General features: G+C 39.9%; 1 protein-coding gene across 3 annotated transcripts; it reads right to left on the bottom strand.

Annotated features, from left to right (window-relative positions):
- Positions 1-19,829: 19,829 nt before the first annotated feature.
- ajap1 (adherens junctions associated protein 1) lies at positions 19,830-67,604 on the bottom strand. Of its 3 annotated transcripts, XR_014871440.1 has the most exons (7): positions 66,870-67,601; positions 66,573-66,691; positions 37,676-38,418; positions 23,752-23,839; positions 23,369-23,611; positions 21,921-22,053; positions 19,830-21,003 (listed from the first exon to the last, which is right to left on the bottom strand). XR_014871440.1 is itself a non-coding variant. In XM_085145163.1 (5 exons), the coding sequence occupies exons 1-5, from the start codon at positions 66,599-66,601 to the stop codon at positions 21,981-21,983; spliced, it is 1,176 nt and encodes a 391-aa protein (XP_085001289.1). In that variant the 5' UTR covers positions 66,602-67,604; the 3' UTR covers positions 21,153-21,980. The 3 variants fall into 3 exon arrangements, 1 of the variants encoding a protein (XP_085001289.1); XR_014871439.1 differs by having other exon boundaries at positions 66,573-67,600; XM_085145163.1 differs by lacking the exon at positions 19,830-21,003 and having other exon boundaries at positions 21,153-22,053; positions 66,573-67,604.
- Between the last annotated feature and the right edge of the window lie 4,485 nt (positions 67,605-72,089).

Raw genomic sequence — 72,089 nt, 5'->3', positions numbered from 1 at the left:
AAATATGAAAATCTCCAACTTATCTGTGATTATAATCACAGTGTGCCACCTCATCTGTTGCCTGGAGGCAATTAGCATCTGGATGGGAATATGTCAGATGGCGCAAATTAATCTCATAATGGAACATAATACAGGAATAATGGGAATACTTACACTCACACATGCAGCTGACAGACAGGGAGATTTGTTTTGTCTTTTCACTGCTTGTCATGTTCATCCCCATGAAGCTGTATAAAACATCTGAATCATTTAATACAAAAAAAATGGATTTTCCAAACACACTTACATTATCTGCATGTTTACATGACTTCCTGTTTGCTTGACTCATCCACTTACAGCCTTCCTTATGCACAAATGCAGCCTTATGGATTTCTTGCGGTAGTGTGCATAAATTCAGTTTGCTTAATTCCATCATCCCCTCAGTGGCTGCGACTCTCATCAGGAGGTAATGTTACAGTGAATAAAACTGACATGAAGGCTTTTGGCTCCTAGCAAAGTGCAACTTTTCTTTTCCTCTGTCACTAAAATATTAACATCAGAATCAGCTTTGATCTTGTTTAACCCCTTTAATTTGAAATTGAGGTCACATGTGTACTACTTGGATGTTTTTTTGTTTCTTTTTTAAAATGAATGACCGCCACAGTTTTATAGTTGACAGGGGTTTAAGTTTTACTGATTTGTAAAGGCAACCTTTCGGTACAATATAGGTAACACAATTACATAGATAGCAAACCTGTGACCCTAACCTGTCTGCTTGGATAACAGAGAAAAATTAAATGTGTTAAATGTGTACAGTGCAAACTTTTTAAGTCTATTTCAAGTGATTTCATTCTCGCTGTCACTCCTACCTCTTTGATTTTTCACCTGCAAGACAGAAAGAGAACTCAGCCAGAGTAAAAGAAGTCATCTTCTATCAGCTGAAAGAAAACGAGTCACAGATGGCAGACAATGACTATAGTGGTAGCTCTCTCAGTCGGCCCTATTCTTTCCTGCTGCCTGTGTTGTTAGCTGGATTCCTTACCCGCGGTTCTGGCATTCAGAGGCACTGGGCTGTGAGAAGGCAATCAAGGCTGCGAGAGAAGAGGGGCATCGGGGCAGTTAGGAAAGTGGGCTGTGCCCCGGAGACAGATAGGAAAAGGCGGATCTGGGCTGTCCTGAAGTCAATCTGTGTTCGCTCAAGAGGAGAGAGTGGAGGGGGAGGCGTTCTCAGCAAGGGAAGAGGATATCGCCTCAGGCCATTCTGCCTTTTCTGTCGCTGCTCAAGCCTTTTAATAAACATTTAACATTCACAGAGAGAAAAATCAATACCCACAGGAGGTGACTTCCCTCTGTTACTATGAGCTGCCGCTATCTGCTAGGAACATGTTTAAGAGTTTGGATGAACAGGTGGTAGCAGCATGGGAATACCAGTGGAATGCATAGATTAGATTTATTACGGCATATTCCAACACTGATGTTTAAAAGAGGGCAGCACGGTGGCACAGTGGTTAGCACTGTTGCCGCACAGCAAGAAGGTCCTGAGTTCAATTCCACCATCAGGCCGGGGTCTTTCTGTGTGGAGTTTGCATGTTCTCCCCGTGTCTGCGTGGGTTCCCTCCGGCTTCCTCCCACCGTCCAAAGACATGCAGCTTGTGGGCATAGGTAAATTGGATAATCCAAATTGCCACTAGGTGTGAATGGTTGTCTGTCCTTGTGTGTTAGCCCTGCGACAGACTGGCGACCTGTCCAGGGTGTACCCCTGTACCCTATGACAGCTGGGATTGGCTCCAGCAACCCCCGCGACCCTGAAAAGGATAAGCGGAAGCGGATGGATGGATGTTTAAAAGAATGCCCAAGTATATGCTTTTATTTTATGTGCATATAAGAAAACAAGGCATTCAATAATATTTACTGATTTTCTATCTGTGAATTTTGCATTACCCAAATGAGGGCGGAGCATTGACAATGATTAATGGCATGAAATTATGAATAACAGATAAGCATTTCAAAATTTTCCCCAAAACATCTCCAGCTCTGAATGAATAATCTTTATGAAATAATGCTTAACATGAGGTTTCAAGTGATAGTCTACATTGCTGAGCCTCTGACTTTTCATCTAGTGCCACCAACAGGTTGGCATTTTAGCTGAGAGTGTGATGTCTTCACAGCTGAGTGACTTGCCAATTTACTCAGATATTCTTCTTCTGCTCGGCGTAACTTTTTAACGACACTGATGAACCTGTAACTTTTCATCAAGATTCATTACCAGGTCAGAATTGCACTTTGTCAATTGCTTATATTGAGGGTTTGTAGAAACAATAGCAGTGGGCAATAGTACAGTCATAAGAAAGAGGATTACACTAGTTTATTTTAACTAACTAGTGTCACAGCTAATAACTCAGTGGAAAATAAGGATTTTAAAAAAAATATATATTTTTTTTAGATAGATAGATAGATAGATAGATAGATAGATAGATAGATAGATAGATGGATAGATATTAATCCCTTGGGTAGGTTCCTCCAGGAAATTCAGTTTCCAGTAGCAGAACACTGACAGAAATTATATATACATATATACAGCATATATAAATAAGCAATGTAGCAGCAATGTCTCAATGTAACAGCCGACATAATGTCTATTGCACAGTATTTTGAATAGTGTCAGTGTATTGCACAATGATTAGTTCTTATTTAGTGTTTAGTTTGTGCAAACACTACAGTTTAGTTGTCCCCGCCCTCCTTTGCCCTCCTGTTTCCCCTCCAGCTAGGAGTTAAACAGTTTGATGACGTGTGGTCAAAGGAGTTTTTAGGTCTGTTGGTCCTAGACCTGGGGAGAAGCAACCTGTCGCTAAGCAGACTCCTCTGGTTATTTATGACCATATGCAGAGGATGCCCAGCATTGTCCATAATGTCTAGCAGTTTTTTAAATGTCCTCTTCTTTGCCACTGTCACCAGAGTGTCCAGTTTCATCCCTTGCTGAGTAGTTTTTCCAGCCTGGATGAGTCCCTCTTTGCTGCACTGCTCCCCCAGCACACCACAGCATAGAAAAGTACACCAGCAACCACCGACTGATCTGACCCATCAGTCTTCTTGGAAACTTTATTTCTTCAAGATGATGAGAAGAGAAAGTGGGCAGCGGGCATTTTTGGAGGTAGGCTGTAGCTTGTGTGCTGTTTTCTAGTGGCTTAAACAAATCATAACATTAAATTTTGATTGAGTGAGCAAGGTGCACATTTGGATTTCATGAGCCTATAGCTGCTGCCAACTTGGCTGTACACATAAGAACAGAATCTGTTCTGTTTTTCTATGGTATACGTGGAATTTGTGCTGGTGCTGGAGGAAATGCGGTATTTTTATCAAGGGCAGTCTGACAAAGTCTGTTCTTTTTTAGTGTGCATTTTTGGAATTTTGGTGACTCACCATGAACGTGACTGAACCTGACTGAGGTGGGACCACAAGCACAGAAGGGGGTATGACAGGGAAGATCAAGGGGACGGTGCAATTCTGATTTAAGCTGCAGCTCTTTCTCAGAATACCAAGTAGTTATTTTGTGGGAACAATATAATCATATAAGAAACATGATAGTCGAGTGTTGTATAGCGGCATTTATTTATTTGATATTTTTTGCAAGTTAGAAGATTTTCTTGTATCTATGATTGGTTTCAATGAGATATATTCATTTGCTTTTACCATTTACTTTTTCTTTATTTCATTTTTTACTGAAATGCTTCATTTTATAAATTCATTTCTTTTTGAGCTAGTTCTTGTTAGATTGTGCCACTTCACGTTTACTCAAATGGCTCAGCTTGAGCTGATAACTGCAGCTACCCTTGAAACAGTAAAAGAACCCCAAACCACCACAAACCATGACTAGTTGCATCATTTATAGGCATTCACAAGCTTTCTTTTTACATCTAAATGAAACCACACGCGTATTTAGCTAAGAGATCATCAGGACTTTTTTTGGAGTAACTTGTATTACTAGGCAATTTTTCAAAGAGAATCAAATAATGTCAAAAATAATAAATCAATTTACACTTTTTCACATGACTGTACTCCATTTCTTAGACTCAACACACCCAGCAGTTTAGAAGTACCACACTGCTTGCTCCTGCTATTTCAGCTCATTATTTTGAGTGCGCAGTAATTACTGAAGGCTAGTAAGATGAATGCATCAAGATTCTCTCATCACATCTTTCATATGTGTTATTGTGGCTGGTGGTAAGAAGGAAAGTTTCAAAGAGGTTTCAGAAAGAAAAATCAACATGAAACAATAAAAGGGAGACCGAGACGTTCCTCTCATCCGAACTGGAAATCCTGCCACTGCTGACAGGTTCAGTAAAATAAACCTTGTGAAGGCTATGGTCAAATATCAGCTTTTGGATATTCAAGGTGAATCTATTTTCCTATATCAACCCAACATCACTTCAGTCTATGTGCAAGACCACTTCTAAATGTCAAGAGACATTTTTTTGAAGGCCTCTATTGAATTTTACTTGGCGTTTACACAGCCTGAGTATTAGATTATTTAAAGGGGACTTCTTAATGTCAGTGGACGAAGAGAGAGTTAGTAGAAGAATTTACAGGAACACTTTAAAAACCAAACACTGTGCCCTTGGTCCAACATCTCTCAGAGAGATTCAAGACACATACACTATGTTGCCAAAAGTATTAATATGCCTTCACAGGCATATAGGCTTGAGTGACATTCCAGTGTTAGACACTGATGGCAGTCGCTGCTCTGATTCATCCCAAAGGTGTTACGTCGGGTTGAGGTCAGGACTCTGCGCAGGCCAGTCAAGTTCTTCCACACCCATGGCCATGGAAGTGATTGGAAAACCTGAATTAAATGATTTGGATAAGTGAGTCAATACTTTTAGCAATATAGTGTGTGTGTTTTGACTTGATTAGACAGTATTTGGGGTTTGACATTTAAATGAAAATTATAAAACCATATAATTAATAATTACAGAAGCCGCATTTCTATTGGTATTTGTGTCAAGATGTGCCTTGTTTGCTAAATATATGAGCTATTTGTTTAATTAAACATTTACATCTTTTGTCATGATGTGTTTCCTTTATATCAAGTAGAATGTATTGTGTAAGATATATATTTAAACCAGAATGTACAATACATGACCATTGTTTTAATTCTTGTAATGTTTAATTGAATTTTTACATTTCACTGTTAGAGAATTTTGACAAATCACGGTCATGGTCTTGTTTTTAAAGTATTTTTTAAGTTTTGATACATTTTTATTAAGCCTTGACCCATCGAGGCATGGAGACCACTAGATCCCTGTAAGTGTGCTGTGGTAACCTGGCACCAAGATGTTTAAGTCCTGTAAGTTGTGAGGTGTGGCCGTACATGGATTGGACATGTATATCGGACATATTTCACAATTCAACACCTCATTTGTTGTGTTCCTCAAATTATCCTGCTGAAAGAGGCCACAGTCGTCAAGGAATACTGTTTCCATGAAAGGGTGTACATGGTCTGCAGTAATGCTCAGGTAGGGGGTGCATGTCAAAGAACACCACACACATGGATGGCAGGATACATGGTTTCCCAGCAGAACACTGTCCAAAGCATCACACTGCCTCCACCAGTTTGCTATCTTCCTATAGTCGATGTTCCTCAGGTAAGTGATGCACATGCGATGCAAGAAGTCTAGTCGCTTTCTTTCAAAGCTCCTTGAACTACCTTGACCTGGATGATGGAGACCTGTAATGCACTTTGTATTCTGACACCTTTATATCAGAACCAGCATTAAGTTTTTGGCAATTTTAGCTACAGTAGCTCATCTGTTAGATTGGACCACATGGGTTAGTCCCCACGTGCATCAGTGAGCCTTGACTGCCCATGACCCTTTTGTTGGTTTACCACTGTTCTTTCCTTGGACCACTTTTCATAGATACTGATCACTGAAGACTGGAAATACCCCACAATAGCTGCAGTTTTGGAGATGTTCTGACCCAATGGTCTAGTGCCCATATCAAAATCATGTAATCAAACTCTCTGAAATACTTACCTTTGCCCATTTTTCCTGCTTGTAACACATCAACTTTCAGGACAAAATGTTCACTTGCACTCTGATATATCCCACCCACTAACAGGTGCCAGTACAGGGTGGGCCATTTGTGGTAATGTCACAAGAAAAACAATGGTGTGCTTGGTTTCAACGTAACTTTATTCTTTCATGAGTTATTTACAAGTTTCTCTTTGTTCACAGCCATTGACATGTCGAAGAGGTTAACACGTGAGAAGCGGATTGAAATTGTGTTGATATCTGGTGAACGCAGTAACCGGGTCATTGCAGCAGATTTCAATGTAAGACACCCTACGAGACCACCCATCTCCCATGCTACAGTTAGCAAACTGCTTGCTAAGTTTCCTGAAACTGGTTCAGTGTTGGATTTGCCAAAATGTGGACACAAGAAAACTGTCACTAATGAAGAAACATCAGTGGCTGTCCTAGCTTCATTCAGCAAGAGCCCACAGCGTAGCACTCGCCGCATGTCACTGGAGAGTGGCATTAGTCGGTACAACTAATGGACCCACTATCGGTACAACGATAGTGGGTCCATTCTTCATCAATGGAAACCTCAAGGCCACTGGATATTTGAAATTGCTACATGATGATGTCTTTCCCTCTTTTACTCACTGAAGCTGGCACGTTCCCTGAGTTTTTCCAGCAAGATGGTGCACCGCCACATTATGGGTGCCAGGTCCGAGCATTCCTAGATGAACAGTTTCCTGGAAAGTGGATTGGTTGTCGTGGGCCAGTTGAATGGCCCCCAAGGTCTCCCGATCTGACCCCCTTAGACTTTTATCTTTGGGATCATCTGAAGGCAATTGTCTATGGTGTGAAGATACGAGTGTGAATGTGCAGCACCTGAAACTACGGATACTGGATGCCTGTGCTGGCATTTCTCCTGCGGTGTTGCTATCAGTGTGTGAAGAGTGGGAGAAGAGGGTTGCACTGACAATCCAACACAATGGGCAGCACGTTGAACACATTTTATAAGTGGTCAGAAACTTGTAAATAACTCATGAAAGAATAAAGTTACGTTGAAACCAAGCACACCATTGTTTTTCTTGTGACATTACCAATAAGTTTGAGGTGTCACATGGCCCTCTTCCGATTGAAAAAAACAAAAGTTGTATCCAAGATGGCTGACTTCTAAATGGCCACCATGGTCACCACCCATCTTGAGGAGTTTGCCCCCTCACATATACTAATGTGCCACAAACAGGACTTTAATATCACCAACCATTCCCATGTTATTACGGTGTATCCATATAAATGGCCCACCCTGTAGAGATAATCAGTGTTATTCCCTTCACCTCCCATAATATTATGGCTGATCGGTGTATATCTCTGCTCATACCTCAAATGAAAAAGAATTGATTAGTGATGACTGATTTGATTAGCAATTTATTTGCACCAACAAGTGTTTTTTTGTTTTTTGTTTTGTTCCATGAGGCAGCTGTCCAGGAACTGAAGCGCTGTCAGATTAAAAGCTCTGCCAAACAGGCGGACCAGACAGCTGCCTAGATGCGTTCAGTGTCTGCTACGATTAATAGTCACACAGTACAATACACACAGTTCTATTCATGGTTCATTAAATGGAAATCAATATCAATATACTGTGGCTTTATGTAATACAGTGGCTACAAACTGCCAGCATTTTCTTTGTCATGTACTGTACGTGACTGTTTCTTATTTAGTACTTCTGTGTGTTTGTGCATTTTTCTCTGTGTGTGGAAGTACCAGCAAGACAGAATACCCCAGCTCAGCAGTGCAAGTAGTGTGTGATAAAGCTGTCCTATCAGCCAGCAAGTCGGCGGTTATTGCGTCCGTTCCGCATCTGTGAGCTCCCTCCTTAAACTCAGCAAAGAAACTCTTGGAGAAGCCATTTGCGAGGACTTGAATCAGTCTTTGGAACACAGAGTGGCCTGGCACCACCAAGGATTAGAAGGGGAAAAAAAGTGGAGCTGTTTCACTTCACTTGGGAACTTTTGCATATACTGTCTCACTGTATCATATACAGGTAGCGTTTTACAGGCTTGTCGCAGAGCCAGAGAAGGAGTGAGCTCATGAATGTTTAATCAACATTTTCAACGTGCAGTCAAAACAAGCATTTATATTCCTCGAGTCGATATCCAGTGCGGGTGTGTGGAGGCTGATCTATGTTTAGCTATGCAAATGTGGGGATTAAAACTTGAGGCCAGGCTGGTAACGGGGAACCGCTCACTGCTAAATTAGGCATTCCCAGCAAAATGCATTTGCAGAAATGTGTGTATGTGCACTCATAATTGCTAAAACTAAGACCAAGTTTTTGTTGTTGGACTCTCACAGAACACAGTATGAAAGAAAAACACTTCACCAAAGAGTTTCATGTGAACACTAAACTGCTAATCCACTGACTCGCAATGCTTCAATGACGAGGCGCCCAGTGATGGACTCTTGGATGTCACAAGCATCTACCAACCTGGAGACACTGCCCATCTACTTCAGCATCAATCAGCCCGAGGCCCAAAAATTCACCACCCAAAAAAGCCCATTTGGATCTGTTCATTGATGTGTTTCCCTCAAAGGTGAGTCATTTGTTCCACGCTCAGACACTCATTAATTGGATTGTAAATCTTTGGTGACGATTAATCATACAACCTGCTTCAGAGGTGCTAATGAGGAGCTATTTTAGCCTGGTGACATCACCACACATCACCTCTGGCAACTCCAGGCTCCGGGTTTTAGCCTGTTTGCTAAAACAGTGTTGGTGTTTCTCCCCGTTGCACGAGAAATTCAATCATCATTATTGGGCTTACTTCTGATTTCAAGTTTGCTAAAAATAATAATAAACATTCATAGCTTCTCTACATTTTCTCTAGATCATGATATTTGAGTACTGTTCTGTTATGTTCTGGTGCACCCTGTTACCTCCACCAAGGAGGTTATGTTTTTAGTAGCCCTTGCGTCTGTGCATGTCATTCCTTTGTCTGTAACACAGTTTTGAATGAATTCTGATCAAACTTTGTAGGAGTGTAGAGCAGGGTCATGTTATAAAATCCATTAAACATTGACTTGCATCCACCAGGGTCTTCAAAGGTCAACTTAATGATTTTTTGGTTGACAATTGACCAAAAGCATTAGAACTTAGAAACTATAATTCCTACAAGTATGGTGTGTACAGTCATCATATAGAAAGTCCCATATAGAGACTAAAATATCATGTCACATTTGACCTCAGACCTGTCATTCAAGGTCAATACACTGAAAGTAAACACTTCCCAAAGCGTGAGCTGCCTTGACAGAGGTTTGCGCTCTTGATGAGCTTCTTGTTTTGTTTTGTTTAACTCATAAATAAAGCTGTAAAATCATTTCAGTCTCAGTATCAATTGTAAATTTTAGATGGAAAAAAAGGATTAAGATTGCTCATGTCACCATAGGAACCATGAAACCCGGATTTGGCCTGACAATTCTTGAACAAGTAAATCACAGACTGGTCAAACAAAGGGTTCTGGATTGTGCTGATAAGTGATGTGCAAACAGCAGCCACCCTGCAGACGTCTGTCACTCAGGTCCCTTTGTCACAAATAATGACCGGCTTTCAGAACTTTGTTTACCTTGCAGCCCATTTATACTAAATCTGACCAACTGTTAAAAAGTTTTGTGCTCCAAATGTCACAACGCATAAGTATTATTAACACATCCTGATATTTTTAATCTTCGTCATGTAAATGCTATGTGCATGCATGACTAATGTGGCTTACAAAATGTTTTCTGTAGAAAATGTATGCAGTGTTACACTGAATATTTATGAAAGCCAATTTATGAGCAGACATCATTTTGCCAAGGTTTGCTTAGGCATAGGCACACATGCAGAGAGTTTGAGGTACAATAGATGAGCGTTTTGCAATCTAAACTGTGCCCCTGTTAAAACTGGGAATGGGTGTCGATGGGGAAAGAAAGCAGTGTCACCTGTCATTAGGAAATGGGAAATAGCAATAACTTCAGTTAAAGTTCAGTGTTTGTTTTTGCTAGCTATCCAATAAGATTTTCTCTGTCGAATTTTTAGCTTCGTAATAACATTTTGCAACATCCTTTTTTTCCCTTCCTGACAGATAACTCATTATTACTGTGGCTTCAAGGGAGTTTACTTGATAGTAAACAAATGTTATTTGCTGGGATTTGTAGAAATGGCTGATGGTTGCATTCATTTTTTGGCTAGACACTCTCTATTACACATATAATTTTTTCACTGCCTTTAAAGGATCCCCTCCTTTTTTTCTTTTTTTCCATTAATGTTGCCAGTGAACATAACCCCTACAGTAAAACAGTGTAAAAACAAATAAATAAATAAATTTGGGGAATGAAAATACAAAAGAACTAGATGGGTTCATTTATTTGTATTTTGCTCAGGCAAATTAGTTGATGATTTTGTCTTGTGAGGTGTTAATCAGTGTTCCGCACTCTGGTTGGACTGAGACACGACCTTAATATTGATTCGGTGCGATTCAGTTCTTTTATAAACAAAGAAGATCTGAGTAAACTCAGGCAGACACTGAAAAACTGCCTCACAAGCTACTACTGTAGCTAATATAATTATGCAATACGTATGTGTGTAAGTTTTAACATTTAAAAGAAACGATAACCAATGTTGATCCCTCTGTTTATTTTTCTACTCTTGCTGGTGTCTTTTTAAACCATCTGTGCCCCTCCGCTTGGATATACCACCTGGACTTCTAGCTAAGAGACTTTTGCACTATCCACAAGATGGCATTGAATGGGAGTAGAGTTTAGAAAGTTCTACTCAGGTCACAAACTCTAAGCTGACTCCAATCTAGTTCCACAGACTTCAATGCTAGGGCAGCAGTAACAGAAAACTGCTTTCAGGCGTTCAGCGCAGAAACCTAGTAGCTAGGCAATACTGTCTGGCAGACACTGTAGTGCAGTGTAGCGCATAAAGTAGTGCACCATATAGCTAACCTTACATACTACACAAGTGGTAAGCTTATCAAGAGGAGTCATTTGCCTCTGCATGTTGTCGAATAAGAACAGATCCTCCAATTGGTTGGAGACCTGCAGGAGTGGCTCATTTTGTCCCCTAGCTCTCGAGTACTGCAGCCACTGTTTTAAGGCCAAGACCAAGACAGTGGCAGCCTTACATCACCTGCAGCTACGACTTATCAAGTTGCCTGAGGCATACCATTTTGAATTTCTTTATTGTTTTGCTAAACTGTCGGATTTTATTCAACATGCTCCCAACCAGCTGCCAAAGGAGGAAACATGAGCATAACAGTCTGTCAAGACATTTTCATATGGAGCCCAAAGAACTGGCAACAAGAACCGCTTCTTTCCTACAGAGAAGACTACTTTATGGCACAAAGAAGGACATGTGTGGCTCTTCTTTCCAGCACAATAGACATTCTGTCTCTTCAAGAAATATGGAAAATATGAGATGGGTTTGGAAAAGCACTCACACTGAGAAGGCTTGACCTCGGTAGACAAAGCCAATCACCTCAAAAGGCTCTAAAATGTCAATTGAAAAGTGAGTAGAATAGTTTAGTAGTCTTCTCAGCCCTGTCCTATACTATCTTAGCTGCCATTCAGAGGTGGTCTGGATGTTTCACTCCCCACTGGACAACTAAGGAGCTAATCAACTTTGACTTCCCTGTCTGGGCAAGGCGGCAGGAGACTCTTTGAAGGGTGCAGGTTTGCAACTGGGATTAATCTCACCATGCTGAAGTATCTCCCTGGCAGCTGTTGGCATGTGCCGTCCACTCCATTGATCGTGTCCGTCTGTGCAGGCCGGGCTGCATAATTCTATTTAATGTATGAGGAGCGAGAGGGGCTCCGTTCCTGTCACAGTCAGTGTAGACTGATCCAACTGGCCTCATGCTAATGCAGCCTGGCAGGCCTCCCCGAGGACAGAGTCTGGCTTTAGGGAGTACAGAGGAGGACTCATTCTGCCCATGCCGATTCGTCAAACATGAGAGGAGAACCGTATCTCCAGGTGATCTCAAAAGCACAGCGTGGGTGAGAAAGCAAGGACTAAAGAGAAGCCTCTATTCAACAAGATATGCTGTTAAACCGAGGAGCAGTATCACAATGCTTAGATAAATTAACATTTATTGTCACACTGTGAATTTTGTCAAAAAGGAAAGATGCATATGACAGATACAATATGTCAACCTAGACTTTTTTGAAGTGCGGCTGAAGTGGAAGAAATATGTATTTTCTTTAAATTAAAGGCAATCCATCCAGTAGTTGTTAAGATATTTAAGAACATATACAAGTTATGGCTCAAAAATTATACTAAATTGCTTTAGTTTTATCACAAATAAGATGAGTAACTGATTATTGAATCTGAATATGAAGGATATATAATAATTACCACTTGGTGCGAAGTTGCTTGGTGTCAGTTGCTTTTTCATGTGAGCTGGTTGTAATTTTGGGCCAGTGTTAAGTGGAATTCTCCACTAAGCCTTCAAAAACCACTGTGTGGCGCATACTGAACAAACAGGGTCCGTGCTCGCAAAGTTTAGATAGGAGGAAACGCGAGCCGAGAAGACATTTCGCACCTTAATCAGGTAGAAAAACAACCACTGGAGCGCTTACGGCTTTCCCTGCAAATATGTCACTGCTCATTCTGGAGGCTTTTATCCAGGCAAGCCACGAAGCACGTTTATTAGTTATTTTTGTCATTTTACAAAGAAATAGTTGACTGGAGCCAATGAAGAGAGCTTCTTGACCTTAGTATTACTAACAGTGACATAGTGTGATATTCATAATTCGTTTCAATTTTCCATTAACTTTCCTTTAATATAAATAAATACTGCATTTTTTTTCCTGTGTCATTAACGTAAAATAGAGTCCAATTTATTAATTTAATATTATGAAGATAATCCTGCATGTATAATGTACCCAATCACAAATGCGGTCATCCATTTAGACTCTTCTGCTCATCAAGGTCGCTGGTCACAGTCAGGCTGGAGGCTAGAAAGAGAACCATTCACATTCACAGCCGATTTAGAATCAGCAGTGGCCCTAATGTGCATGTCTCTGGGCAGTGGGAGGAAGCTGGAGAATCAAGAAGGAACCCACGCAGGCACATGGAGAACATGTAAACTCCTACCAGGCCAGTGGATTTGAATCAATGGCCCTTCTTGCTTTGAAGCAATAATGCTAACCACCGTAACACCGCACCGCCAAAAGGCTGTGAAATGGAGAGAATGACGAGTTTACAAGGGAAACAGCAAAAAATAAACTAATAGATCAATTAAAAAAATTGATGCTTCATATGTGGGATGATCAAGATAGATATTTCATGGTCAAAAAAATTAGTCTAAAAGAGCTGTGACAGTGTTAAGTAATCTAATGGCTGAGGGAATGAAGGCTTTTAAGTTTCTGTTTGTGTTACTCTGGGGTAAAAGGCAACCTGTGTGCAACTTCCTGAACTCAGATGACAAAACATGTTCAGGGTGGATATTAATGTTTTTTGCCTTTGTTGCCACCTGGTTTCCCCATAGTGAACACAAACCTCTCTGCCTGACCCCCGTGATTTTGGAGCAGGTGTTAACAATACTGCTGAGGGAGTTTCTATTCTTGATCCGGAAAACAGTGTAACACCAAATAAAAGAAAATCAACAATAAAATATATAATGTATATTATGTATTATATATATATATATTATATTATATTATGTATAATAAATACATAAAATGTTCTTTAAAGTCTATATTCTCTTTTTTGCAGAGGACTGTGTTCATATCAAATTTGAGTTGATACGATGATCCCGGTACATGGAGATTTCACATTATAGTCAGCATCCAAATATAATTTCACATTTGACCCCTAACCTCCCTTTTATGTTTCACCCCCCAAAATACAGTTCTAGTTTTTTAAAAGTAAATACTACGCTGAAATTGTGCTGCCTTGCTGGAGGTTTCTTGTTTTTGTTTTACCCTGATGATACTTTTCATGTTCTGTCTAGAATATTAGAGCTGTTTGAGTTCCGCATATTATATTCACCATGTTTAATATATTTCGCCAACGGTGTCATCTTTATGCTTTTAAAGCGACGCATGAGTCATTGTTACCACTGTGGTTACTGGAAGAACCCTGAGCCCTTGATACCACATAGTGTAAATGCTGGTGGATGTGAGTGCTGGTCTCATTTGTTAGCATTATTAATGCTCATGTATCACATTTGACATGATAACTCATGTTTATTCATTAAAATGCTGAGAATTTAGCTGCTCAGAATTTTGCACATCATCGGATTTGACAGAAGCATCGATTGGATTCATATTCAAATCTTTTATTTCGTGCCATTTGCCCAGATCGCTGCCCTCCCCCAGATTCATTCCAACAAACTCCTTATAGCACGTGCTCATGTTGTTTTACATTTTATTAATAGCAACATCAGAGTACTAAATGTACAGAGGACGAGTCCAATGAGAATCGCATTTACAGTGCTTGCAAATACAGAGCTTAGTAGTACAAGAGTAACCAAATCAAAGTCACCTGGAAATCGTAACATTTACCAATAACTACAAAAGGAAGAGATGTGGTTCATAAGACACAAAATAAAAGTTATACAACATTTAGCCGTCACAGAGACAGACTAGAGTCCCTTTTCGTGGAGGTGTGTTTTGTGTGTGTAAGTGTGTTTGTATATACTATAGTCATAGGTCTTATACAAAAGTTAACAGAGGTACTCATTGATATATTAAACACAAATATAAAAGTTTGAGTCACAAAGTACAAACTCTTCATTTTTATGGCGACAACACAACTTGAGTCAGGTTCCTTCATGGTAGGTATGAATCATGATTGTAAGTCAGCCTCAATGAACAGACCACTGTGTGCCCCCCGCCCAGTGTGTGAAAAGCCCTTCCCTCCCCCCTGCCCCAGAGAGAAAAGAATCTATACAAGCTCCTCACCCCTTGACCTTTGAACTTTTACTGTACTTCATATATTTAGTTTTGTTGCTGTTTTTGCTCCATCTACTTTGATCAGCTCTCAGAACATGCAATCACAGGCTATCCCATTTTCCTGCTATTACGAATTCCCTTGCTGCGTCACTTGTTTCAGGCCTGCACTTAGCTCGCGAAGGCATGATCCAGGGCTTAGAGGCCATCTGCATGAATTAGCTGACACGACAGCAGATTTGGGTCACGCTGCTAGTCTCATTCTAGCAGAGGGATTATAAGAGAATTGAGATGTTGCAAACAAAGTCGTTTTTTTTCCAAGTCTTTTTCAAGTCTGACTGCACTGATAAGCACTGACAGTGACAGTGCTTTAGCTCTTGTGAATAGAAAAAGTAAAAACATGACCCGAGAGGAGAGTCGCAGCCCTCCGCTTAAAATACAGTAAGCGCACAGTACGTGATTTTTAGTTTTTTTAGTTTTTTGAAAAGATGCGGAAAAGCGAGGAGTGAGGAGCTACAGTTTACTGGGAGTGAAAAAAAGAAATAAATGGATCCAGTGAGATACCTCCACAGTCTCGGGGGCAGTTTGTGAAATAGTCACAACAATATAATCACTTTTATTGAAGTTCTCAGGCAGAAAAGAGCTGTGTCACGGTTGGTTTTTGTGCTTCATTTTGAAAAAGCAACACATTAGGCATCAACAGACCTTCACCAAAGACTTGTCTACACCTTCTTTATATATTTTTCTTTTCTGTCGACTTGCTGATTTTGGTTTCTTTGGTTCAGAAAAAAAACTCACGATTTGGATCAAAACACTTTTTGTTAATAGGTTAAGAAAATATCCAATTTTCTAAGTTGCCTGTCAGAGGACAGTTTCAAAAGAAACACGTCCACGAGCATTAGCCTGAAAATCCTGCTGACTGAGAAAAGATGTGTCCGTGCACGAGTGGACTATATTTTGTCACTATTTCACAAAAGGCCAAAACACCGGCCGAGGATGGATATATATCATTCTGTAAAGATAAACTTTATCCTTTCCTCTCAGTTTGTCCTCTCACCTTCTAATTTAACGTCTCTTTTTGTTTTCATTGATAAAGCGTCCACGAGATATTTTTGTTATCACACAGTGTGCTAATAAGTCCACAATATAGCCAATACACTGATTCCTCTGACCGTTCCTCTGGTATGAATGCTTCCATTAATATGTGGAAAGAAAACAACTTTGTCCTTCAGCTAGCATGTCATTCAAACAAAACACATGTCAATAACTTCCACTCTGAGCATCTGACATGCAAAGAGGAATCACAGTCTCTGTAAATGTGGCACATCGTTCATCTTGACAGGAAAAGCCTCGCTGATTGATAGCTTGTTTATGTAGAGGAGAGCACAGGTTTTATGGGCTGCTGAAGAAACAGAAACGAGAACCGCAAAATATTCATTTGCTGTGAAAAAAAAAGGCATGTCGAGTAACCCCCACCCCCACACCTAACACAACAACACAATATTTCTTCAATCAAATCTGACTGGGCCGAGTGGAATTACTTTCCTACCTCTTAGCTACAATAAACTAAACTCATCTGCTATACTTAAATGTAAACTGAAAAGGCAAGAAAGCAGTAAGATGCTTCCTTACGCATCAGTTTGATTTCAGACAGCGGTAAAAGGGGGAAGCGTGCTGTATGCTGATGTCTCCAGACATCCGCGACTGTTTAAAATATAGATCACAGCTGCTGGTTACATTTTTCTTTGTCTAAATGTCCTTCAGGAATGCAAAGAGAATTCCTTTTAGCAGCTCCTCATGATTTCAAAGAGAAACACTAACATTAAAATCAAGCTTTTCAAGTCCTTATAGATCTGCCCGAAACACGCCTAATGCCTGAAAAGAAAAAAAAAGCTCAAAAACTTTTTCCCCCAAAGTATTAAAACACAAAGAAGTTCATAAAGTCAAAGTTTCCTGTTGTTCAATTATAGCATTTAGTATATTCCAAGGAATCCAGAGTCTTTCCCACAATATTGGTATAATCTCAGCTGACATTTTCAGCAAATTTTAGCTAGTTGCATTGATATTCCACAATCATCAGATATGGTGTTGTTAACAGATGAAACGGTTTACATCAAATGTCAATCAGCCAAATGTTTTAAAGTTGTGAGACTAAAATAGAAATTGTTCAAATTTCTGTGTAGGTCTCTTATAGGTAGCATGTAATCTTAAAACGACAGTCAACTTTAGCACAGCTTGAAATTAAGGGGGGGACTTTTTACATAGTTTTGGCCATCACTGCATTCAGTAATATTAATATACTGTATTCAACAGAGTAACTGGGAAATTGTTTACATCAGGCAGCCATTTAAAAGAGAAAGAAATGGGCAAATTATAAAATGATCTCACAAACTTTCCACTTTGAAAGTTCATTGTCCTGTTGTTGTTGGCTCCCTCCCCTCACGCTTCATTTGAGCTCAGGGAGAGGCAGATGGGCGCCTCTCCCTGAGGTTCTGTTGGAGGTGTCTTCCTGTTAACAGGGAGTTTTTCCTTCCCACTGTTGCCAAGCGCTTGCTCAATGGGGCCGTCTGATTATTGAGGTTTTCTCTGTACAATTGGAGTTTGAACTGATTTGATAACTTGGCTTGATTAGGCAAAATGACTGCGCTCCCACAGTTTTTGGCAAATTACTTGTTTAGTACATTGTCATTATAAACAGCAGAAATTTTGGCCAAAGCTAAAGAAGCAGAAGAATTTGCAACCAAACTAGCAGCCCTGTGAGGCTGCACTGAAGCACAGCAGCTGTGATTTCAGCTAAAACATCAGCGCGTAAACAGACAGTGCTAACATGCTAATGTTGAGCAGGTGTAAGGTTTGTCATATTCACTGGCCTAGTCCAGTGTGTTAGCATGCTAGGTACACCTAGCATACTGACTGAAACCAACACTGCCATAGCCATGCCGGGATTATAGCTGAAGACCAAAGCTGCAATAAAAACAGGATTACTGAAAAAGTTTGAAAATGAAAACGTTGCCTATCAACGCTAAAGTTGGCTTTTTGTATTTTTAACCTTACTATTTAGCAGTCACATCAAAAAGGAAAATACAGACAGTGTTCACTTCACGAACAATCCTCCTTTCAAAAGTTTTCCTTTAGATGTCTTTCCCTGATTTTTTCATATGCTGAATAAATGCTGATATTGGTTTCTTTTCAGAGTCATTACAGTAAATAACATTTTCTGGGGCAGTTGTAGCAGTATGTATATACAAATACAAAATGAGGATGGTGACAAATGATTGCAATCCAGTCTAGATCAAGTTTAGTTAGTTTCTTGGCAGCTACTGTTGGATTAACAGTTAGTTTTTTGTTTTTTTTAATTCATGTGATGATACACTGTCTATTAAAATCGATGCAGAAATGATAGTCAAGAAGAGCAAGTCATTGGTTTCCCAGCCAACCATGGATACAGCTGAACCCAAGATATGATCACAACACCGTTTAAAACCACTCGGTACTCTTTTTACTTTCCACCTGGAAATCACTCTTCAGTCTCTGAGCTATTGCAGCGTCTACTGAAGTATTATACTGGTTAGCTAAAGATATAATACAAGTAACTGCTTGAAAGTGCAGGTAAGAAGCTTGGCACAAGGTTAGTTTTTGTGTTTTGAAAGAAATACCGTAGTTACACATGTAAACAAAGACACTATCCCCGACCTAGCTGAAACCTTCCCAAAAAATGGGAGAGGTCTTGAAAAATAGAACACACCTGTACACAAATAGAAGCAAATATATAGAAAATACATTTACACGTGTATAATATACAGCAAGTTTCATAACCCTCTTACTAGTAAGATATCACTGTTCATTCAAAAAAATATATGTTATGTCAAAGAAGCAACGCAGCCTGTCGTGAGGCTGCACTGGTATGTGTCATTCATGAGATGAGTTTCATGTTGTGAATTGGCCAGAGCAGGAGTTTTGCACCACAGTGTTTATCCCAAGCCATCTCGACACCTCCTGAATGGCTCCCACGTACCGATACTGATCACTGGGACAACCTGTTGTCTTGAATCCTTTAAGGAAGTGAGTACAAGTCCGAGAACCTACCAAGTGAAGTACTGGAGATCGACCGTCTATACCCAGTAAAACCCATCATTTATATCTGTACATATTGCTGTCTATAGCCATAAACATTTACAATTGCAGAATTGTAGTTGTGCTTTGTACAAACCCACAGCAAAATAAAAAGGTAGATTAACAGACAACTTTCTCGAAAGCTTCGTAGCACAAAGCTAATCTGTTTCAGGAGCTTGAAGATGATAATAAAAAGTATTGGTGCTAGGAAGCTCTCAGGAGAGCTTTACTGTCCTTCCTCACCAGAAGTTTAAACCAATTTGGCAGCAGCAGATTGGTTTGTCTTAATCCCCTTACTACAACAAAACACAGAGGGAGTGTTTTTTAGGCCTTTGAAAGTACAAAATAGAATTTTTTCCTCTTAATTCTGTCCTCCCCCCCCCCCCCCCCCCTTTCTGCTCAGCTTTCTACGGCACAAATTAAAACAAATTATCCGAGAGTAACCCCAAACATCCTGGCTGTGATAGCTGAACTACTGAATGATTTAAACATTGTCCTCAAGAGTTTATTTGGGTCTGGAGAGAGCGAACCCTTAAAAAACCTACTGTGTTTGATGGGGGATTCCTTCCTGCTTACATTCCACAGTTAAACAAACCATGCAGATTATTTTGATCCTGAGGGACACCACATTTTTAGCTTCCCATTTCATCTGTTTAATTCCACCTTCAAGAAATCGGTTGAGGATGGAATTAAATAGACTTTCGCCTATAATTTAAGTGTTTCAGGCTCAACAACTAATTTGTCAAACCGGTCGAGAGTTGGGTGGGGATGTTCAATTAGTATCCGTTTTTCAACTTTGCTGTTTATGCAAATGACCAAAATTTATTTGAACACAGGAGGTTCAGATTAAATCTCTTCTACCCTTTAATTTGGAGCTCGGATCAAAATCGAAACCGTTAGATTTATCCCAGACAGCTGCTGAGACAAGAGACTGATACGAGGTGTGCGAGAAAGCTAGACAGACCTGAGGCAGTATGAATGTCCTGTCAAGCTCCATGCAGTCTGTGGCTGTACTCACTCGTGAATGTGCCGCTGTGGGATCTAACGAGGACACACGCCTGCGCCACAGAAGCCTTTTGTGTATTTTTCCATTTTCCTAAATCAGATGCAAATCTTACATAATAAGCAGTCGAGGTGGGCGCTGGACTGGCTTGGACCAGATGTGTTCAGATGGTTGTCTTTGATATTACCTCAGCTTAGGTGGGAGTATTTAAAAAGTGGTTCCAAGCGCTTCTGACTTCCCCCATTAGGGCTGTGGCAGACTCTTGTGTGTAAAAAAATAGACACGACTATTCTGATTTTAAAATGGGACCGGTAGAAACAACTTTTTTTCTTCTTTTTTTTCTTAAATTAACCGTCCAATAAAGCATATACCGTTTTCCATCATCTCTCTTCCCCAGCTAATGGAATAGTGCTTCATATAAATATCTTTTAGACTCTTTTGCAACACATTTCTTAAAACTATTTCATAACATATTCAAATACATTTAGCATTTTTTTGTACTTTCATATTTCTTTAAAAACCAAAAACCAAAAGAAAAAAATGTAACTGCAGTTGATACAGGGTTAATATAACGCTCTTTTTTTTTGTTGGCTTGTTTTTTAGTCCATCAGTCGTTGTTGAAACTTCTGTCCATCCAGGTTGTGGCACATAGTGGCATTATTGGCACATTGTTCAGAAATACAGTTCATCTTCCTCCCGAAGAAGCTCCTTGAGTTCCTCTGTGATAGGGCTAATGTTTTCCTTGAGACATCCGCGACGTCCACAGTCTAGTTCCATACATCCTGTAAATATATTTATATATAATCTATATCTAAATGACCGTAGGTTCTTGGAAATATGGTTTTCGCAGCGTTATGGCTGCTGCTTGTCAACTCTAGAAAAATAAATATCTTCACCAGTGTCCAAAGATCACGCTATTTTACAAAAGAAGCTGTTTTTTTTGTGTTTCTTGTTTCCAACTGGATCCTGTGGAGATGCAGAGAACAACCCCAGTTACTTCTCATTATGTTGCCAGTGCAAAATTAAACACACACACATGAAATTGTTAAAGCTAGCCTGCTTCTGACTTATTGTAGGGAGAATATGGGTTTGTCTCAAAAAACATGTGACTCCAGTAAATGATATGAAAGGGCAGTGTTGTATAAAAAATCAGTACAGTTAAGGTCTATTGTTGCATACACTTAAGCCTAAAAAATACACAAGATTTGCAAAGATAAAAAGGGATCTTATGTCTTTTAGGACTCCAGCACAGGGATCAGGCTGTGGAAAGCTAAGCTGACTGAGACTAATGTGTGTCCAGACAACCCAGGGTCCCTGTCCCTGCCTCTCTGTGTTACCTGCTGGCAATCTATTCCTCTTAAAAATCTGGGTCAATAGCAAACATTACCCCGCTTCTTGACCTTCCAGCAACACTGTGGGGCTAGACCATGTGTTTAACGTTCACGCTTTGAATTTCAAATGCAGGCCCATTCTGGCATATTTTAGCCACGCATAAAAATGTGTCACAAGTCAAGCAAAAGTGCCCCTTACTCCTTGAAATGCGCCAAACAATGCACTTTTGGTGTAAGAATGAAAGCGGCACCAAAAATATCAATGAAAATGTTTCAGATGTGAGAGGAGAAATAATTAACAGTGACCATAGTACTGATATTCACATAATTAGTCTCTTATCTCAGCTAAAGACCCCGGCTACTGCATTGAACCGGATTCCTCCTGTTTTTTTTTTATATCAAAAGGGAACAAGATGGAAAGGGAGCATAATCATGTCACAAATAACAAACATATGCCAAGTTCCCTTTTATTCCCAAAGTGGGGCAGCATCACCATGGGGATCGAAGGCTCAGATGATTATTTGCAAGGGGATGAAGTGCTGCGGTACCCACCAAAGCGTGAATTCATGAAGTCTCTTCCACCCACAGAACATGAACAAGGCCTTCAGCTCGTCAACATGAGATCTCAAACCACTTCTCTGACACAAAGGCCACAGGAATCAGTTGTCTTTCAGTTGGTGAGGGCCTGTTAGGCAAAACGCAAGAAGTCAGAGTCACACTGCAAGAAGTTAACTTGTGAATATAAATGATGTAATCAGACTGGTTACATTTTTATATTAGATACCATCACAACATATTAGTTGGTAGTAAACCTCCTATAATTGATTCTAAAATTATCATTGGTGAGCAATGTCTTTTCCATAAGACTTCTTTTTTTTTATGCTGCACACGCTACAAAGCCTAATTATGTCTCTTGGTAGCCTTAAGTGCCAAAATCAACACGGTACCACTGTCACGTACACAAACGGGATGACAGAGACCTGCACTGGGTGAAGGTCTATGTCAGCCTTGGACGGCTGCTCTGCAAAAAAAAAAAAAAAAAAATCCTAGATTTTTTAGCAGTGCTGTTGGTTAACCTGTGAAAAACAAGCTATAAAAACCTAACCATCCCTGTGTAATTTAAAAGCAGACTATTTACAGCAGATGAATTATCCTGCCATCCTCCTTGCCAACATAATGAATCTGTTACAGGGTTTGGATTCACTGAGTAAGTGTGACCATCTTTGCTGGCCCTGCGGCTTAGATGACTATGTTATCCACTCAGACAGCAAACACTGTCAATACTCCACCAACTTATTGTCACCGTGGCAATGCAAAGTGCGATTTAGATGTAAAACCTACCTGTCCGGTTAAATCGCAAAGCGGAACGCAAACGCACCAACGACTCACCAAAGACAGATCTCACGCCTAATGTTTCTCTGTATATATAACACTTTACATGTTCAGTAAACCTGGGCATGTAAAGTGTATTTACTGATATTACATAACTTGCAGGTATTGAAGTTCAAAGCGTACACCTTTGTGCCAACGTGTAATACTCCCATGAAGAGACAGACACAAAACGACACAGTAAAGACATCTATCAGCTGACTCATTACACCAATAGAAATCAGTAGAGTATGTTATTTTTTGTGTGTGTGCAGCCTGAACATGCTGAGGCATGCGGCAGATGGATGAGGTGATGGGAAGCAGTCCGCCAATTTATGTGTAGATTTGCTCGAGCAAAATACCGACTGAAGCTGACTGTGGCTGCGGGGTAAAAACACGAGCTTGGAGACGAATGTGAGGATTCGTGGTTGACATTTCAACGTTCTTATTCTCATCTGTTTCTGCTTAATGCTTCTTAATCCTGAGCACAAGTTACTGGAACATTTCTTAACCTATTTTAAACCGATCAAGCCTTGCTGCTCAGCATGGAGCTTCATAAAATATAAGCCACATGCTAATAACAAGTGCTGAATGACTGAGAAGCGTGCATCCACCTGTCATACACTCAGTACCTGTTTCCGTTATAAGCAGTCTTGTAGACAGGCGTCTGCTGGATCATCTCATCAGTGTAGATGGGTACGGCAGTCCGAACGCACTCGTGCGAGCACTGCAGGCTGTCGTTGTAGGCAGTGAATATGTCCACCTTGCTGGGCACCCGAGCTGGGGTGAAGTCTGTCAGGTTTTGGCAGCTTTCTTCTTGCTGGTGGATCTTTCGCTGATGGCTATTGTGGCGACCATTTCCAGACTGCGCACAGCTACAAAAACACGCACCAAAGACAAGAAACAAACATAAAATCATACCTTGTACCTTCGTTCATCTATTAGGGTTTCTGAAAAGGAACGGGGGTGCGCAGCTGACGTGTCGTGAAGCAAAAAGTAAAGGAATCTTTCCTACCAGTTTTTAAGGACGAGTGTTGTGATCAAGGCCGCGATAACCATAATGAGAGACACAGTGATTGTGATTATCTGGTGAACTGCCAAACCTGTAAAAAGGGCAGAAATGTGCAGGAGAGCAGAGAATTACAATCATTTGTAAAGGAAATGGATTCCCCTGTTGTTCACAGCACACGGCCAAGCACTTCACTTCTGTTTTGTTTTTTGAACTGCACAAACTTGCTGCACTTGACAAAGTTTCGAGGGCAGTCCTCTTAAAATGTAGAGGATAACAAGCTGCAACAAGTACTGGTGACACTGACTGAGTTTGAGAATTAGAAATTATTCTATTACAGTACAGTCCACTCGAATGGGTGAGTGAGTTTTCTAATCTGCAGATCGGAACTTTATATTATGTCACCAAACTCACAATCAGTAGCTCTACAAAAAAAGAACTGACATGTTTTTCCATAACGCTGTCTTTGTAGATACTGCCCCAAGGCTTTTATTTAAACATTAAATGAGAGCAAATAAGTTGATATGTTATATATGTATATTTTTATGCATGAAAAAAAAAACAGATCGAAAGTTGATGTGCAGTCTGAACACTCTAAAGGGAGGCATGCCATTGCACAGCTAACAACCAAGGCCACTTACACACATACATACAAACAAACACACACACGCACATTATGTGAATCATTAATTGATTTAGGGCAACAAGACATGCCCATATATAATTTGCAGAAAAGTACTACCACTTTAAGATGGCAAACTAGTCATGGCCTGCCTAGGAAAGATTGCATTCACTTGAATGTTTGGTTTGTTGTGTAAACTGAAACATTTTTTCCACATTTAAGGTGTTTTTGGAAACCTTAAATTAAAGTTTGGTGTCACATATACCACTATTTCTCCAACTAGCTGCTAACTGTGTTTGTTAGCTGTCTGGTGCTGGGCAGGTAGCATACAGTGACTGAGGTTATATATACTCCTGCATTTCTGTGGTACTTCACTTCTTTACTGATAAAGTCCAAATCTGAACCACAGTAAACACTGACTCAGTCACTGCAAGGACTTCTGAGGTCACATTCCTATCCACTCACTGTTAATATTCATGATACTCTGGGCTGAGTAAGATCTATTTGGACGTGTCTCCCTGCTCTTAGAAAATCATTATTGGAAAAAAATTAAACCCCAATTATAGGGCTATCAGAAGGAAAGAGTGGTTGCTAGCTGGCAAAATGATAACTCATATGGACCGAGTCTTTAGTGGTCAATTTAGAACAGAACACTTTTGTATGAATCACTGCTTGTTATTATTTGATCTAAGGAGGATTATAAAACCCACAAATCTCTGTATAATCACAAGTCAACCCGGTGGCAACCATATCATTGTAAATTCACACAATCACTACGATTGTTTGCTAAGCTTTCTGGACAGTGCCAAGCCATACAAGTATTCAGCCTTTTGTTTATGCAGGACATCTTAATCAGCTTCCACATATACAGTGGGGCAAAAAAGTATTTAGTCAGCCACCGATTGTGCAAGTTCCCCCACTTAAAATGATGACAGAGGTCAGTAATTTGCACCAGAGGTACACTTCAACTGTGAGAGACAGAATGTGAAAAAAAAAATCCATGAATTCACATGGTAGGATTTGTAAAGAATTTATTCGTAAATCAGGGTGGAAAATAAGTATTTGGTCAATAACAAAAATACAACTCAATACTTTGTAACATAACCTTTGTTGGCAATAACAGAGGTCAAACGTTTACTATAGGTCTTTACCAGGTTTGCACACACAGTAGCTGGTATTTTGGCCCATTCCTCCATGCAGATCTTCTCAAGAGCAGTGATGTTTTGGGGCTGTCGCCGAGCAACACGGACTTTCAACTCCCGCCACAGATTTTCTATGGGGTTGAGGTCTGGAGACTGGCTAGGCCACTCCAGGACTTTCAAATGCTTCTTACGGAGCCACTCCTTTGTTGCCCGGGCGGTGTGTTTTGGATCATTGTCATGTTGGAAGACCCAGCCTCGTTTCATCTTCAAAGTTCTCACTGATGGAAGGAGGTTTTGGCTCAAAATCTCACGATACTTGGCCCCATTCATTCTGTCCTTAACACGGATCAGTCGTCCTGTCCCCTTGGCAGAAAAACAGCCCCATAGCATGATGTTTCCACCCCCATGCTTCACAGTAGGTATGGTGTTCTTGGGATGCAACTCAGTATTCTTCTTCCTCCAAACACGACGAGTTGAGTTTATACCAAAAAGTTCTACTTTGGTTTCATCTGACCACATGACATTCTCCCAATCCTCTGCTGTATCATCCATGTGCTCTCTGGCAAACTTCAGACGGGCCTGGACATGCACTGGCTTCAGCAGCGGAACACGTCTGGCACTGCGGGATTTGATTCCCTGCCGTTGTAGTGTGTTACTGATGGTGACCTTTGTTACTTTGGTCCCAGCTCTCTGCAGGTCATTCACCAGGTCCCCCCGTGTGGTTCTGGGATCTTTGCTCACCGTTCTCATGATCATTTTGACCCCACGGGATGAGATCTTGCGTGGAGCCCCAGATCGAGGGAGATTATCAGTGGTCTTGTATGTCTTCCATTTTCTGATGATTGCTCCCACAGTTGATTTTTTCACACCAAGCTGCTTGCCTATTGTAGATTCACTCTTCCCAGTCTGGTGCAGGTCTACAATTCTTTTCCTGGTGTCCTTCGAAAGCTCTTTGGTCTTGGCCATGGCGGAGTTTGGAGTCTGACTGGTTGAGGCTGTGGACAGGTGTCTTTTATACAGATGATGAGGTCAAACAGGTGCCATTCATACAGGTAACGAGTGGGGGACAGAAAAGCTTCTTACAGAAGACGTTACAGGTCTGTGAGAGCCAGGGATTTTCCTTGTTTGAGGTGACCAAATACTTATTTTCCACCCTGATTTACGAATAAATTCTTTACAAATCCTACCATGTGAATTCATGGATTTTTTTTTCACATTCTGTCTCTCACAGTTGAAGTGTACCTCTGGTGCAAATTACTGACCTCTGTCATCATTTTAAGTGGGGGAACTTGCACAATCGGTGGCTGACTAAATACTTTTTTGCCCCACTGTATATGAAACCCACATTTGTATGTTCTGTATGACTAAAGCAAAAAAGCGCTTTTATTACTTAAAGACTTCAGACTCATGTGTGCTGATCTCTCACTGGTGCCAGAGGAGAGTAATCCAAACAAAACTGCCCAGGACATGTCTAAAGTAAGGATTAGTGCAAGCCTATTGCATTGTACTGTAAGGTTAGTGTGTATCTGTGTGTGTGAGTGATACAGCATGAGAGAGACTAGGACACAATGACACACTGCAGCAGGAAGCCAAAAAAAAGGGAAAAAAAGGGAAAGAAAAGCCGTCATGATGAAAATGCCCACGTGGGCCTTATACATCTCACCTCTCCATCAGCCAGCTGCCTGGCTGCTGATCCAAGCTAATTTGTCTTCGGGAAACGCTCAAAAGGAAGTGCTGCTCGGTCATTTTAGAAAGCACACAACGTCTCCTCTGCCTTCCAACTGTCTAAACAGCCTCTTCTTAGACAATAAACTTAGATGGGCAGGACCATGCAAAAGACATACCAGGTCAACCTTGGATTAATGATATCTCCCGCTGGCTCAGGAAGCCTTACCTACCCAGTGCAATCAGGGTCCCTTGCCATGGCAAAGGCACATTAACTTATCTGGCAAGTCATTTGCATTTGCCTCATATCCCCTCTGTATCCTCTAACCCCCCTCTCTGCCTGTGCCAGGCTTATGCTGAAGCTGTTAAGTTGAAAGTGTTCAGCTGTAAATTAACATCTGTCCAAATTCAGGCACAATACAGCTCCAACCTGACCTTGATCGATAGTTGAGTTGTCCACTGAGGATTGCTTCATTTTATATCGATGTCAGACTGAAAGAGGGGGACTTTCCAGTCAGTAGATTTTAAAATCAAAAGCTGCACTAATTTGATTTGTAAAGCCATTACTGATTAAATCCCATTGTGGGACAGAATTAGGCTGTGTTCCTTTCCAGCCTCCTATGGACACTCCTCAGCTCAGGAAACAAGCAGAACTTCAATTAGTAAATTACAAACTGCCATTAACTGACAAATATGATGATTGATGTCTGTAAACATGTTCAGAATTCTATAATTTTGTATGAGGGGAATGTGATTGGCTACGCTAGGCAAACATTCACATGCTGTGCAGGGCTTACTGATGCAGCTTTACATCTTATTGCTATTTTTTAATTGTATTTAACTCTCTCAAGGCAGGCGTTGCAGATTTGCAACAAGTAAAAGCTAACAACCTGATTACCCCACATACATATTTTATGAGTTTTTTTTACTCAGAAGTACCACTGCAGGTATTCTTTTGTGCATTAGCAACAAAAACTTAATTTGAGCCTGAGAGGGTTAAATCAAAGTTACTATCAGCTGCCATTCGGAGCCAAAACAAGCACAGTTTCATCGCACAGTCCTTTAATGAAACAACTGTACCCAAGAATGTGAGGTCCAGCAACACAAACACAACATTAAGTCTATTGCATCCTATTTTTCAGGGCAGTACATTTAAGGCTGTGGGAATAATGGAGCAGATAATGACACGGGTGACAAATCTGAGTGCAGAGGCTAGTTCTATTTTAATCCACGACTGCCAGTTGGAGGGAGGGAAATTTGGCCTCTCTATCTAAAACTCATTGTGTCCTGGCAGTCAGCTTGAAAAATCACCTTTGGCAGTCACCTTGCTTTAGAGATACCCAGTTAGGTTTTGTTTGGTCAAATCACTGCCAAACAAAGAGCAGCAGAGAGTCACACAGGCAGAGGGAGGAAGGAAGAGGAAATAGGGACATGAAGTGATACAAAAGGGAAGGGACTGCTGGCCTGTAACCTCTGTGGAGTTCCCATCAATGCTCCCAGCAAGGAATAAATGAGATTTTTCACCTTCATTGCTATGACAGTTTGATGAACATGTCAACAAAAAGAAGTGCAGTTAAATTAAATTTCCCCTTGCCACCTATTTTTTAATAAAAGAGCGACAGCTTAGACACAAAAACTCTGGGGAGTCAAATAATGTAACGTTAATGCATCCAAGACAAATATCTGTCTCAGCAAAGCAAAAAGGTCAAAAGAACAAAAACACAGTAACATTTTTACAGATATATGTACACCAAAAATAACAGCTCCACCTTTACAGAGTGGTGGAGCATTGGGAAAAGAAAACTTCGCCTATGTCGGTGCAGCTCTAGATTGCCTTCTTTAAAAGTGCAAGATAACTGATAGGGGATTGTGCAGTTCAGGTTCTCTTCTAGTTTTAAACCATCAATCTTTCTCTTTATGTACATAGTTTATCTTCTGTAATTCTGGATGCTGTAGGCAGCTTTTCCTACCTGTTTTGCACCAAACAGCAGGCACAGTCAGCAGCTAAACAGCCAGGCATTTCTCTCAGAACATTTCTTAGTGGACACAAAACTAATACCAGTGAATATGGGACTTTCAGTCTGCTCAAAGTGTCAAGCAAAAACATTTTATTGACATGTGTGCCATAACAACTGTATAAAAAATTTGGTGTTGTGTTTACTTTGCTGCCTCCAAGTGGAAAAACATCCACTTCTTACACTGTTGCTGCATTAATCTAAAGAATCAGATCTCTAATCAGAAGATTTGCTAATTTATATTTATAAGTCACCAATTTCTTGAGTTGTGGAGTGATGGTTATGGCTGTTTTTATGAAGGAAAATACAGTCACAACAGTTCTCTCTGAAAATCCAGTATGATTTTTATGGGTAAAACTCCTCTTGTGTCTTGAAATATCACTTTGGCTTAAAATGTTATGCACGCAAATTGTTATTTTCCCTTATAGCTAACGGGTTATTAAATGAGATTAGATTAATTTTTAGCTTTTGAATAGTGGCAGTTAAGTCAGACCTGAAAGTGTGGCAAGAAAACGGCATGTTGACACGAAACAGCTGGCCTGGGATTGGCTCAACCCAGGCAAATGCTGACTGTAAACTACAGGTACATCATTTATTTTGATAATATTAGCAGTAGTCATTTTATTTGTTCAGTGGCATATCAAAATTTCTTCTTGTGGAAACATCATTCAAATGAATTCAAAGGAATCTACTGTAGCCTTTCTAAACAGTAGTTGAGATGCAAGATCTGTCTGTCTGCTGTTTCATTCGTAAATTAGAATGATGCAACAACTCAATGGTGATAGTGCTACAAAGAAAATTAATATTTAATCACTGTGCATATGTATGAGTTATTGTGTTAGTGTGAGTGTGTGTGTGTATACTGCATCGTCTACATGTAGTGGGTTTAGGCATTATTCGCAAAGTGATTTAGAGGTAATGGCACCAAAGCCCACGCAGTGTTTGCTTAAAAGCACCTGAAAAATGTAGGAAAGGGTCCTCATTTGTAAACCAGACTTTCAGCTTATAGAGGTTGAGCAACCTCATTCCCACAGAGAGCAATGTGTGTTTGTTCTGGCATACCCAATACATGCCTATATAAACCCTCCAAGACTGAGCAAAACAGGTTAGGAGAAGGCTTCCATCAAAGGTTTGCCTACTGATAGCTAGAAACTGCCGATTAATGCTGGTGTCAAAGTGTCAGTCTAGGGCTGATTTCCACAGAGTCACCGAGCAATCTGAAAGAAGCGGACAAGAGAGCCGAATAGGAGCAGGGAGAGGAAGAAAGAGAGCGAGAGGGGGAGAGGAAGAAAGCTAAAGATCGGAAACAATTTGTCTACAGATCTTTTCTCTCAATGTCAAAAGCATTGCTGCATAAGTCAAGCTCAATGGCAAATGCAACAATCCATTGCCAAAAAAAAAAGTAGCTAGAGTCTATTGCTCCAGTAAGGCCTTTTTTTTCACAAACATGCGCTCCTCTTCTGCCCTTCTCTGTATTAGAAACAGCAGGGAGCACACAAGAGCTCATCCTACAACAAACAAATGAAAATTACTGCAATTTTCAGGAGGGTGTAAAATGGCATTGCTACTGAGGTTTCAAACAACCTTCTGAAAAATCTGTGTACTACCATGCTGGTGACAGGAGGCATTTTTGTAAACCAAACAAAAAGCTTAGCTGAACTGTTGAGCAGGCGATTGGATCTAAAACTGCCAGGCAATACAATATATATATCTCTCACTCTCTCTTTTTTTTCCAACAAAACCTCCAAAAATAAAACAAATAAGAGTTTGGAGAAGTCATATTAAAAATTCTCCCTAAGCACTTTTGATTGACAGAACAATCTAACGTAGCCAAAACAGTGTCTCGGTCAACATCTGTACTCTTCTTCCTTGAGGCGGACGTGTCAAGCCACGGAGAAAGAGCTGGAGAAAACAGAAAGTGAAACAGCATCTGCTCAGTGAAGCCCGCTCAGCTCCTCTTGGCTGAGATTTTTGTAAATCAGGAACAGGGGGGTTTGACTCTGCACGCCTGTCGCCGGGCATCAGCATTTAAGTCCAGATTTAATGCTTGAGAAAAGGAGATTCATTTTTACTCACTTTATTCAGAGTCAATACAGAGAGTAAAGGCAACCTTATTGGATTGCCATGGTAACTGTTGGGAGAAGTGATTTCTCTCTGTCTCTATGTGCATCTCTCATTGTTGAAAAGGCTGCATTGTACGCCTATATGGGTGTGCACAGGTCAAAAATCTGCATTACAATGCTCGCCGCGCTTCCTTCTTTAAAAATAGATTGCTGGGACGCTTAACGTACATTTTACATGCGCTCACTTTGCTCCGCCGTGGATGTAAACTCCATCCACTTTACCCACACGTCCATCACAAACTTGATAACGTGACGTGATTTGTTGTGGATCCGTTTAGTTTAAATACCTCAAATTCATACGCTGAATGCTGTTCTGTGCATTTTAAACATCCTCTACAAGCAATCGACAGGTCCGCACAGCTCAACGGGACCGTTCGGGAACACGTGGTGGCGTTCGATGGCCCTACATAACACTGCAACATTTAACCTTGCAACCCTCAGATCATCTAACAAGGCCCAAGTTATCAGTAGTGGCTTTGCTGACTGGAGTTTTAATCATCTCATATCCATAATGGAGCTGACAGCTCCATCTGCGTGGAATAGAGGGGGGTTGAAGTTGCTAGCAGCACAAACAACAGGAACAATCAGTGAGCATCTGGAGGCTCCACAGCTATAACACCCCCCCTCCACCCGCCTCCGCTCCCTACCCTCAGCTCCTCTATGATGGCCAGAGAGAGCAGGATCAACAGGAGCCTGTTTGCTTACAGTATCCCGAAAAACTCCAATCCAAACAAAGGAAAATGTGTAACATGCACAATGCTGGCATATTGTCTCAATACAAGAAACTACAGATTGCATGTTGGTGATCAACCACAAAGGTTATAATACTGTGAGAAAGCATTTAATTACATAATCATAAAAACCTACGGCTGCAAGCCAATAAAACTTAACAGGTGTTAAACGGATGCCCTGACAGATGACATGCATGAGAATAGTTCAAACTCAGTTAATGAGACAGAAGGCATGCGAAAGCTACTTCCTTCACACAGATTAAGGGCAACATTCACTTCTTTATCTTGGTCTAAACTATTTGGATTTTCACCAGTGCCAGAAAGAACCATCCCTTTTGTTGTCTTGTGCATCCACGCCAACAGCGAGTGGGAGTTAAGACACATAGCCTGTATTCAACAAGTGCAACTCAGTCAAGCTGTGGCAAGCTGTCGTGTACTTTCCCTGTGTCACTACGTAGCTGGTTTTTCTACCAACCCAAACTGGTTGGAGAAATGTCAGAGTAACTGACTGGATCCCACGGCAGGTGTGAGGAAATACAGCTCAAATGTTCATTTCTGGACACTGACATAAATATAGAAAGAAACAATCTTTTGATGGTAGTTGGATCCAAATGAGCTGCAGTCTCAAGAATAATAAGGACTTCCAGAAAATCCAGAAAAGATTATGACAAAACATTTTGGGAAAAATTGACAGCAACAGTCAACGGTGCAAACACTACAGAAAACTTTTTGCTGCATAAAAGCTCAGCGCAGTGCAATCCTGTGGCATAGGTGGGATTATTTTCAGGTTTCAGTATAGTTCTGTGAATTCTGCAGTCAGGATCAGGACAGTTTCCTTTCGCTTTGTGCTACCAAAATCAATGTTAGAAAAGCACAAAATATGAGCTCTGTTTTCCTACTTTTTTGACTCGAGTCCCAATCGTCAACACAGGTGTAACTGCCTGTTGCCATGGTAATGGTAGTCTTAGGTTTGATTTAGCCTGGGGTTAAGTTGGAATTTTTTTTAATATCTGAAGACATTTCCGCTAATGACAGAATAAAACTGGTTTTCAAAGTGCTGTGGAGCTTGCTCTTCTACATTTTTTTCTATCCTTGCGGTCATACAGGTGCAACATGCGTTCAGATATTCACCGACACCTGAAGTATTAATGATTTTATCGGAGCACAGTCAAGCAACAGAATGTAACATTCAGACTACTGTCGGAAAAAAATCTACATTACTTCTATTTTCTTTCTTTTTTGATTTTTTAAAAAAAAAAAAGGCTTTTTGGATACTTCCTCTATCACTGGCAAATCCTTGTGAATAAGAGAGCAGTCGAAAGTAGCTTCCTCTACTCTCTGCCACTCTCTGCTCTTTGCATTCATGTTTGACAGCGATTACACTCTGAAATGATTACAGTCATGTTACACACACACCATATGGGATGACACCAAGTACATTCACAACTTGCGTTTGTGAGAGCATACAATATTCATGAGTCATAATGTGCATTTATTGCACGGCTGCATGTCTCTACTTGTACCGTGGTCTGTACCGTGCCTAAGCAGCAAAGATATAGACATTTTCTGAGCTGCTGAGCTGAAGCAGCTAAGTGATTTAGTATAAGGAAGTTCATTTTTGATCTGAATATGTATCTAATTATTTTAGGAAACGTGCTACCAGCCCATGCTGTGAGGACCTTTTTGCCTTAGAAAGTCTATAGACTGCATCAACACTATAGATGAAGAGAAGAAGAAGGTACTGAAAGTAAGTGCAAGGATGAATGTACCAAACAAATGAATATTTAATTAGTCAAAAACTGGCTCTGTTAAATACATAATTTCTAGACATCTTTTTCAGCTATTTTGCAGCTTCTTAGCAATCATTCAGAGCATTGCAGAAACCATTTTTGTAATTAATCATCCAACTTGAAATAACACTTCTGGCATTTTTAATAATTTTGATTTTTTTATAGAATGTCCGACCCTAAATTGTATATATCGATGAAGATGGAGGGATGGATGGATGGATGGCAGAACCCCAGAATCCAGAATGCATGCTATGAGCTAACTGTCATTCTCCATCGATACTTTAAGAATGCAGTTACTTTTGAGTGCCCTTGGTGCTGCATAGTGGAAAACGTGGCCCTCTCCCAATTTTTTTTGTGAAGAGCTGCCATCAAACTCAAAATGAGCTAATATTTTTTCTTCAATAAGGGGCAGATTTTCTCAATTTAAACCTTAATTTTTTTTTCCATTTTACACAGCATCCCAACATTTTTCAGAATTGGGGTTATACATGCTTATTGATACTGTGGATATAGGAAACAATCAAGCACAGGAGAATTACAACAGTAATTAAAAATGTTTAGTTTATAATAACTTGGTTAGTAAATAGCATAAGTTGTTTAAATCCTCATAACATCGAAACTAATAGTCTCCTAGGTTCTTCTCATACTGGCTGCAGATGACTTGACCATGTTTTGAATGTGAACTGAAATGTGGCGGCACTTCCATGTACATGAAAATATTGTATCACTCACCTGAAATAACTGCCACAGTTAACTTAGCAGAGTGAGTGAAAGCTTGGAGGATGGCAAGGCACAACCACGGAGCGAAAAGTACATTCAGCAGATACCAGCTAGGTTCCAAATGCGCTTGAACTCTCTGCATGCATGCATGATGCATACACAGTCTTTTGCACTGGTTATGCATTTTTCAGAGCAATGCATCTACATTGCATGCATGTGCACCAGCTTCTCTCCTACTTCTACTAACCTTAAATGGACTTCGACACAGCTCTGTTTAAGCACTGACATTTGGGTTGGTCTTGTACGAAAAATAACTTTCAGCTAGGGCTGTGCGATATGACCAAAATCTCATATCCCGATATAAGAATTCTATCGTCCCGATAACGATATAAATCACAAAAATGTAACATTTTCTGTAAATTCTGTGAATCACGGGCAGCTCGACTTGTGGGAAGTGTTTCCAGCTGCGCGTCATGTAGCTGGAGTCGAGTGTTTTAACCGATGCATGAAACGATACATTTTTAGACATAAGTTGTAACAGCCGCCGTTTTCTTTGTGAGTATTTATTACACGGCGTGCTGCGGGGAAAAGCCTGTTCTAACGTTTGAGTCTAAGGTTTATTTTTTAGCACCTGGCAGCTCTTTTTTACTTCTCATCCGTAAATAATCTGCTCTTTCACATGATTCAGTTTATTTTGAAAAGTCTCAACAGGATCTTGAGTTTTATTGTGAAAGGCTTATGTGGAACATAAACAAGCGGACACGCGATGCTGTTACCATCGTTGTCGCTAACCACAACGCATAAAAAGAGGCGCTTGTCCGTCCGTAATGTGGTTATATAAAATATAAGAGAAAGAGAGAACTTTACAAAATTAATATAGCCGCTACAGTGACCATCAGAACGATAAAAAAAAAATATTGCCGTAAACAGTTTATTTTGCGACACCACAAAACAAACGATAGCGTAAAATGAAACGATAGACGTTTTTATATCGTCATCCGATATATATCGTTATATCGAACAGCCCTACTTTCAGTTATTTTGTGACAAAGCAGCCTTTTGTCTTAGGCACTGACAGATTAGATGCTGTTGTTAGCATTGCTGTCAGATAATGTCAACTCATCTGCCTGTTAAAGTAAAAAAACATTGCGTGCAGTGGGCAGGTTAGACACAGTAGACATCCGGAAGTGCAGTCATAGATCTTAACCTTCTGTGAAAGGATTTCCCATGAGGGATAGTGGTAAGAGAGAAGGAGAAACCTAGATAAATTAAAATAAATTTTATTAACACTTTGCCCACTTTAACAGAATCAGTTTAAGTTTGCAAGTGAGAAGTTATCCCACTGCAAGTTTCATCAATCATGACTAAGAAATTTTGTATGCATCCACTAAGACAATTTAGAGATATGAGAGTAAGAGACAGGCATACAGTGAAGCGCCTCTCCATCTGCTATACTTTCAATTCATCAGCAATCCAATGCTGCACTGCTCGTGTGGTAATTACATCTTGCCTTGGGGCTAATATGAGGCAGAGGGTTAACGTGTTGTGAAGCCAGAGGGAAAATTTCTGCTGCGATTACACACCCACTCTTCGCTCTGAAACATGATTCTCTTCATCTGCTCTGATCAGACACAATGTGCTTATTGATTCAATAATATTCAACCAGTTGGAGGGAGAAAAAGTCTCAACTCTCCTTTCTTATCAGCTCTCAGTTAGCTGTGGTGACTGATTTCCTCCAGGATACAAGCCATCATCTGAATCACAGGTGGTCTCACACTTACCTCCCAATCAAGAGAAAATGAAGAGATCACAACAGCACTGACAAGATAATTATGTCCTGCCATTTCATTTTGCATGTGCTATATACAGTTCAATCACAGTGCAACTTATATGTATGCCACTAACACTCAAGGCTGCTTTGGGAGGCATTGTTGTTCCAGTACTTGAACAGCACTGAGTAACAGCAAATAGTTCAAAGTGTTCATTATCTGAATACTTCCACTGCAGTATGAACTTTTCTTGATTCCTCTAACATTTATCATTGAAACTGAGTAAGTCCTTCCTTATCTTTGCATACTTTTATGACATTTTTGCTACTGCGCTAAATGGGAAAACTTAATTTACCACAGTTATTGTTCCTAAGTTGTTAAAACATAACTTACACAGGTCATTTTAATAAAAAAAAAACATGTTCCTCATAGACATAATGACATACTAAATCTAATAAGCCCGGCAGGAGAGGATTGTGTTTCCACATTACAGAAGAACTGCCCATAAAAATCCTTGGCCATAAAATGCCCACCATCGGTATTTCAGACCTGAGGGCTACAATATAGTCGAGGGCATAGTCTGTCAGTATCAGCGCCTATATCTCTAAGCTGCAATATTATAGTCATGAAAGCAGATCATCAGATGTACAGTGAAAAGGTGATTATAGAGGCTTATAATCAAACAAACAACAACCTTTATTTGTCACATACACAATTATACAGGGTACAACATGTAGTGAAATTCTTGCGTCCAAGCTGCGGAGAGGCTGAAGACATAGCCGCGCCATTCCAGGGCTTGGTTTTAAGCATGGGGGGTCTAGCCAGGACCGTTACTGGCTAGACCAGTAAGGGTGGTAAATGTGTGATAGTCACACATTTAACCCCTTTTCAGTGTAAAAGCAAAGCTGTATATTTCAGATTCATTTGATTTTCAGTTTGTCAGAGAGTGACCAATTATCCGTAGATCCATTGGGGCTTAAACAGACTATGAATTTGTTAGGAAATGTCATTAACATACGTTTCATTCCTATAGAACCTGTTTTACGTGTATATATACCTGTAAACACAACTGTGGAAAACTTGTCATATCACAAAATAAAGCTCTGCAGAGAAAAGCCAATTCATAATTTATTTATAATGTTTTCAGAGCTGATTTAACAAATGTGTTACCTATCTGCTGAAGGCTCCCCTGATAAATGTTTTATTAAAAAGACAACCTGCAAAGGAAAATCTAAGTAGCATGTTTGGACACTGCTGACTTGAAGAATTACCTTCACAGCACTCTATGTTTGTCTGTTTAACAGTTACTGAGAGAAAAAAAACATATCTATATATATATCTTATATCTCTTACCTGGTGTGTCCCCTGGTGGGTCTAGCTTTGGTGGTTTGACAGACTCCGTGTTGCTCATAGAGGACTTGGTGGTGCTCTTGGACTCTGTTGTGGTCACCACAGTGAACGTCCTTTGGGAGAGCCTGGTTGTAGTGCTAGTGGTTGTGGCCACTGTAGTAGTTGCAGCCCTGGTGGACGTTAAGTTTGGCTCCATTTTGCCATCCTCATCTATGCTATCAGTCCCCGTGGGTCCCCAGTCAATAAATCCAGCCACTGTTGTAGTCCGGCCCTCCTGAGACTTGTCATAGCTGTCCCATTTGAGCTGCCTCCTGGTTCTAATTAACAACCTCCCGCTTGATAAAGCAACTGGAGCTTTTGCTATTACAGCCAAAGGATCGCCCGTCTCTTTTTGAGAGTATCTCAGCCGGCAATTCTTGCATGCTGCTTGTCCTTTGTGTGCTGGCTTCCAATGCTTTTGACCTTTAACTTTTGGCACTATTCCTGCCCTGCTGTCTTGGGGCGGAGGAACAGGGCTGAGGAGCCGGTGGGCTAACGGGCTCACTGTTCTCCAGTGAAGCATGTTAGGCTTATCCCAGAGGGGCTGCAAGCGAGGCCGTGAGCGAGGCACCGGTTTAGGCGTGAGTTTGATCCCCAGACCTTGACTGAGAGGACTGCACACAGAGAAGTCCAAGGTAAGGTGAGTCATGGCTAGCAGGATCCACACCCGATGCCCCACACAGCTGCCTGGCTTCAAAGCAGACGGACTGCAAAGAGAGAGTAAATGAGAGGCACCGTTTTAGATTTAGCACTAAATGTTAAAAACATACAAATCAAATTTTCTCCGTCTCCCATCCTACCAAGTTTTAGCTCTTTTGTCAAGATGCACAGCAGTAATTATCCCCTATTTACACACTTAGCAAAGCTCAACTCCAAGTTCTGGAAAACACACCCAATTACACTACGATAATAATTAGCCTCGCAAAGTGATTCTTCAATAACAACATAAAGGTCAGACGCAGGGTAAACATTGCAGAACATGGGAAAGATTCTGGAGTTGCTCTTTTCACTCTCAACTGTAACAAGCAGGGAGGGCGAAGCTGCAGATTCACATCAACCCAGTGATGATAACAACAACACACAAGGTCAGTCCTCGTTTAACTGATCATCATCATCATTTTCAGCATTATCTCCTCCAAAACACAAAGTCATCTGATTCCCAAAAGGGAAATTTGGTCGTGCAGAGAAACATCTGAGGAGGTTTAGTGTAACAATAATGGGAATGCACAAGTGAGCTTCACATATAACAGGTCTGTTTCGGTGTGTACATGCAGTTATTTTCAGTCGTAGATTCCTTCGCTCCTCTCTGCTGCTTTGGGCACTGTGAACTCCCGCTGGGTCCTGCCTTAATATGCACCACTGTGCACTTTGACTCGCAGGTGTCTCCGTAGTTTGCGGCTGGATTATAAAATCGAATCACTGAAGTTTGATGTTGTATTTTAGCTTTGTTGAGGTTGAGTACTGCTTACAATATGATATCTAGTAATATTATCTTTTACTTACCTTGCCCTCTTATACAGAACAGTGAATTACTATGTCTGTGTCTTTTTACATGCTTTATTGTCTTTTCAAGACTTAAATGTTATTGCATTTTAGTTATATCATTTACCTTATTTTACTTGCTTTCTGTAAAATGTCCGTGACAATATGTTAATGTTTTCACTGACTGTTGATGCCGATAACGCATCTGGAAAAAAATTACGTGAGGAATCAAGTTATGCTAGCTTTGGGGAGAAGTTAGCAGGTTACTTCCTAGTGCAGCAGCTCAATGCCCGGTAAACTCAAAAACCTACTTCTAGTCAGAGAGGAGCTGGAGCAGACAGTTTAATACAAGGCAGCTTTTCTTTATCATTTGTTGTCAGAATGAACAGTGATCGCCTATAAGGCGAGGTGTCATGGCAGCCTTTTCATGACAACAAAAAACGAAGAGCCTTATTGTTTCACATTTGTGAACACTGCGGAAAAAGCCACGGTGACAAACTTGGGTGAAGTTAAATGAAGAAGTTATGAACAAGGGCGCAAATTAAAAGTGTGGATCACGGTGCAATATTTTAAGATGAGGCATGAAGACTACGTTGCAGAAAGCTTCACTTATATCACATGTGCGTACATTTTTTTCATATTTTATGATGTCCAAAAATATATTTTGTCCCTAAGTAAACTTCACCTCTAGACAACATTAACTGCATGGCAAGGTGACAGACAAGCTGGCTGTTTGGGCTTGCACCCCATAGCAGACTGACTCTACAGACAACCTTCAGGAGCCCCTGGGACAAAGCTACACATTGAATCCTAAGGGAGGAACCTCATTATGGGCAGCTTTCATCTCTGCTGTCCTTGGCCAATTTAAACCCATACGGAGGACTTTTGTGGAGAGGTAATGATGGGTGGGAAAGTTTGAACGGGTCTGTCAACAGTCAGGAGCAGCATTAGACAAATTTTGATCATATAATCATAAAGTCACTATCATGTTTCTATTACAGTTGTCCAAATAATCAACACTCAGCTACTAATCAATACAAAAACTACTACCGGATTAGATACTCATTTGTAACAGTCTCAATACAGACAGTACCATCTTTGCCTCCTCCAGTTGACACACAACTTTACCTTAAGCCATTTAACTATTATGCGACAGCCACATTAGCCATGGGTTATTATTCAATTCAGTTCAATTTAATTCAATTTTATTTATATAGCGCCAAATCACAACAACAGTAAGGTAGTAATACATACAGAGAAAATCCCAACAATCATATGACCCCCTATGAGCAAGCACTTTGGTGACAGTGGGAAGGAAAAACTCCCTTTTAACAGGAAGAAACCTCCAGCAGAACCAGGCTCAGGGAGGGGCGCCGCCATCTGCTGCGACCGGTTGGGGTGAGAGAAGATGTGTTTATAGGATAAAAGACATGCTGTGGAAGAGAGCGAGAGATCAATAACAAGTATGATTCAATGCAGAGAGGTCTATTAACACATGTTGAGTGAGAAAGGTGACTGAAAATGAAATACTCAGTGCATCACAGGAATCCCCCTGCAGCCTACACTTATTGCAGCACAACTAAAGGAGGATTCAGGGTCACCTGATCCAGCCCCAACTATATGCTTTAGCAAAAAGGAAAGTTTTAAGTCTAATCTTAACAGTAGAGATAGTGTCTGTCTCCTGAATCCAAAACCATTATGAACTGTGATGTAGATAAATACATTTGCACATAACAATATTGTTTTAATCTATTTCTGCCTAACTCTTAATTTTCTACCCACTGATGGAAAATGGTATTGAGTATTTTCTTGGCTATCAGTGTCGAGTGTAAAGTTCTAGTATCATGATGGCCCTACTAACTATACTACAGTGACATTTGATGAGACAAACTAAACTTTTTAAGGTTGTATCTATAATTGCTTTGATCATAAACAATGCTTCTTACAAGCACATGTACACAAATAGGACAAAATACGTACAGCGTGCCAAGAGCCTTGCTAAATCATTTCTACTCACTAAGAATACCAATTTTTAAAAACAAATTAAATGTATATTTCACAGGCGATGGTACATATGTCAGTCCCCATTCATTTAATCTCCACCTGACCCTCTGCATAGATTGTTGCCTCGAATGTAAAAAACAAGAAGAGAAAATGTGGTTTTTGGATTTGAGTTATAAACAAGGTTCAAAGCGCTTCAGTGGCATAAAAACATATTAAAAGATAAAACTGTTGCTGCCTGGCAGTAATATTATAACACTGCTTGTCACTTGAGGTGAGCTTCACACTTTTTGAACTTGTTCAATTATAATTCAAAGGTAATCCAGCATGCTAACTAGAGACTTTTACAATTATTATGTAGACAGGCTGCCCATGAAGAGTGACAACAGGCTTTTATTATCACCAGCGTTCCATTTTTAAGGTGTGAGAGACCAGCCGACCACTAACTGATAAATAATTTAGAATGACATCTTAATTGAGCTGTAAATGGTGACTGATGTGGTCAGGAAAGAGCTGTGACAAGGTCATTTGATTTTTGACAGTTAAAAATATGGATAATAATTTGTCTTGTGAGTGTTTTGGCCTTGACCTCAGACTGAGATCTTGGCACCTGCTCAACCTGCACACTTCAGGTGAGTAAATTTTAACACTCCAATCAAAATTATTGCAATACTTGAGAAGGAAAATGGCTGTCAGGAATATTATTATTTTACAGCAGGGAAAATGGGGTGTAAACATTTTTTGACCATGTTTGTTTGCTGTACCTCAAACATGATCAGAACAATGTAAGCAAAAATAACCCTGAGGAGAGATGCCTACAAAAGGCAGCAGAGATGACTTTTATGATCTCAGTCACGCAAGTCTCTGATATGATTGAGTAAGATGGAAGTGTTGTTCTTTTTTGCCAGCGGTACATAAGTGAATAACAACCACAGACAACAAATACTGAGCTCATGCTGGGTATTGAACTTCATTCATTAGGGAGTGGTAGGTAACTTTTGTATGTTATTCATTGTCAACTGAACATTGAGAGCACAGATGCAAACATTATTCCTAAAATAAAAGGAACTTCTTTCTGTGCCTGCACCATCTTTAGTATCACAGCTGTGGCTCAGGTGCTAGAGCGGGTCATCTGCTAATCATTAGGCTGGCAGTTCGACCCTTAGCTCCTCCAGCCTGCATGTTGAAGTATTCTTGGATAAGATACTAAACCCCGAGTTGTCCAGTAGGTTTGCTTAATCATTCTTAATTACTTTGAAAAAAAGAGGAGAGCATTATGTACTAATGGACCAAAATGCTTTGAACCATAAGGAGGAGCACCTATAAGAAGTCAACTATAAGCTGATTAACTTCATTGTGGACTTCAAGGTTTATGTTTTATTAGCCTATTTTGACTAAACTGTCTGATCAATATTAAGAAGCAAAACCATAACTACTTTTTTTAAAAGTCATGGCCAGTGTTTTATATAAAGTAGCTATAATGAGAGATCTTTAAAAAATACTGTTATTACTGCTCTAAAATGTATCTAAAATTAAGCAGTGTTCATAAACTTGATTCACTAACATGCTGACATATTTTCACTTGCCTTTCATTCACATACCTTCTACACCGTGAAGCAATGTGTTGATATTGGTGTTGAATTAGACAGAAAAGAAAAAAAAAAGTTACAGCAAGAACAACACATGCTACAGATAAATTTCCTTCAACCGATGTTTTCTAAGAACAGCACTTGCATAATTTCAGAATTGCTAATACTCTTTGACATCCTGCATAATGAAAATATAATCTACAAGTATACCGCACAGATGGCGGAATAATTGCAGTTTTCACAGCATGAACATACCAGATTGCTTTCTGGTTGGATTGTGTGTCTGGTGTCCTATTTTATGAGCACATGCTCTATCATACTGTCAATGCTAACTTCAGAATATAGGTAAGCCTTGCCGATATGGCAGGAAATCCCTTTAGTAGAGCTTGTGACATCTAATGACTCTCTAATGAGTTTCTCGGGCCCCTTCTTACATGAGGTCTTTGCACAAGAAGGAGTATCTCATGCACATGTTTACTGGAGACTTGGTGAAGTTAACCGAAAGCCAATTTAAATGCATTATTCAGGCATCATTCAGTGACCCTACAGGATACTTTTTAGTCCTGAATCTCAGTATGCCAGGCCCATTTTTGAACCCAGACATACAGGGAATAAAATTGCTTTGTGAAGTTACGGACCAATCCGTTAATTAGCATGTCTGCTGGCCTGGAGGACTCAGGTTTGAAGGTCAGCGAAAGACTTGCTGGAATGATGATTTTAACCAAGACTTGACAGACAGCAGATGAAAGCGGTACCTTGGGCTTCTGTTCGCAGACATATCAGGCAAAACAAAATTGCTGTGCATAGCACGTAGACACATTCCAGGAGTTTCTACCATTATATTACACATAAAGCACAATATGTTTTGTAAACAACATATTTGCTGCTATCCTTCACTGCTTCGTGTACCTTATCAATCCAGCAACCGTGGTTCTTGCTATATGTGTGGACTCTTAATTACACTAAAATGCAAGAAATGGAAGGAACTTGTGTTGTGTGTGTGTGTGTGTGCGTGTGTTTCAAGCCTCTGTCATCCTTAACCAAACTCAAGTGATGTAGGATTTCAACAGAAACTCGGTGATGTAACAGTGTATGTAAGATGTGATATTTTGGAGCAATATATTTAGATTACCAAATATGAAAAAGCGCTGGAGGAAGGTTCACCAAGCTTGACTTCTCACTCTGCTCGTTGCCAGTTTAAGCCGTACTATATTCAGTAAATCTACTTCCAACTTATTCTGCAGCTTTTTACAAATGCCACAGTGGGGGGTGGTGTGTGTGTGTGTGTGTGTGTGTGTGTGTGTGTGTGTGTGTGTGTGTGTGTGTGTGTGTGTGTGTGTGTGTGAGGGGATTAGTCTTTGACAGGCACACCAAATTAAACACATGATCTATAAGCACAAAATCACAGTCAGCCACAAATATATTATTAGTAAACCATACATAAGCTTCCAATGTGCAAATGACAAAAAGGTCATCCGAAATCTAACAACAAATGTCAAAGTGAAGACTTTGCCAGCACAATTTCAGCACACAGCGTGGCTGTCTCACTAACACTGGAACTAAAATGAATTTTTTGTTATTCTTTTCCAATTTTCTGTCACTTCAAAAGCCAAAGCAGTGCTGTTGCGCAAAACAGGAAAACATTACAGAGAGTAATCCATTGCGTACGGCACTTAATACCATTTACCTGTCCTTGAAACTGGAAACCTCGCTTAACCAACATAATACCATCAAAAGACCAAAATGAATGAAGAGTAGCCTTTGAAGTCTGTGAAAAAGATTCACGGCATAATCCTGAATCAAATGCTTGAGCAAAGGGTGTGAGCGGTTAATAAAAAAAGACCATTCATACGGGCCATTATGCCTCGCAGACACAGCGTCTGCATCCTATATGTCATATTGTTGACATGAAAAGTGGACTACTGTGGTGTGTGCTTGACCACTGGTTTTTCAGCCTATTGTTTTTTACTCTTTCATGGTCTGTGAACTCAGGCAGAGCAGCGCTTGCGGATTCTTGCTTTCAGCAGCACAGAGACTATGGCACTCTAAATTAAGCAATTTCAATTGGAATTACATTTCCTTTCCTCTTATACAAGCATATGTTATGTGGGCTTAGCTGAAGCATCATATAGAGATGCTTAAGCAGGTCTGTGTTAAACTGAATTTATGCAAATGTTAGATTTATCATGCTGTTTAAAATTCTGTTACACTCTCTGCACCAGTAGTCTGCATTACCAACACTGAAAATGCTTCAAAGATCATGAATTGGTGTAGTATATGTACCGTATATATGTATATACAGTGGCTTGCAAAAGTATTCGGCCCCCTTGAACTTTCCCACATTTTGTCACATTACAGCCACAAACATGAATCAATTTTATTGGAATTCCATGTGAAAGACCAAAACAAAGTGGTGAAAAGTGGAACGAAAATCATGCATGATTCCGAATATTTTTTACAAATAAATAACTGCAAAGTGGGGTGTGCGTAATTATTCAGCCCTCTGAGTCAATACTCTGTAGAACCACCTTTTGCTGCAATTCCAGCTGCCAGTCTTTTAGGGTATGTCTCTACCAGCTTTGCACATCTAGAGACTAAAATCCTTGCCCATTCTTCTTTGCAAAACAGCTCCAGCTCAGTCAGGTTAGATGGACAGCGTTTGTGAACAGCAGTTTTCAGATCTTGCCACAGATTCTCGATTGGATTTAGAGCTGGACTTTGACTGGGACATTCTAACACATGGATATGTTTTGTTTTAAACCATTCCATTGTTGCCCTGGCTTTATGTTTAGGGTCGTTGTCCTGCTGGAAGGTGAACCTCCACCCCAGTCTCAAGTCTTTTGCAGACTCCAAGAGGTTTTCTTCCAAGATTGCCCTGTATTTGGCTCCATTCATTTTCCCATCAACTCTGACCAGCTTCCCTGTCCCTGCTGAAGAGAAGCACCCCCAGAGCACGATGCTGCCACCATATTTGACAGTGGGGATGGTGTGTTCAGAGTGATGTGCAGTGTTAGTTTTCCGCCACACACAGCGTTTTGCATTTTGGCCAAAAAGTTCCATTTTGGTCTCATCTGACCAGAGCACCTTCTTCCACATGTTTGCTGTGTCCCCCACATGGCTTGTGGCAAACTGCAAACTGGACTTCTTATGGTTTTCTATTACCAATGGCTTTCTTCTTGCCACTCTTCCATAAAGGCCAACTTTGTGCAGTGCACGACTAATAGTTGTCCTATGGACAGATTCCCCCACCTGAGCTGTAGATCTCTGCAGCTCGTCCAGAGTCGCCATAGGCCTCTTGGCTTCATCAGCGCTCTCCTTGTTCGGCCTATGAGTTTAGGTGGACGGCCTTGTCTTGGTAGGTTTACAGTTGTGCCATACTCCTTCCATTTCTGAATGATCGCTTGAACAGTGCTCTGTGGGATGTTCAAGGCTTGAGAAATCTTTTTGTAGCCTAAGCCTGCTTTAAATTTCTTTAACTTTATCCCTGACCTGTCTGGTGTGTTCTTTGGACTTCATGGTGTTGTTGCTCCCAATATTCTCTTAGACAACCTCTGAGGCCGTCACAGAGCAGCTGTATTTGTACCATTGTTTTCTACAGTCAATGATTTGTACTGACATTAGATTACACACAGGTGCACTCTATTTAGTCATTAGCACTCATCAGTCAATGTCTATGGGCAACTGACTGCACTCAGACCAAAGGGGGCTGAATAATTACGCACACCCCACTTATTTATTTGTAAAAAATGTTTGGAATCATGTATGATTTTCGTTCCACTTCTCACGTGTACACCAGTTTGTATTGGTCTTTCACGTGGAATTCCAATAAAATTGATTCATGTTTGTGGCTGTAATGTGACAAAATGTGGAAAAGTTCAAGGGGGCCAAATACTTTTGCAAGCCACTGTATATATTAAAAACACTATAATTTTATTTTACTCACAGTCTGAATTCTCTGAGTGTCAACTAGCCTAATTCTTTTGGTTTATAAACATCTCAGTACAAAGCCACACTTTCAAATTCCTTTAATGGTCAAACAAAATAAAATAAAAAAACGAAATATATTTAATTCGCACCAACTCACAGGCTTATTTCAAACATCAGGTTAGTTGCATATTTTGTTTTTTCTGTCGACTCACTTGAATTGGCACAAGACAAACTTTTCCCACTAAGAGGTGAGACCCTAGACTACCATGACCTGGATGAATGAGAACCTACACAGGCACTAATAACCAACTCAGCTGATAAAAACAGTATAAACTGGGTGGAAAGCAAATCTGAAAGCTTAATAATTGAACTGGTAGATTATTAAAATTTTAATAGACGTGTGCACATAATGAGGTCAATAAATACATAAATGATGGGAGGAGCTTGCATTTTTAGAGGTTTTTTAATAACATTAAACTGTAAGTCAGTCTGTGCATCATCATTATCTTCTTCATATTTGCAGTATTATTTTGTCAAATTCTTTTAAGGATTTCAATGCAATGCCAGATTTGCTGTATTAAATATGTCAAACGACCACAATCTAAATAAATAATCTAATCGTGACAGTCAGCATCGTGACGGTTTTTGGGCCGGTTACAATCACCATTTTATCTGAGTGAAGAGGAAACTCATCACATCCTTACGGCTTGCAACATGTCAAGCATCTTGAAAAAGGAGAGCAGTGCCCGGTGCCTGATGATTCCGCTCTTTCCCTAGAAAAGATCAAAGTAGTTGAGTGCTGTGTAGGCTATTATGTGCAGCAATTCTGCAAACCATTTGCCAGTGGGACACGGATAAGCAAAGAAACAAAGGGCAGGAAACAGCATCTGTGAATGAGGCCAACTTTAAAGGCTCTTCTGAAGCCTTTTTATAATGCTTCACAGAGCCTCGATGTTTTAGTAATCAGAAGTCAAGCTTAACAGAGAGTGATAAAACAGTTAAGAATACATTAAAGTGATACTACACACAGACTATTTTAAAAAGTCTAAATTTAGAGGAAAATTTCTTCCTTATAGTGTACTTAAAGTATTGTCATGAGAGTACAAGGGCCTAGTAAAGGATTATCTGACTCTTTGAACTCATCCTTTTCACCCTGTTAGACCCAGTAAAACAAAACTATTATCTCTGAAGCTAATCAGATATTGCACCTAATTGTCTCTGCGCACTATCTCTGGCCCATTTCTTGGTTCATCATCACACTGTGATCACTTGTGCGAAGTAGGTCTTAATTAGAACTTGTTGGGAGTTTGCAGATCTGAGGCCTCAGCAGATGGGCTTCCCACCTGAGGGAGGTGAAAAAGGCATGCCTTTTTCAATCCCTTCACCCTGGATCCCCAGGCTGCCATCCATAGAAATTTGATCAGCATGGTCTTGACAGCCCTGCCACTGAGTACACCTAATTTTCTTGGCTGGCCATTGAAAGGTGCCTTATTGAAGGTGACTCCACCTCTGCTGAAAATCTGGGTGCAATGGCAGACACTATATGCCAGACAAGATTTAGACTGAACCAGTGGTTTCCTTTCCTTTTTTATAACCTCTCAGTGGGGCTTTGCATGCCCCAGGAAAAGTGCTCCAATTCAGCCTTTTGTGAACAATCTCAAGAGTACAAAAAGTAACTGGTGTTATACAGGGTAGCACAAGCAATTTATAGAGTATTTACACGTTGAACTATGGTATTCATGTGTCTCCCACACACTTCTAAAAACAGCACCTGTAAATACACACACACACACACACACACACACACACATATATATATATACACTGGGGAAAAGGTTCACCAGCTACAGTTCAGAAAGTTTCACAATGCAGTGGGTGGTTTTCATTGGTTGGACCAAGCAGGCGCAGCAAGAGGTTAAAATGAGACTATGAGCATAAACTGGAGGACAACATCTCAGCATCATACTTGTTTTTAACTAACTTGACTTTTTTCATATTGTTCCCCAAGACAGAACCCTTTGGCTGGGCAGAGGGAGTCGGGGTAGTGGTGGAGGTTGTGTGTGCCTTTTTTTTATTGGTTTCTTAAAAAAAAAACATAATAATAATGTTTGTAGAGAGCAGAAGCTGTAACAGAAAATCAATAAAATATTCCTAATATCGCTGAATAAGGTATTCAGTACCATCAGCTCAAGGATTTTAGGGAGATTTTATTGCACTTAAGGTTGTGGTCATCTTCAGTAATCTCAAATTGTCTGATTATGGATCTGTAACACACAAAAATAAAATAAAAAAGTAGCGGGCAGAGAAACTGCTACATACAGCTACAGTGAAACATGTAAACTCTGCACATAAATTTGGTAATAACATACAATAACATATATTTTCAATCTTGTTAAGTCAGCAGCCTCCTCTGCTGACTTTCCCGACCACTGTATCTTGGTCAAAGACTGATTTTTGTACTTTTATTGCGCTTTCTGGTCTCCTGGGCCTCATTTTGATTACTCCCAACCTGCCATTATCGAGACAACTGAAAGTAGATACAGTTGCAGGTAGTTAAATCTCAATCTGTGTGCTCTTCTTGATGAACCTGAGTGGTGTGGCTGGAGCCTATCCCAGTTGTCATAGGGTACATCCTGAACAGGTCACCGATCTACTGGAGCGCTATCATAAAGCCAATCACACACCTTCACATCATGCCAGCTAAGAATCACCAATTAATGTAACATCCATGTTTTGGGAGGAAGCCAGAGTACCCAGAGTGAAGCCAAGTAGAGAACATGGAAACTGCACACAGAAAGGCCCAAGCTGGCAAGCAAATTTGAACCCAGGACTGCTGTGAGGTGATGGTGCTACCCACCACAACAACTTGCTGTACCATGGGGAAACTGGCAACGTTTAATCATTTGTGTATCATCGTATCACGTCTCATTTTTGTTTCTATGGCTAAGTTTTTGATCGCAATTTGTATTCACTTATGGATATCCACAAACATTTGCTTCTCAGTTGTAGTTTATATCTCTTATGTAAAGACATCATTTTGCCATAAATGTTTTCTTGTTAAGCCTTATTTAAAAAAAATTCAATATTACCTCAAATGAATCTGTGGAATACGCAAAGTAATATAACAACTTCGTTTAACTGAGGAGCTTGTAAAGAAAAGGTATTTAAGTCCTACTGAGAGCTTTCCATTAAAAGGGTCATTGACCAACGATTGATCGTGTGCCTCAACGCATGAGCCAAGGTATGAAAAAGGGTGTGGGTCATTATCACCAGAGTTTTCAGGTGAAACTATTATGAGACCTTGCCTCACTATATCATGAGACCTACTGAGCTCAACTGACACATGTGAGTGGGTGTTAAGGCCCTGGAAAGGGATCTCAAATTGATTGATTGTAGGTGACATCTGTCATAGGCCATTTCCAACTGTTAAATATTTTCTTTGGTGAAAAGGTTTTTTTTGCCTTGAACTAAAACATTTACATAAAAAGGCACCTCTTTATCCATGATTTATGCTTTGTGTTAAACTGCTGTATTCTAACCACTTTCAGATACTTCAGCTTCTTGGCTAAAGCAAACAATAGAACTGAGCATAACAGCACAATGCAGATTAGTCAGCATGTCAAGTTTGTAGACTGTGTTTACACTGATCGCTTATTCGGGTTTCGATGGAGGCCACTAGGGGTTTCCTGTTTACATTAAACGTATCAACAAAAAGGAGGTATTTGTTGACACATTTATTATTCATGGTCATATACTCATTCTCCCAACACTGTTATAATAGCTACTGTAATGTTTGCAGATTAACACCAGGTTATTATCAGTCAGTGAATTAATATCTTATGTCTGTGCAATTAACTTTTTCATTTAGAAGCATTAATTCTGGTATTGAGTCCTTTAACATTATTTATAACCAAGTTGTCTGAAAAACATTACACTGTCATGGCTTTTTGTAAAAGCCTGCAGGGGATTTGTGGATGGTTCATATCTTAAAAGTCATACACTTTGGGGCAACTATTAAGTCGCTCCAGTAGCTATGTTGCTAGATTGAACAACTTTAAAGGATTATGGATTGAGAACACACCAAAGACAGTGGGATGCTTGTGAGCGCTCATACAGTCTGTTTCCAGTCATTCAACCTTCCCCAATTCGACCAGCCCCAAGCACAGCATGTCCACACGAGAGAGAAGATTCTTAAAATAGAGATGGGAGTATATGGAGTATGCATTTGAATTACCCTAAGAGAGTGACAGAGATGGAGAAAGAAAGGAGAGAACAGGGAAGGAGCTGTGTGGTAGTCTTACCCCTCTGGGGGTAAAAACTCTCTGATAACATCCAGGCCACAGAACAAGGACGACTTACTCTAAGGGCAATGCACATAGGATTGCAGACTGGATGCACTGGCAAAGCTAGCTGCATTTGACTACCTGTATCAGATTACAACAGGGCCTTATTTACTTGCAAACTGAATACTGATAAATTCTAGATTTACATGAACATGTTATTGGCATATTGGCATTGCATTGTGGCTCAGTTAACCTAAAATCTTTATGTGGTAATTAAAATTGGTTGTTATTATTGTTTTGGTCACTGCTGACCTCACAACACAATATCACTATCTTGGTAGTGAACTTAACTTGTCTATAGTCACCAAACATCAAACAATCCTTTGCCACAGAGATCACTGGCCAGGTATGACTGATAGAAATGTATAACATAAAATGGATCATGCACTGTCACATTATGCTAACAGACCTCCAGTTTCAGTAGTAGTAATAAGAGGATTAATGTCATTTTAGCCTCACAATAAAAACCACAAGTGGATGAAGCCCTGGGGAGCTAAAGTGCTGCTTAATCTCCCCAAAGACTCAATTCTGACCTCTAGAACATGAAAAACAATGCCAACACACATTAAATAATTCCATCACTCTCACACTGGGAACTGACGTGCTTTCCTACAGAAAACACAAATTTACAATGAATGGAAATGACTGACCCCTCTAGGATTAGCGAGGTAAAACATGTCTTTTTTTTCAGCTGCAGCGCACTGAGAAACAAGGGCACAATAACATTCCCTATTTGCCCTTCCCAGTTCCATTAATTCCAGCATGTAGCTTTAAAAGAGTCTGACCCAGAATAATTACTGTGTTCAAGAAGAGGTCAGCAGAGATGTCCTGTGCAGCTGAAACCGCCTCAAGTTGGGAGGCTCAAAACAACTGGCTCTCTCTGTAAAACAAAGGCGCTACTAGAGAAGACACCACACATGATCAAAACAAACTTACAAATATTTTTAGTGCTGTATTTCAGAATTTCTCACAGTTTTACTGAAAAATCAAACATAAAGTCCAATCATTAGGAGGATAATCCGACAACAATGAGGGGGGAGTCATCATGGAAAGCTTTCTAAGATAAGATGTTTTTTCAAGATTTTTTAAACTTGAAACTGTGAAATTTTATCCACACGAATGCAAGGACCAAAGGTTTGGCAGCATCGCACTCTGGGGTATTTACTTTAATATTTATCAAGATGATCAATGTTATACACTTCCCCTGTCAAGGTGAGATTTTTAAGGGAGATACAGGATAAGAAATTACAGCTGACAATGACATATTCTGACGTTGGGGTATGAAACATGAATGTCTGGCTGCTCTCACGGCACTCGTCCAAGAATAAATAATATTTCAAAGTTGGGAGGCTTACAGAGTTAATCTTACAATCAAAGTTTGCTGATTCAAAGTCAACAGGCTCCATTGACACAAACTGCAATTTTACCGTGCAGAGCACTGGATTGCTGGACCACCATTGTGTGATCAGAAAATAAGAAAAATAAGCTAATCACTTGAGGCAGCAGTTGACCTGCAAATGCAGCGTACTCCGAGGTAAAATTACTGTGTTGACAAAGTCCAGTGACTTTAGAAGGCGATTACACCGATTGTGAAATGGTCATCTGACGGCAAGGCAGAAAAATGTTTTACAGCCTGTTTTAAATATAGCCTAAGCCTAATCTAATATTGATTTCTGTAAGTGGGTGGCTAAAATACACGCCTACATCAATACCTTGCTTTATCTCCATATCTGTTTGAGGGCATGCCAACAGTAGGTAATATTCTGACTATGGATAAGTACCTTATACAATCCCACTTCAAGAAAGCAAAGGAAGTTTGGAGTGGAAACAGTTTAGTCAGCTAAGCTTTTATTTTTTCTAAACCCTACAATCAAATTTATAAAATGTTTCCTGTTAGCTGTAAGTTTCCTGAAAATTCCAAACGCTCCAGAAAGACTATCTGACAGGGTTAAAACACATCCTGTGATAATTTTTTTTTGGCTCATTTTAGACAGATTAATAAAAGTGCATGAAAGATTTAACATGTTGCTTTGACTTATAACCAGACATACAGTTGGCTTTTTATGTAGAACTTGAATCAAATCCTGCTCTCTCCCAGCAGAAGACCCAGAGCAGACAGGCTCACATCAGCAGCAGGTGGAAGATAAAAGGAAAGGTTGAATGATTACAAAGCCAGTTTCATGTAAAATTATGAACCTTTTTAAATTTTGTTTTGATCCATGTCTGTAATAAAGAGGCTCTCAAACCTTCATATTCCCCACTGATAAAATTAAGCTTCTAATGTTTGAGGCTTTTTTGAATCATTGGTGGAACTGCCAAAGCACTACTGGTGGTGGGTAAAAAATGAAGGCATAATATTGCCGTATTTTTGATATAAGGACACCAAATATTGATATTTTATTCAATGCAATAAAATACAACAAACAAGTGGCCTCGTCTCATGCATCACCATCCTGAGATAATGTTTGCTGAGAAAACTTGCATTAAGTCAACTCAACGGAAAATCCATCCGACAGTGGACACGCTTAGTTTGATAAAGTTGGACGGACTGCTATCAGCCTCAGAGAGCTTGTTGACAATTTACAAATAATTGTTGTCTAATTTATAAATCCACAGATTGGCAATACATGGACATTAGTATGAATGAGTCTTTGTCAATGAGCAAAACTTACAGGAATCCATTTAGCTGGCTGTCACATTGCTGTATTCTGGTTATATTCCTATAGAACAGGAAGGTTGTTGAGCACAAATGTAGTAGTTAAATGTGAATTTCTGTAGATGGCAACAGATATGTGACTTTTGATGGTTTATCCCAGTTAACTGGTGTATTATTGGAAAAAGATTGCATGTAAGTTCCAACTATACCCCATTCAGTTGCAAACTGACTCCAACTTAAGGCAACATTTATGACAGGTTTAAGTGACAGTGTTAGTAGCCTGTCAAACTGGAGTGAAATAACATCAGTTTATTAGTGGATAAAACAGACACTGACCAAGTTTAACTATGAGGACAAAATTTGCAGTTTAGAAAAGCTAATAAATCAAAATGAATGTTATTGCAATACTATATATAGAATATTGGAAAATGTTAAAAAATTGCTATAATGTGGTATCTTGCGAAGTATTGTGATAATTTTATACCATGGGGTGTCTGGTGATTCTCACTTTTAGTTGCTACCAACTTCACTCTTCACACATTTACAATATATTTGTGCTACCATGATTGTCCATACTGGAATTTTAAAGTAAAATATCTTAACAGACCTGGTATCATAAATAATAACAAATGTTCTGTTTTGGCTGTTTTTTGATAAATAACCATGTCAACTAGTGATTATTGTCTAGTGACTACAAATACAGTAGATCATGATTAAGAAAACTGCATTTTAAAAGGTCATACAGATGCATTCATCTTACAGAAAACAGATCTGTGGTCGGCGAGAAAAACAAAATATTACATTAAACAGTTGTTTCCATGTATGTGTATATGCAAGTCGAAAACAGAAACAGAAATTTGTATTTTAAATATATATTATAGATACTAGCTTGATAAAGTTTGGACTAAAAGATGTTTAATACGAGGTCTTGGACGTTATGCAAGTTGACACCAATCTGCGCACAGACTGCACAAGTGTCTGTCGTTGCAATTGTGTAGTGGTCATTGTTTGTAGTGCTTCTGATGAACATGTCAACAAAGTATGTCCTAGGCATGTTCAATAGCAGACATAAATAAAAACTGGCCAAGGAAGTGTCTGGATATACTTGGGATCCAGAAAGCCCTGCTGTGTACTCTGGCAGTGTGGCAACAAGCAGTCTTCTGTTGAAATAGCTGAAAGGTGGACTGCTGTTGCAAGAATGCCACAAGTTCAGGTTAGAATAGAATAGAATAGAATAGAATTCAGCTTTATTGTCATTGCACATGTCACCGGTACAGGGCAACGAAATGCAGTAGTAATAGAACACCTGATCTCAGTACCTCTGTCCAGTCAGATTCCCACCAAGTTCAGTAAGATCAGTGATGGTGCTTTTATAGCTAGTTTGAGGCATGCCAACAGCCAAGCCTTGGTCAATCTCAGTCAGTTATGGTATGACGGCACTGATGATGATAATATTGTGCATATATTAGTATCAGTACTAGTTTATATTCAGAGACTGCTGGTTAGAAAATGTGGCGGTGTAGAAATGAGTTCATCTGTGTTTGGTAAACAAATCAACAATTTTACAATGGACTAAACTCGATCAGCTGTAACCAAAAACTACTCACAGAATATGTTTGGGTTTAAAATGATGATTAAAATGATGTACAGAGAAATCAACTGCAAACAAAGATTAAAAATGTATTTCATGCATCAAAACTTCTATTTTTTACATACTTTACTGTATGTATGCAACTCTTTCTGTGATAAACTGTGTTGTAGTGGTATCACGCTATCAATGATACAATGATATTCCCTAGCACACAGAACAAGGCCAAATTTGTCTGACAGCAAAGGCCGTGTGTCAGCCTCCATTGATGTTCAGTAAAGAAGTCACTTCAACCAAACACAGCACTTTGCAAAACATTCAATTCAGTTCAGTTCAATATAATTTTATTTATACAAAATCACAATAACAGTTAATTAAGACACTTTATATTGTAAGATGGAGACACTACAATGCAGGAACACCGAAGTGGAAAAAACAAACTTGGCTCACCACTACAAACAAACCATCAAGTACACGTGCGACCTGAGCATTAACAAATGACTCGATTGGACGACGCCGGAACATCTGCCAGATGTGTGAAAGGTAAAGGAAAATTACTGATGCGGTTACATGGTGGTATAAGAGGACTTTAAGCAGCTGGTTAAAAAGCTCAACATCCCAGACTCCCAAAGAGTTAAAAGGTAAAGTTTATTTAGCTATTATTAAACTAAAGTGACAAGCAGTTATGTTTTACTTTTACATAACATTTCCTTGGCTACTTTTGTGGCTTTCCTGTGTTGCTATATATACTCCTATGTCACTAGTAATGCAATATAAATCTGCTCCTGCTGACAACTGAAGGCACAAGATTCTCACTTTGAATCAGTTAGTGTCATAAATGAGCTCATTTGAAAAGACTGGTGGAAAATACACTTCAGTATTTTTTTTCTGTATCATCATAAATATCGTTATCACAAAATTCCTTGAAATATTGTAATATCATTTTGAGAAAATATTGCCCAACCTCTACTGTGTACTGTGAGCAAATAGACTCGAGATCTAGAATATATAAAAGCAGACGTTTTATGTGCATGAATAAATCTGATGCAGACTAAATGTATTCAGACAGGTTTAATTTCAAACTGCTGCTTCATCATCTGTGTGCGTGTGGGGTGGGAAGCAGATCATAGGGCTGCAGACCTTTGGGACATTTAGGTTATAGAACAAAAGTGAGGCTGTTTTTTTGCGCAGTGCTCACACGGTGCACAACTCTCAGGGGGACTGAGGGAATATGTGGGAGCTTCACTGCAACAAGGTCCAGAAACACACTTACTCAAATACACTCTCTGACCAATCTGCTGCCCCTAATACACCTGTCTCTCAGGCCTTCTTTCTCCTCTCACACTGTTTTCTCCACACAATGGAGAAAACACATGATTCTGGGTGGAATCAAACTAGCTCTGCCTTTAAAAAAAAAAGAAAAGAATGAAATCTGCTGTTCTTTATTTATGGTAGAAATAACACCACCTTTGTTCCCCCCAGCTATTTGCTTTCATCCTCCTATCCATTTACATGAAGAGCTGACCTATCGTACAGACTACTCAGTTAATGTGCTTTTGCTACTGATCACACAAAGACTGCTTTCTGGCAATAAGCCTGGTCACTGCTTTTAAATCTGCATTTGTTATTTTAATAAGCACATACTGGTGTGTTGTTCAGCCTACCATGTTAGTCCAGACTCAGTTTCCTTTATAACTGTTTGATGGACTAAGATAAAGGTTTGGATGAATTTGACTTACATCTCATTTGACCATTAATGTAGCTTGCTTATCTGTCAGTTAAATCTACCACATTCTACATTCAAATCTACCACCACACCAAGCAAAATAAGCAGTCTCTATCAATTCAAAAGCTGCCAGCAAATTTGAGCTGAAATTTTGTAACATAAAGCAAATGCAAAGGTTCCAATAACAGTAATATTCTTCTACACAGGTTTGCATGAAATCTACTATTATGAGAGCATCGGTAGTAAAAATGTGAAGCTATTAACAGCTAAGATATTTATGTCATATCACTGCAACTAGCGGTTACTCGTAGCCACAGTATTCTATGAGCCTACCCTGATCTCACCTCAGTACACTGATCACTTAAACCTGACAGGCAGATCAGAGCTGGAGTCGGGTGTAATCTACTGCCCTTTTCAGACATGGGTTACTATAATACAGCTGATACTATAATATTGCAGGCTTCATCAGTCTGTGAAAGTGGGCTTTCTTTTATGTTAATGTTGCTCATGACAGATAAGATGGAGAGCGCTACAGTACATGCACAACTGGTCAGTACATGTGTGCTGCATTAAATGATTTTTTTTCTTACTAAAAAAATGGCAGAAGAATATGTTTCCCAGACAGATAGTTTGTAATCTTAATAGTATTTAATGCTATTCCAAAACAACTTTATCAAACTGAGAAACTATGGGTGCATGCAGCACACGTTACATGCCCTGTGCATGCCTGCTCTTTAGTGCAAGTGCAAGTATTCAAACTTATTGTGTTTAACATAATACATGCAGTATAGTTACTACAAGATGTGGGACCTTGTTTTTAACTGCAAATGATGTCCTTAAAATTAAACCATATCAATGTCTGTTTTATCCAATAAGAAAAGGTTATCAAATTTTTTGTTATGTCTTTTTCGTTAAAAAATTACTGTCAAGCACACCAAGTTAAATCTGCCATAGATGTTGCCCTAAGACAGAGTCAGACTGCAATCAGTCTGCAACTGAATGCCAATTAAAGGTTGGCAATTACATTCAATCCATTTTTGATTATCCAGCAATTAACTGTAATAAATCATCAAAATTGCATATCTATTTCTTTATAGACAGAAATTCACATTTAATTGTTACACCTGTGCTCAGCAGAACAGGATGGTTATCCTGTTCTATATGAATATAACCAGTAAACAACCAACTGACAACCAATTGAGTCGAGTTTCCTTGAGTTGTGTTCCCTGACAAAACCTCATTCAGACTGATGGCAACATGTTGGCATCAGAGAGATGAGACCTTGTGTTCATAGTATTTTTAATTTACTTGAGAAAATATTAATATTCAGTGTACAATACTGCAAAATATGCCAATACTATACTGTGTCATTTTTATAGTTACTACATCCAATTTAGTAATAATGCCACCACCGCTTTTATGGACACATGACCAGAGTGCAAGGATGAAGTCGACAAGTTCAGGCGCAGTGTCATCGCTGTAAAGAAGTGCATATCTGAAAGAGCCCAATGTGTCTCCAGGGAGATAATGCCTAAATTGACTGGGATCATCTCTTGAAAAAGAAACAAAAATCTGCAGAACAGTGTGTAATCATGCGTACAGCCTGAAAGAAACACCCAGTTGTCATTTAAGAAAATATACGACCATTTAAAAGGCTGAACTTCTCAGAGAAATGAATGTTATTCATGTGAAAAATATGGCAGGCCTGCTTTTCCAGTTCAATAAACACAATAGACTGCTAATGATAATGCAAATTGAAAATGTCAGAAGGTATACAAAGTGCTGAAAGGAGTTCTCTGCAGCTTTGATGAATGGTGCTGCATACAGGATATTTGTGAATTATGAGGCTACACAGTTTGTTCCATTATTCCATTTAAAACTCATTTTAACTGGCCCACAGACCCAGACACAATGGAAACATTTTATGGCACTGAACTTTGAGACACTGTTGAAATAGTGCTTTAGATTTTTATCAAATTCAAAAGTTAATTATTTTCTAATAGAAAGCAAAGCCTCATTTACTAAAACTGTCTGCAGGATTTAATATGTGCTAATAGACAACGTGTCTTAGAGAAAGAATGACAGTCAGCATTATCAATTATCAAACACTAACATTCTCACAAAGTAAGGCATGCAAAGCATTAGTATGTCTCTAGAGACATCAGCACCTTTCTTATCCACCATAATTCTCACAGACAGTATCACATTGTGGCAACAGCTCAAAATGGACTATTAGCAAAATGCTCTATTGTTATTTTAATCCATTTCCACTCACTTTTCATTTTTCCCTTTACTTGGCACTTTTTTTCCCCTCCACTATCTCCCAATGTGCAGAGAACTTTTCAGGGAAAAGACTCCAACGGCCTTTTTATTTCTGAGGGAAGATTAGTGGGACGGGAGTCTTTGCATCTTTATACATTTAACTACAAGCGATCCTCATGATGAACATCATGTTTTCCGTTTTTATTTTTCATCCCCCAATGTTACACATATTTAACAGTATTTATGTTTAAGTACCATTTCACTCTTTATAACTGTGGTTTATTTGCTGTCAGAGATTTTCTTATTTGTTTTGTTTTTTCATGCCTGTAGGTTTGTTTTATTAGATTTTTGCATTTACAGGAAGAGTCATAAATTTTGAACAAAGCCTGTTTTTGTAGTTATTGCCCTACACACCACACACAAACAATCAAATATAATTGAAGTTCATACTTTCAGCTTTATTTCAGAAAGTTTTACAGCTTCAACATTAATTGGCCAAGACGTTTCATGGCCAGGTCTAGCCTGTGTTCTCTTGTTATTTCATGACAAAGCAATCAGAATGTGTGAAGTCGATTCACAGTGTTGGATGTGTATTTTATAGCTTTTCGCTGTCATTTTAAATATATGCTCCACAAGATGTTAGTCCAAGGGACAGAAGACATCATGACATTGAAAAACAGAGCACACCTGTCACAGGGACAGCAAAACCTTTAGGAGTGGCAACATTAACAGTCTGATTCATTCTTAAAATATTACAGTGTTTATTTACAACAAGGTGCAAACCTCTGGTTACACTCAAGAACAGGAAGGCCAGGTCAGACTTTGCCAGAAAACATCTAAAAGAGCCTGTGCAACTTCTAAAAACAAAGAAAAATGGAAGAAACCAAGAAAACTGTTTGCCATAATGATGGGAAATGTGAAGTATATATTCTGTTCAGATTTTCGAATGCTGCAAAATTGATTAGATGGTATATAACAGTGCAAATGACGTTTGTCGAGATAAAGAAAATTAGGACTCTTCAATGGCCAAGTCAGTCAAAGAATCCAAGTAATAAATACAGTCGTTATATTTTAAAAAAAAATTCCAATTAATTTATAGCCTCTTTTTAACTTCAATCACATCTTGATTGTTTGATAGAAAATCCCTTGTGGGGGGATACAAGTATAAAGGCAAAATTACAGAAATGGTCTAATTTACAAACAAATTATGGCTCTAAATGTATAAAATTTATATAAAATATAAAAATTTCTAATGTATTATAGTTCAAATATTCCACACATTAATTTTATAAATTAATATGTGGAATAAAAATCAACACCCACAATAACAATTGTATTATTTAGTCCTTTAATTTGAAGACATAAGTGCAGAAACATGGAAGAAGAGCATCACGTTTTTCATATAAATGTGATTAGATGTGACTGGAAAGGGTGGGTACAATTTTATGTTGCACTTGATTTTTGCAGCACTAGCTACCTGCTGTAGCGCTAATCACTAATTGTTTGGTGGAACAGACAGAACAGCACGACTGCGTATGTGCACACAGGAGGAGAGAAGGCAGAGACAGAAAGACACTGGGAAGTGGAATATGGAAGTAAAATGTATCTATAACAGAAGGGGAGCATTGATTTACAGTTGGATTCATATAGCCTACCTTAATTAGTTGACCTGTGTATTTATGTACTGCACATTTTCTAACCCTCCCGTTCAGCTTTATACCACATACTTAAACTGACAATCAGACCATGGTTGTTGGTCGTTGTTTGCATTTCAATTGCAGAAGCATTTGCATTTCATCAAGAAGACCTGAGGGGGTTCATCCTCTGTCCACTTAAAGGAAGAGCCGTGATACCCTGAGTCTGTATTTGCAGCCTGTTGAATATGCAATCACGCCTTTGTTGGAAAGTGAAAAGGGCTGTGTGCTCAAGCTCTCAGCTCTCAGACTAAGTGATGGGGCAAATATAACCCAGCATGTATACACACACTCGCACTCACACACACTAACATACCTACATGCAAATGGCTCTGTATTGGCAAGCACAATTGCCAAGATACACAGGAACCAAATCGCTTATTCCCACTACGTTGTGTTTCTAATTTGTTGACTGTGGTGGCTAAATCCTCCTCAATGCCACTCTAACCAAGTAACATGCCTCTGGTATCAAATGAATGTGATTAGCTTTGAGACTTGCCAGATGTTTACAATCCCCGCTGACATATCCCACTGATCAGCAATAAAAGAAAAAAGGCATATCACTCAAGTTGTCTGCTTTGATGCAGGTTATACAAACAATTTCCCTTCCACAGTGGCCCGGCTTTCATCTTGACTCTGAGGAAACTAAATGTTTTGTCCTTTTTCCAAATTACCAGAAATACAGAGTGACCCTCCTTAGTTACTGATAGTGAACATACAGTACCTTTCCATGTTATCTGTAATACATGAGCTTTGTTCCAGAATATCTTGAACATCAAATTGAAAGGTCAGAAACATTGGTAGGAAGATACTGATCATCTGTGTAGAAACATGAACTTCTGTTATGACCTTTTACTTTGGACGATGCCCGAATGCCTCAGTGCATCACTTATTTCCCCACTCTACTTCTAAAATAAATCCTAGCTCTTCTCATCATAAATCAAAATGTACTGTTTATGATTATCTCTAGATGCTTGCTGTGTTTATATTTATTTATTTAGCTATTTTATTTTTAGCGATCTCAGCGGCATGTGTTTGCATTGCTCGTAAAAATGCAGGCTCCGAGGTGTAGGAGTTAAGCTGTCCTCAGTAGATATCCAGTATTAGGGAGATAAATACCACAGTTGGCTTTCCAAAGAGTTCCAGAGATTTATGGATTGCCTCGGTGCAGCAGGCCTCTGGGAGGCAAATATTGTATGAAATCTTCCAAATGTTTTGGTAGTGTGCAACGTGCACACACACACATAGATATGCACACAAATAAGACTCCATCCATGCCTGAAAGGCTGAGCTGCAGCAGCTGCTACTATGGCCGTAGTGTAAGAAACATTGCTGCATTGCTGAGGTCAGAACATAATTCATAGAGGAAAACCAACAAAAGAGAAAATGGGTGGGGCAGAGTGTGTATATGTGTGTATATGGGGGGGGTCTAAGGCGCAACAGCCAAGAGTGTTGCATCATCCCATTAATTACTCCCACTGCACAATGTCCTGCAGTAGAGTGTACATGACCCACATGCTCAGAAAGATAAGCAGGGCTGTAAAGAAACATGGTGGAAAAAGAAAATAACAGGACAATGCTTCGGTCATATCAGCCCTTTACTGTCTTTAAGTCTTGTTTGCCTCTTGTGACAAACTTGACAGCAAATACCACTAAGTAGCTAAACACAAAATAAAGCAGGTGGCAGTTTGGGGTTTTGGTGGAGAAGGAGGAGTAGAAAATGGCCCTCTGAGAGGCACCCCAGTGCCTGGAGAAGGCCAGTTAGTGGGAAGGGCCATGACGGATAAGTCTGATCCTTTGTAGAGGCAGTATTGATCCAGCAAAAGCTCACTACATGAATCAAGTATGAGTTCTGTGCTGTTAGTTCTTTTACTTTGTGGATGGTTGTGCTCCAGTGCGATAGAAACACGCACACTTTTTTCATGTAGCACAAAGCGGACAAGCCGGTGATTAAACACAATCAGCCTGAAGGTTGCTGCCAATAAAGTTAGAACACGGACTATAAATTCATGAGATCTGAATATGGAGGTTTTATTCAGAGGTTTACTGTCATTTGGCGGTCTACAGCCGGTTCCACAAAGCAAAACACTTATTCTGATTGCTATTGATTTTTTTTTTTTTTTTGATCACCAGCGCATAAATTCAAGTATTTTAAGTGTTCGGTTTTCAAAAAAAAAGAAAAAACTTAATGAGCTAAACTCCAGGCCTCTCATTTCAAGCTTCCGATATGCACTCATGTGTTGCAGTAAGAAATAAAAGCACAGTAGCAGTTACGGTCCCATTCTGCCTTTGACTCCTCTCTGCTAATTCCTATGCCAGTCAGTGACAGGTCGTTCATGTTTCACCCACGTCTTCAACAACAGCTAGCCTCTCTCTTGTTCTCTTTCTTTCTCAGAGGTATTTCCAGAAGGTTTAGATGGACAGCGTCCATGCCTTTTTTGTCTTTTATGTCATTAGAAAGGGACAACCTGTACCGGTCCTTATGGATCTAACAGATTCCTGCTGAGCACAGGGTGCTAATGACACATATGCAGACACACTCTCACATACACACAGACACACACGTCTCCAGAGGATAGGATCTCCAAGAAGCAACACAGCCTATTTCACTGCAAATTAGGTTAATCACGCTCCAGAGAGGCCCAGTTAATAACCCTCATAGAGGCTATTAAGATGGCACCTAAATCATAGGAATATCTGAATATCTGATGGCCCCTAACACAGTAATGCCATGTTTAGCCCTGGAGTTCTTAGTAGGGCTAGCTAAGAGAACCACGGCTTGTAATATAACTAGCTGCAGACTGATGATGCTGTGCAACTGTTTCTCATTGGGGAAGAAAAAAACACCTCACTGCAAACTGTAATACATGAGGAACCCTTCTCATTAAGCCAGTGATATTAATCAGAATTAGACTATTATAACAGTTTTCTTTTTCACACAGGAGTAACTTGCAAAATACCAAAGAAATTATCACCAGGTGTAGCAATATTAGGCAGCTCACAGCTCATTAAAACCACTCTCTTTTCTTTTTTAGTGCATATCTGAATCACTACTGTCGATGTATCACTCTTGATCACTCGATGTATGCCTATTGAGCAGAAAAGGCTAAACATACAAAGACACAGCCATCTACGCTTTACAATCCTCCTCCAGGCAAGTGAAACAAGACAAATAAAGCCTTCGTAAAAGGCAACTGGTGTCTCAGTCAGCAACGCTTTTTACTGCCGCAGTGTGCCGAGGCTTGATAGCATCTCCGGTGCCTCAGCTGTACAAGAGCTCGCCATGGGGGACCTGAAACTGTGTGACATCCATGAAAGGCTCAGCCCAGAGATCCCGAGTGTGTGAGAGCCGAATCCCCGCTGGTTAACCCTCGAGTCAGATGCTCTCTGGTTCAAGCTCGTTATAACGCTGCAAATTACCAGCATTTAGCTTTGACTAGAAGATTTCACACATCACAGACAGTGAAGCATGTCGCAGGTCATGAGCGTTCATTGTTATCCTGGTGTTGTTATACGAGAAAAACTGAATGCACACCAACAAACAGCTGGTTTACAATTTGGGATGGCTACTTTAAATGACATTTTTTTTCTGAAATAAGAACCCAATTACAATTCGTTCCCATGTTATCATCACATCTTTACAGTCTTTTTAGTAAGTCTATAAATAATAGTGATAATCACTAAAGCCCAGCCTTAGCCCACAGGCTGTCTTAATGAGACGGTTTGCCCAGAACGATGAGTAACTACTGTAGTCATCTCTAGAAGCCTTGTTTTTTAAAATTGTATCTGTAACTCTCCATCAGCCCTTTTTTTCTCCTGGTCTACTGAAGCCAGCGCGGTTGCATTTACGCCCACATATTTACTTTCTGTAGGTGGTTTGTTCTTTGTCTCTTCCAACAGGTACAGTGGCTTTCTCTGTACACATTCAGTTCATCCATCCTTTTTTTTCAAACAAAGGAAAACAAATATTTTCACCACTCATACTGCAGGGAAGGAAATCAATCCAGTAAAAGCCCCGCCACCAACTGCTGCCATCAATGTCTGACAATCAGCGACAGCAATGCAAAACTTTAGACTGTGGCGGGGTTTCTCGTGCACAGAGTAACCGTGGGCACCTCATGAAGACGCTTCGGCTACAGCTACTGAACTACCGAGAGCATTTTAATATTCTTTAACGAGTTTTGTTAATTGGGGTTTAACTTAAAGGAAAATGGACAGATCTCTGTCACATAAACAACTTTATTGCCTTTAATGCATGTGCACAGATTCCTGTGTGCACAATAACTTCTGTGCCCTGAAAAGGCCCAAGCCAGTAAAAATACCTGACTTCAAAACAGGGTACTTCAGTCCATAACAGCGGCTGCAGATCGTCCAATGTCCCATTTGGACATTCCAGTTTGTGTGAGCAAGTGACAAGGAAATTCCCGATGATGGAAATTGGTTTCTCTGTGCCCCTTGCCGATCCATCTAAAGGCATGGCATTTTATTTCATCATCTCGCACAACTGCTCTGTCTAAGACGTGCATTGCCATAACCCTGCGAGGTCAGCCCTAAAGATGTACAGCGTGTGTCATGCATAACAAATGTACAGCTGCAACTGGGCAGGAATATGAACTGCCGGTGGGAATGGGATCCAGCAGGTGGCAAGAAAACAGACTTGGTCTCATTTTGCAGTGTGTCATTACCTGTAAACCCACTTTTGGGCAAATGAATGATCTCACTTAGGGCTTTTGTTTAGACTTCCTCACTCATCAGTTGGAGTCTGAAGCATACTTTCTATATCTTCACTTTAGAGATGTAGTTCTATCATATCTATCATTTAAAAAAAATTATCTGGCAAAAAGACTTTAATGTAGCCTAAAAAGATAAGGGAGGTGTTGTTCAGTGTGATCAAGCTGACCCCTGCGCACAGATATTTTGTATGCCATCCTCTCCTTGTGCTTGGATACGCACTCATCAGAACACCAAGTAGGCTTACTTTAATATTTTGGGGGGCAAAGCTTCTCAGTTTTATTTATTTCCTCATTTTACCTTCACTTTATGCCAATGAATTGCACGTGGAGCTCACCTGGACGTGTTTATCCTCACAAGTGGGGAGGAATTGACAGACCTAACCTTGAGACTGTGCACGCGCGCGTGTGTCTACACACGTGTCGCTTTGAGCACGCGTCTGTTATCTGCGAATGTATGTGCGTCGCTTGCGCCGTACTGTTGGCGACCCCCAGCGTACAGGATGTGAAATTTTCCAATTATTTTCTTCCCTTAAATTTTTTTAAAAAATCACAAAACATATCTATAGAAAGCCTGTACCCGGATATTCTTTATTACCAACACTAAATCAGCTAATATGTGTATAACTCTGGCACAGCGGCAGCCACAGCCTCGCGTTTTTCACAGTCCAATTGATCTATGTTATTCGTTCATCAATTCCAGCAGACTCTAATAACTTGCAGTGGCGTAGATTTAAAAGAAAAAATTGAGACACGCTGTTGAAGAGAAATTACAATGCACAATCACAGTCTACATTTCTCCCCCTAATCATTCAAGAATTTAAGTACAAAGTAATTACTGAACAAAATAATTTGTGCCTTACCTGCGCGCGACACTCCGTTTTATCCACATTTTTTTTCTCTCTCTCGACTGTCGAAAACCGACTCAGTCCTCCAGGTATCCTCCCATTTGGATGGGTTTTTCCACCAAAGTCGGCAATTGCTGATGAAAAGAAAGCACTCAAGTTACGGACCTTACTCCAGCTGTCAACGCAAACATCATTTAAGCCATATCCTTCTACGTTGCGCACATCAATTTCTTCTCAAAAAAAGGACTGGGGGGGGAAAGGAGGAAAAAAACACTGCCGAAAAAAACAAAAAAAAAAATCCACTAAAAATACCAGAACAATAGTCGGGTCTCTTTGAAGTTGTTCGTCAGTTCTTCTGTTGACGATGATTTGCTCTCCCTGCTCACCAGCCGAGAGGAGAGAGAGGGGGTAGGCGCGTGCAGGCGGACAGGTGAGCGGGAAACCGAAAGAGGTACCCTCAAACTTTGCCTTCACGCAAATCGTTCATTTTTCAGTCGCCCCGGCAGAAAAGGCAAAGATGCAAGATGCTGAGAGCCGAAATCGGGGCATGCAGTTGGCATCCTCATTGCTGAAATGACGCCGTCACTTCTCCTACATTGCTGAACGGCAGATGAACGTCCAAAAAAGAAAATTGGAAAAAAATGGGGGGCGGAAGATGAGAATGTTCAGTTCTCTGAAGCAGGGAGGATTCAAGTCACCAGAGGCAGGGGATCTTCATTATCTGTTGACATCTCTGTGGAGGGGGGTGCTTGAGAGGTTAGATAAAGTAAAATAAATGAAAATAAAATGAAATAAGGTGCAACTGAAAAGAAAAAGGAAGAGGGGAAGCGGCGGAGGAAAATCCTGGAGGCTGAGGGTTGTTTCAGAGGAGTTGGAGAGAGTGGCTGTGAGGGTTTGTCATTACAGCGGAGAGGAGACCGGCACGTCTCCTCCTGCTGCTCCTCTTCTCTCAGACTGACGAACGATCTGCCTGCTGAGCCCCACGCTGCCGTGACGTCACTTTAAAGCCAAATATGTCATGTGCTGGAGTGTCTCACGTCATATGGGTGCACATTCATGACTGCAAGACTGGGTATGACAAATCCAGTAGAGTACAGAAGTGTGCAGAGCTGCACACTACGGTTGGAAGACCATATAACAGTGAGACCATTACGTATCTGCACTTTTGTAGCCAGCTAAGGGAATCGCTGTGCCAAATAACCTTGTAGCCTGTAAGATAGCATATCATAAAATAATTTATATTTTATATGATATGAGACACATAAAATAGAAACGACCCAGTTCATTTAGCCTGGGTATTGCTATGTTCTGCCAGGCATAAGAGATCGACAACACGGCTCAATATCAGCTTGCTCACAAACTGCTTGTTATTCTTTGTATAGCATTTTTTGAAGCCATAGACTGTATATAAAAGATGGACATAACAAGGACCTCAATAAGCATAAATGCCTCTGGCTGCAAAAGGAGGTTGTCAAAATCACCCTCTCTCCTCTAATCTTCCTCCTATACTACTGATCAGAATTTAATCAAACTTACACAATGATTATCTAATGAGTAGCCATCTGAATTGTCAAGGCCAAAATCATATTTATTGTTTTATGGGCAATTTTTACAAGACTTGCTACTCCCTTCAGAATAGATTTTACTCTGAAAGGAGATTTTATTGAAACTTGTACACGATGATTGCCTAATGGGTCTTCACCCCAACTGTGTTCAGGTTCAAGATCGCATTTGTTGTTGTTTTTTTATAGCAATAACCTGTGAATTGAGATGGAGCGGGATTGCTGATTTAATCACATATACTCTTCAGTCCCGGCATCTGGTTTCAAAAAGCTGAAATAGATGACATCACAGTAACTAAATCCATTTTTTATATACAGTCTTTCGTTGAAGCCGCAAAACTTGTTCAGTTTAGATAAGAAGTTCTTTTTTTCTTATTTGCTTTATACATTTTTGAAGCAATATTTTTGGATTAAAAAATCTCTGGGAAATAAATAAAAATGGTTAATAATATAATATAATAATTAGAGATGGACCGATCCGATATTAGGTATCGGTATCGGTCCGATACTGACCCAAATTCCTGGATCGGATATCAGCGAGAAATAAAAAATGTAATCCGATCCATTAAATATCAAAAAAGCACCTCACAAAACTTGCTACAAGGCGTAACCCGGCTCATAACCATAGCACTTGCAGCAGTGTGCATCATGTGATAGAGCGGCTGTGTGCTACCAAACCAGCATTTCATCTCCGAGGACGTTTTCCCAGAGAGAAGTAAAGCAAGTGTGTAAGTTCATCTCTGAATGTTTGTAAAGCATTAAGATTAACAACCAATATATGGAGCGACTGCCTCTCTCTCTCTCTCTCTCCTGCTGCTACTTCAAACGTGAAACTGATCAATGATCAGCTGATCGGCTTTTCTGTCGCGAGTCCGTCTCTCTTGTTTGTTTTTGGCCCACTTTGCACCAGAAAGAGGAAACCAGCGGCTAAACAACAGCAGCACGTTTAAGCTTGATAAGCTGTTGTTAGAATTTATTTAATATTACTTTCTACACCAGGATTCTTTTCTATGCAGCTGACGGCTGGTAACTGTGCAGGGGCGGATCTAGCAAAGTTTAGCCAGGGGGGCCGATAGGGCATGAACAGGGAAAAGGGGGCACAAAGACATACTTTTCTTTCTTATTCTCATTTAAAATGTCTAGCTTTTAATAAATAATTATCTGACTCTTACACCCAAAGTTTTAATCTGATGTAAAAAATATATATAAGTCCATTACTGTATATAGTAACTGTTAATTCTAATATACCCTAGTAAGCTATAGTACTTTTTCCTTTGGGAAGGTACCATCTGTGCAGTCTGCAATTTTGTTGAAGAAAGATGTTGAATGTATTTAATTATTCTTGAAAAATAATTTATTTCTGTGCATTTTCCTCCCTGCATCAAATTAAATTTGATTACATCGATTAAGCATCATGAGGTGGGGGTTGTGGGTGGTTCCCTATTTTTTTTTTTGCTGGGAGTTTGCAACCCTATTAGTTAGGTTGCTTAATATTTCTGCTAAGTACTCTTTGAAATACCAGAATAGGAAGGATGGAGCAGGTTTAAGTTTATTAGATTGATCAGTGTTGCTGAACTATGAAATATTTTGGGCGCAGTGTATTTTTTATATACAGGTATAACAGAATAGCTTTAGTGTTGTTATTTATTTAAACTTGAGTATAAACTTATACAAAATGCAGCAAGATATTAAAAAAAACAGTTTTATTGATTAAAAAACACACTATATCGGATTCATATCGGTATCGGCAGATATCCAAATTTATGATATCGGTATCGGTATCGGACATAAAAAAGTGGTATCGTGCCATCTCTAATAATAATATAATAATATGTAGCCAATCAAGGACACATTAGTCTAATACAGCACATGTAAGGTATAATACAACAATACATTGACCTGTGGCTGAAGACATTTTATGCATGTCTAACACAATGTGATAATAAATTAGCCAAGCTAACATTGGCCTATATGATACATACTGCGATTGTATTACCCGGTCTATTGCTGACTGTAGACTCTAAACTAGCTCTAGACTCTGCGAATGCTCTAATGATCCAGTCCAACCACAAAGGAGTGCCCGGAAAATTAAAAAGAGTCCCTTCTTTTGTTCAAAAATCCAATTCTGAAGCAACAGCCCAATATGAAACATTAACATTTTAACCAGGGGCACGGACAAGTCCATTTGTGAAGTAATCAAAAAATGGAATACCGAAGTTTCAAATCTTTTTCATTTGATTTATTTTGATGGTGTAAATTGACCAAAGAACTGGAACGAATAATGGAACAATATGGGCAGCCTTTTGTAAGAAAGTGGTATTAAGCGAACTAGAACTTGCCTGACTGAAATACGTTTTTATTACCATCATTCATAATGTGTATTCCACCTCCCATCCTTTTTCAGTTTGGTGTTGGCTCATACTTCCTATATTCCTTGGTACAGGTGTCATGATCCACAATGTGTAGTCCCTGTTAATGCCACTAGGACATGGTCCTTCACCAGAGAACCAGTTTCTGTTTATGGAAAGCATGGCAACAGCAGGCAATGAGCAGGGATTATTTCACTGTATGCCACGTGAGTAGAGTTACAGTTAAGTCTGTAACACTTTAACTGTTTTAAAAGGCTCAAAAGAGACAGAAAAAAGACACATTTCTGTATCCTGTTAGATCAGTTTGTCATTAGAAACGTGGGGTCTCATCCATCATTCAATGTAATCAAATTGATTATCATGTGTGTTTCACCTGTGATTGATGTTGTCAGTGCTTTTCACACTCCCTGCCCCACAAGTCAAAAAGGCCCATAGTGTACAATATACAGTATAAACAGAGATGGCTACAATGAGATGTCAGATATCAGGAAGTGCTCTGGCCATCAGGATCAATCACATCACCCGAGCTTTGGAATAGCTCCACAATCTGAGGTTAAATGTTCTTTCCTTGTAACATTTGTTAGCTGAGTGCTGAAGCTAAAGCGACAGGTATTCTCTAGTGAGGGGCTTATATCTACCATCGCTCCCATATGACACGAATGCAGCATTAAACTGTCAACCTGGGGGCTTTTTGCACACCTGTACTACAAGATATCAGCGGTAGGCAAAATCCAATTCCATTAGAATCATTGTGCTGATGTGACCGCACAGCGAGATAGGTGAAAATATTACCCATGACAAGACCAGCTCTTGCGTGAGAGAAAGAGGGGATGTGCCGGCCTTTCTTGTACACCTCGGGGTCAACGTGTCAAACTGGTGAACGCATCACACCTCTTTTTTAGCCTTTGCTGCCGCTCTAGAATTTCCTGGAAAAGAAGAAAAAAGCATGTATAGCCATTGTATTTACTGAATTTAAATTTGCTTTGCACTCCAATTCTCAGTGTCTAAACCCGAGTCCAACTTTGCCTCTGGCGTGCCTGTCTGGGGTTGCCTAGATCAGCATCTAGTTATGAAGAAAGTCACTCATCTCCCAATCAGAACTGCAGCTGTTTCAGAACAGTGACTGCTCTATACGCGAAGATGCGACTTTCCTCCCCCACTAATTGTTGCTATAAAGCACACTTCTGTCAAATACCCTCATTACTCCATTACTGTGTATACGTACGTACTGATCCAAGTGGGTATCTCTGTCTGAGGAAGCGGTCCGTGGCTCCGCAGCAGATGGAAGCTGTCATCACTCTTTTTCTCTCTGTCACTTCCTCCATCTCATCCCTTCTCATTCACACTCCATATCCCACACTCGCTGTTTCTGCATGCCGTCTTCCTCCCTTTCCCGTTTGTGTGCGCACTCGCACGTGCCTTTGCCTTTGTTACTTCATGCGAGCAGCATATGTGCAGTAAAGTGTTAACGGGCTTATTTTGCCTCCGAGACAAGAGTCACAGGTTGTCATATATAAGGCTGCGGGTGGCTTGGGCTCACATGGACCTAAACGCAGCATACTAAACATCTGTTGTGTAAGCCATTAACACCCCGCCAAGAG

The sequence above is a fragment of the Neolamprologus multifasciatus genome, chromosome 20 (assembly GCF_963576455.1).
Source record: "Neolamprologus multifasciatus chromosome 20, fNeoMul1.2, whole genome shotgun sequence".
NCBI classification, from domain to species: domain Eukaryota; kingdom Metazoa; phylum Chordata; class Actinopteri; order Cichliformes; family Cichlidae; genus Neolamprologus; species Neolamprologus multifasciatus.
Note: the sequence above shows the minus strand (reverse complement) of the source record. Positions and strands in the feature narration are given on the sequence as shown.

Bases quoted from the DNA above. Each gene is read 5' to 3' on its own strand.
- ajap1 (XM_085145163.1), bottom strand. From the start codon at position 66,601: ATGTGGATAAAACGGAGTGTCGCGCGCAG. The intron at 38,419-66,572 runs GTAAGGCACAAA...CTCTCTTTGCAG, and splicing joins AAACGGAGTGTCGCGCGCAG to TCCGTCTGCTTTGAAGCCAG. The intron at 23,612-23,751 runs GTAGGAAAGATT...GTGTTTTTGTAG, and splicing joins ACACTCGTCCTTAAAAACTG to CTGTGCGCAGTCTGGAAATG.